This window comes from Castanea sativa, chromosome 4 (genome assembly GCF_040712315.1).
Source record: "Castanea sativa cultivar Marrone di Chiusa Pesio chromosome 4, ASM4071231v1".
In the NCBI taxonomy this organism is placed as follows: Eukaryota; Viridiplantae; Streptophyta; class Magnoliopsida; order Fagales; family Fagaceae; genus Castanea; species Castanea sativa.
In genome coordinates this window covers 8705134-8776959 of record NC_134016.1, presented here as the reverse complement: position 1 = coordinate 8776959, position 71826 = coordinate 8705134, and the positions used below count along the sequence as shown (strand labels likewise).

General features: G+C 35.3%; 7 protein-coding genes across 15 annotated transcripts in view; 2 read left to right on the top strand and 5 right to left on the bottom strand.

Moving 5' to 3' along the window:
- LOC142631563 (putative transcription factor PosF21) overlaps positions 1-2026 on the bottom strand; it is a 5089-nt gene extending 3063 nt beyond the window's left edge. The window contains exons 1-2 of one of the 2 annotated variants that reach the window (XM_075805748.1): positions 1797-2026; positions 456-1411 (exon numbers count right to left, since the gene is read on the bottom strand). In XM_075805748.1, coding sequence (XP_075661863.1) covers positions 456-1174 — 719 coding nt within the window. In that variant the 5' untranslated portion in view covers positions 1175-1411; positions 1797-2026. Of the gene's footprint in view, positions 1-455; positions 1646-1796 lie in introns of those variants that run through there. The other variant, XM_075805749.1, reaches the window with a different exon arrangement.
- A 9633-nt stretch (positions 2027-11659) lies between these two features.
- Positions 11660-17959, bottom strand: LOC142632259 (pentatricopeptide repeat-containing protein At1g25360). 8 transcript variants are annotated; one of them, XR_012843766.1, is made up of 7 exons: positions 17838-17959; positions 17086-17204; positions 16889-16984; positions 14017-16803; positions 13167-13291; positions 12953-13064; positions 11660-12352 (listed from the first exon to the last, which is right to left on the bottom strand). XR_012843766.1 is itself a non-coding variant. In XM_075806684.1 (3 exons), the coding sequence occupies exon 3, from the start codon at positions 16703-16705 to the stop codon at positions 14312-14314; it is 2394 nt and encodes a 797-aa protein (XP_075662799.1). In that variant the 5' UTR covers positions 16706-16984; positions 17086-17204; positions 17838-17959; the 3' UTR covers positions 13684-14311. The 8 variants fall into 8 exon arrangements, 2 of the variants coding, with proteins under 2 accessions (XP_075662799.1, XP_075662800.1); XR_012843765.1 differs by having other exon boundaries at positions 14017-16984; positions 17086-17186; positions 17838-17905; XR_012843763.1 differs by having other exon boundaries at positions 11661-12352; positions 12953-13050; positions 14017-16984.
- Positions 17960-18100: 141 nt separating this feature from the next.
- Positions 18101-20286, top strand: LOC142630866 (uncharacterized). The gene is made up of 2 exons (XM_075804921.1): positions 18101-18366; positions 19983-20286. The coding sequence occupies exons 1-2, from the start codon at positions 18215-18217 to the stop codon at positions 20059-20061; spliced, it is 231 nt and encodes a 76-aa protein (XP_075661036.1). The 5' UTR covers positions 18101-18214; the 3' UTR covers positions 20062-20286.
- Positions 20287-29918: 9632 nt separating this feature from the next.
- Positions 29919-37953, bottom strand: LOC142631520 (F-box protein SKIP16). Its single transcript, XM_075805686.1, has 5 exons — positions 37566-37953; positions 35690-36409; positions 34394-34612; positions 32897-33003; positions 29919-30172 (listed from the first exon to the last, which is right to left on the bottom strand). Exons 1-5 carry the CDS (start codon positions 37767-37769, stop codon positions 30094-30096), a joined length of 1329 nt encoding a protein of 442 aa, XP_075661801.1. The 5' UTR covers positions 37770-37953; the 3' UTR covers positions 29919-30093.
- A 5896-nt stretch (positions 37954-43849) lies between these two features.
- LOC142632403 (uncharacterized) lies at positions 43850-44519 on the bottom strand. The gene is made up of 2 exons (XM_075806816.1): positions 44460-44519; positions 43850-44239 (listed from the first exon to the last, which is right to left on the bottom strand). The coding sequence occupies exons 1-2, from the start codon at positions 44517-44519 to the stop codon at positions 43850-43852; spliced, it is 450 nt and encodes a 149-aa protein (XP_075662931.1).
- A 4881-nt stretch (positions 44520-49400) lies between these two features.
- Positions 49401-50348, top strand: LOC142632402 (putative CCR4-associated factor 1 homolog 11). Its single transcript, XM_075806815.1, has one exon. It carries the CDS (start codon positions 49401-49403, stop codon positions 50346-50348), a length of 948 nt encoding a protein of 315 aa, XP_075662930.1.
- A 2222-nt stretch (positions 50349-52570) lies between these two features.
- LOC142631126 (flowering time control protein FPA) lies at positions 52571-64817 on the bottom strand. Its single transcript, XM_075805206.1, has 6 exons — positions 64399-64817; positions 61270-61515; positions 61065-61151; positions 59807-60792; positions 57792-59131; positions 52571-52843 (listed from the first exon to the last, which is right to left on the bottom strand). The coding sequence occupies exons 1-5, from the start codon at positions 64702-64704 to the stop codon at positions 57793-57795; spliced, it is 2964 nt and encodes a 987-aa protein (XP_075661321.1). The 5' UTR covers positions 64705-64817; the 3' UTR covers positions 52571-52843; position 57792.
- Between the last annotated feature and the right edge of the window lie 7009 nt (positions 64818-71826).

Genomic DNA, 71826 nt, shown 5'->3' with positions numbered 1-71826 from the left:
AACAGAAGCAAAAAGTGGATGACAACTACATCTTAGAGTCCAATTTTCCATCTCATCCCAAGGAACCCCTAAGAAAGCAAGAGCAACACAATCCCATAAAACTCTACAGCAGCCACTAAAAAGGAGGCAGGAAAAACCAACAGCAATACAAATGCAACAAATCTGGACCCTACAACCAAAATTTTCACTCATAGAAAAAACCAGCCAGTCACATTTGGTATATTTAGAAATGATGGAGAAAGATGAATACCAGAATGTTACTAATAAGTATTTAAGCATGGACACAATTGTGCAGGAAGAAATTAACTACTTGTTACCATGAAATACATGTTTCAAAATGAAATTTTAATAACTGATTTCAGAGTTGACATAAAGCCAGAATACCATTATACATCCTTAATTGCTTTGAAGATTAGACAAATTCAAATATCATATATTTCTTCAAGAAATGATACCTCTTTGCACGCTTGGGATCAATTAAAGCAAGTTCTGCAAGTTTAGCAGCTGACATGGCTTTCTTGGAATCAGCTGCAGATAAATCTTCTGAACCTGAAACAAGCATCTCAGGTTTGATTGTAGTTGACCCATCCATGGATTGGCTATGTTGATGCCTAACTCTGGGCCTCTCGCTAGAACCAATGGAAACATGCTCAGCAGAAGTCGTCATCGCTCCAGACGCTGGTGTTTGCACAGATGCCTGTGCCAGAGTTGTTGCTGCTGCAGCAGAAGATGGCTCTCCCATTTGAAATGCTGATGTAGCAGATGATGAATTGAACTTATCCATATCAAGATACATAGACAACAAGTCCTCCTCAGTCTCATCGGAAAAGGAAGGCCCATCCCCAGCACCCACAACACCAAGATCACTATCGAAGCTAATATCATCAGGAAGAGTAAGAATCTCCGAATGGGCACGTCTATGACCCAAATTCCTACGCGGGGTATCAGGCATTCGGCTAATATCATGGCTAAAGTGACTAGAATCTGTGTTCATGCCATGTCCAAAATGGCCAGCATCTGAACTAGTACCCGGGCCCAATGGTGGGAATGACGGTGATGTTGAAGATGGCTCAGGTTTCACATTGAAACTACTTCCACTTGGTGAATAACCCGAGTAACGGCCAGACGGGGGTGGAAAACCCCCACCATGGCCCAGGGTTTTGTCCTTATCCATCTAGAAACAACCTCAAGAACCAAATAAACTCTCACACAAATAGCTCAACAATACCAAACCCCCAACAATTGCTTCTAGAGCAAATCAAACCCTAGAAGATAATTATCCAAATCCAAAATTTGCACACCCCTAAAGAACCAATCTTTTCTTCAAGCTTCAACAAATAGATTCCCACTACCCAATATAGCTGAAAACAGTAACTGATTGCAATATTGAAGCTATCAACCTCACAAAAACCTAGAAATGACAAACAAAGAAAACCCAATAAAATTACAAAACTTTCCACCAATATCTGCGAATGGGTATTCAAAATAAACAAATAAAACCCCAGAATCCGACCCAAATCAAAGAAACCCAATAATCCAAAGATCTGACTAATGGGTCTGCTTTGAAAAGGACAAGCAATTACAAACAGAGAGACACACACAGACAGAGAGAACATAAAATCAAGGAACAAGTACACAACCACACATGCATATATATATTATTTATATATAGACAACATCAAAAAAATTGTACAAAACAATAATACATAAGAGCATTCAACAGAAGCTTACAAACTTTCCCAGGAAAATGCTAGATTTTTCTCGGGAAAGATAATGAAAGGCATAAATTCCCTCACATATTGTGCTGTGCAGTGATGCAGAGACCAGAGATGTTGGAATTCGGAGCTGTAAAGCGTTGCAGAGAAGAGAATCCCACGCGGTTTTTTTTTTTTTTTTGGGTGCAGAAAGCGAATCTGAGACTCAACTAAATCACATGCACAGAGACACAGAGAGAAAGAGAGAGAGAGAGAGATCTGAGAGTGACGAGAAAGCGAAGCTTCGAAGAGAAGATGATGTTATTTTATACATATAATTACATATGGATATCTCTATATATATGTAAGGGACCCGAATCCTCTGCAGCACTTGTCCCCTTACCTTCCTTCTTTGTATTTGCAACATTTAATTTTTAGCTCTTTCTAAGTAAGTTTTGGACAATTTTTTACCTCCAAAAACTAATCTTTGCCCATGGTTGGTATATATTTTTATTTTTATTATAAGATTTAATTTTTTTTAGATTATTAGCCCGCAGCTCGAACCCACGTCCTCTTAGCTCCCCCCAAACACTTCTTCCAAACAATACGGAGATATCTGATAATTATAAGATTCATTAAGTTGTATTTAATAGACTGAATAACTAAAAAAAACACGTAAACGATCATTTATAATAATTTTTGGATAATATATTTCCTCCAAGCTGCCGCAACCTAATCATCATATATCATTGATTTGCATTTTAATTATGTGATCTATTAAGTCATTTAATAGTTGTATAACTAAAAATTACACGTGGACGATTATTTAAATCACCACGTGATTTATTAGAATAATTTCTGTTTAAACTGGTTTATGGGGAAATTAATTTGAAAAATTATTAGCTCAACTGAAAAACAAATTTACCAATACAAAAATAAAAGAAGAACAAAAATAATTTATGTTTAATTGCATGATCTATTAAGTCATTTAATAGTTGTACAACTAAAAATTACATGTGGATGATTATTTAAATCACCATGTGTTTTGTTAGAATAATTTTTGTTTAAACTGGTTAACGGGGAAACTAATTTGAAAAATTATTAGTTCAACTAAAAAACAAACTTAACAATACAAAAATAAAAGAAGAAAAAAAATATAAGAATACTTTCAAGTATGGTATGAGGGAAGGAATTTACAAAGGCTTGGTTAAGTTCGATCAAACCATTAGGTATTGGAAACAAGTTATAGTGTTTATTCCTAGTAATTATATTGAAGTACATAATTTGTTGAATATTACAAAGCGCTTCGAATAAGAGTAATCTTTTTATTTACTATTTTGTTTAATTTAGATTTTTTTTAATTTCTATATTTTATATTAATTTTTAGTATATTCATATTATGTCATTTTTATTTTTATAATTTATAAATATATATATATATATATTTTTTAATATTTCTGATTTTTAAGTGCTCTTATTCTCCTTTTGGTAAAACTGCAAAATAAAAGTGTTGTTTTGTTTTGTTTTGAAGGCAAGGTTATAATTGTTATAGTAGGTGTAAGAATTAATTCAAATAACTTGGTAATGAGATTTTCATTATTACTACATTATTAACTCTCCATTTTAACAAAGAAAAAATGGTATGGACTAAAGCATAGGCTACACATATTCAACAGACTCTTTAAATCACTTTTCTTTAACACTTTTTTTGGAACGAGGGAATGGAATAAAAAGAACTATTTTGGAATATTATTTCTATTCCCTTATTTGGGAGTCTTCATAGAAAAAATGAAAAGACTATTACCTTATTTTGAGAGTTTAAGTAGAAGAGAATGAAATGGATAAGAGGACACATTCATTTCTCACTTTTCCATCAAAACCTTAAAATTTCATTTCCTCCAAAAATTGAGAAGAATAAGAGAAAATGAAATTAGATTTAACAAAATTTTGATTAAAACTCTCAAAATACCTCTATGCATAGGGCCCTTTATGTTAAAATAGCGGTATAACAGTAATATTGTTATAAAATGGTTATATTACTTCAAAACAAGGTTACTTAGATTTTATCTTTTTCCATTAATTTATTTTAAAACATCGAAACAAGATTACTTAATATCACTTCACCCCCCTCTCTTCTTTTCTTTTCCATTCCTTTATAATTAACTCATTCCATTTCAATCTTTTATCAACTCCCAAACAAACACTAATAAAAATTGGAGAGTGAACCCATAAAATTATCTTCAATGGACTCAACCCAAATGCCTCATTCTAGATATATAGTGACTATCCACATCCGGATGGACTGTAGATTTATTTAGATAATTGAGACTTGAGAGTAACATATTGAACAAACACTAATAAAAATATTCAGGTCATCTCTCTCTAAGAAACAAAAACACAAACTGTCTTGCATAGAACTAATACAAAAGCAACAAAAGAAAACAATGAAGACACCGATTTAACCCAATCTAGATTGCATGACTTTTGGTAGTGGAATGGATGAGCACAATGGAGAGGACAACACTGAAAAGTGAGCACCATCAAGACAATGTTGTTGCACTTAAGGAATAGGTGATCTATGAGAGAGAGAGAGAGAGAGTGAGTCTAGGGAATAGGGATACACTTTTTTTTTCCACAAATTGCTAAATTGGAAGGTTGTAAATGGTAAAAAAAGAAAAAAGATATCAATAGTGTGTTAACCATTATTTGTCACTTTCAACTTGTTATTTCTCAATAAGTTGTGGCAAAAATTATAGAATAAATTTTATTCATAGGAAAATTGAATCTTAAATTGGGTGGAGAGATTTGTAAAGAATTAATAAAAATAAAACAGTTTCAGAAGAAAAATGAAAAAATGATAATATAAAGTAAAAATTTATTATTTAAATAAGTAAAGAAATTATAGAAACTTTTTTATTTTAAACTATTCACCTTTCAAATACACCCTTGAGTTGTCTCTTAGAAGAAAAATAAAAAAATGATAATATAAAGTAAAAATTTATTATTTAAATAAGTAAAGAAATTATAGAAACTTTTTTCTCTCGAGAGACAACTCAAGGGTGTATTTGAAAAGGTGAATAGTTTAAAATAAAAAAGTTATTTGTTTTTCTTCCAATTTGAATGAATATACAAAGAGGATCTTGGAGATGATGTTAATCATAATTTAAGCTCAAAAGAATAATTCAAAATATTAAAAAAATCAAGGGATAAAAGAAGTAAGTGACAAAATGTCTACAAAAATACAAGATCAAAGGTGGCTCAACAATATGGGTGAACAACGCAGTTGCCTAAGGCTCCTAAGAAAAAGGCCTCCAAAATTTTAACCAATAAAGTTATTTCTTTCATTGTAATAGTATTAATTGAAACCAAATATTAGCTAATAAATAAAAAGAATAGAGTTTAAGTAATTTTTTAATTTATTTTACAAGACACATTTAAATATATATAAAAAGCCACAATTTTTAATTTTCGCTTAAAGCCTCTAAATGCATCAAGCCACCCCTGTACAAGATATAAAAATTATTATCATTCAAGTGGTGTTTTTTTATAGATATATCCTCTATCATTTTGTGACGTTATGTAAATGACATTCACTACTTGAGTTGTAATGCATATATATATATATATATATATAAACAATGTCATGAAATATTTTTATCAAATTCTCTAATAAAACATGATAGCATCTCAATTCTCATTCGAAGAGAAAATAATATATTATTTGAGCCAGATGACATGTTTAATGAATTGAAACTTTTTTGTTACTCTTTTGGCAAAATTATCTCTAAGCAACTCCTTACGTGAGACAATGGAGAAACAAGTTGCATACTGTCAATTCCTTTACGTTGCAAATACCAAATAGTAATAAACAAAGTCTTTATAATTTTGACCTTTGTTAATTATTGGTACGTTGAATTTTGATGCTGTTTTTGTCCTTAGGTGCTTTAGATTGCATAATATCAATTCCTTTACGTTGCAAATACCAAATAGTAACAAACAAAGCTTTTAGTTTTTTATTTTTTATTTTTTATTTTTATATAGTTTCAACAAATGATATTCACTTTTGATGAATGTGCTATTTATCATTAAACCAAGACACCAATCAGTTTTTGATGTAAGTGAGAATTAAACCTCAAATTTTTTTTTTTTTAGAACTTCAATTTATAGCGCCCAATTTTGATGATAACTCTTTATCATCAAACTAAGACACCAATCGATTATTATTATAGACAGTAATATTGAACTACAAATTTTTTATTAAACCATAAGAGACTTTAATTCAACTCGAACCTACTAAAATTTTGAAGTATACTTTTTATTTAGTGTGTTGAATGGTGATGCTGTTTTTGTCTACATGCATTAGATTATGGTTTAATGCAGAGGATTTGCTCATCTTGAAAAGTCTGAGAATTTTGAAATATGTTAATTATTTGGTGTGTTGAATTGTGATGCAGTTTTGTCCATAGGCAATAGATTATTATGATTTAATGTGGATAGGATTTGGTCATCTTGAAAAGTAAGGTAAAGACAATAATGATTTTCATTTATGGGAATTCAATGGTTACGTAGTCCATGTCATAACCCCACGCCACTTTAAATCCTATGTACATGTTATGACTTATAACCCCACCCAAAGCTTATACGGCCCTTCAATAATTGCATTGCATTTGCCGGCATACGGTGTGTGTCATCAACGTTTGGCTCTTCAATGCATTTATTTTATTTTTTGTTTTTTGGAAGGGGGTCGGCAGGGTTGACTTGTATACGAATTAAACTTTTAATTTTATTTTGTAGGTGCCAAACTTTTCAATTTAGATTGTGATTATTATAATTGTCGGAAAAAATTAGAGATTAGAAGTTCCAACTTCGCTTACACTAAAAAATTATTGGTATTTTAATTTAATAATAAGAGCAATTATCATAAAGTGAGAACTATAAATCAATCAAAATTTGAATTGGACAAATTACAAAAAATTATAGCAGATATCAGATAGATGAACACAAGAACATTGCATTTTATAATATCACATTAATAATGTATATTATTATTAGTAGCTTACATTATATCTTGAGAAAATTACTTTTTCTTTAGAATAAAAAAAATTATATTTTAAATTTTATAATTTAGGAGTGTAACAAATTAAATTTTATAGATTTAAAAGTAATAAGTTAAACCCAATTTTTTATTATAAAAAGTAACAAATTAAATCCAAAATTTTAAAAAGTAACAAATTAATGAGTTATTTGACACCTAATTTTACATTTTGTTGAGTTGTCAACTTATAATAAAAGCAACAACATTTTTCCACGAACCTATCACTTATTTTTAATTTTTTATACATCAATCACAACTATATATATATATATATACACGACATCTGATTCACGATAATTACTCATTATCATCGGTTAAAAACACATGTTAAAATTTTAGTTGTGAAATTGGAAGTGTCCTATGCATATTGGAATGTTTTTAGGCGAAACAATTGTTTTTGTGTTTTCGGCTGAGACGTCATTTTCATGGCTAATCTCAGCATTCATCAAAGGTCAAACACTCTGAGTCTCTGACACGCGAAACCGCATGTGTTTGGTTTTTGCAGATATGACTTTCAAACAAAGTCATGTGCTAGCACATGAAAACAGTAATTCAAACGTATGGTATGGCTTGGTTTTTTAGTTTTTGGTTATAATAATCACAAAAGGATTAAATCCCAAGTGGCATGCAGCTTCATTTAGAAATTGTAATTTATTTATATTTTAAAAAAAAAAAACAAACTTATCTATAGATTCATACACAAGGATCATGTTTAAGTCTCAACTCATATACTCATATCATAGTTATTACCTTCATATTTCAATTTTGAAGATTAATGTCTACGTGCAAAGAATATTTTTCATTGCAAATTGTACTTGTAAGTGCACAATTGCACCTGGACCCAAAGACTATTATGGGCTCAGGCCCAATAAGCCTTAAACAATAAAATTTGTAGAGTGTGAGCTTGAAATCTAGATTAGAAGTACTGAGAACTTGATAACAGGCTATGGTGTGCAAACACTTGTAAATAATGAATGATAATTGCAGATAGACCTTGTCGGACGTGAGCCGATGACTACTTCTGTATTATTTCTCTTTCTTTCTTAAAGATTACAATTCTTAATTTCTTTTTAGGTTACAGACTGGCCCCCCTCTTTTAATTTGGCATTCCCCCTTAAATACTTCTTTTCCTGATGCTTTATCCACGTGTTGCTCAAACCCCCTCCCCTCTAGATATTTCTTCTCTTAGTACATTTGAATAGTGACCAGAAGTTTCAGTTCTACTGTTCAGGGGTCACTTCCCCATTAATGCGGCCAGGGAGGTAGGTGCAGAGTCTTTAATGTGGAGGTGGCAGCCTCTGCTCATGATATTTTTCTAACACCGGTGTATCTAGAAGGTTCAGGGTTTCCCCCTCTTAACCAACGGTCTTTTCGAAATTCTGCCTTGACCTTCATAGTGAATCTCCAAGTTCTCTTGGTGTTGTCCGAGGAAAAACTCACACTCGGATGTGTCCTCGGACCCTCGGCGTATAGGCCGATTTGCAGTACTAACAAATTCTTAACTCAAAAACAGATCGGCCCTCCTTACTAGAGCCCAAAGGTCCAAATGCCCGCTTGAGTCTTTTTACTCCCCACAGTACTGGTTACAATATAATGTAATTAAAATAAATGGTATTGCTTGCTCCTATCAAAGTATAAAATGGATATTCTTCTCCGAAAAAAAAAAAGAAGGTATAAAATGGATATGGATCATTTGATTGTCAAAATTTTACTCTTTACGTATTCAAATCTACTAGTTGGTAACCATGCAATGCATAAAAAAATTTAATATAATATGATTTTTTTTCTCTCTAATATACTTTTTTTTTAATCTAAACGTGAAATTTGATAATTATGGTAATTATTAGTAATTGTTATTTATTATGATAATATTCGTATATGACACTAAATATTCTATTATTAGGCATTTTATTATGATTTTTTTTGTATATGGAAATAAAACTCTATATTCTACCATTTAAAGAAAATATGATGTGTCAAGATTTTTTATTTTTTATTTTATAAATAAAATAATATTTCAAACCTATGGCGTCCATTCTATAATGATTTCTCTTTATCATCAAACTAAGATACCAAATTTTGTTTTTTTGGCGTAGGCAAGAGTTGAACCATTCGATGACAAAATATTTTATCAGTTGGGCTAATTAAACCTCATGATGTGTCAATATTTGAATCGAGATTTCAAATATAAAATGAAAATTAAATTATATATATATATATATATATTAGAATAATAATGTATAAAATTGTGAGATCTCAAAAACTTATATAGCACAATATTATGAGCTCAATCACATGTCAAACTTTTTTTTGAGAATCACATGTCGAACTTTCTTGGTTTTATATATTATATAGTTTATAAATAATTATATGTTATTTAAGATTAATTATCATTCATTATCAGATGGATTGAGATTTTAATATATGTACATTAATGAAAATTCAAGTCTTTATCATGAAATAGATATTTTTTGGTTACATAATGTGTTTATAGCTTAAGGGGAGGGAAACAAAGATTATGAGATGTGATCCATAACCAACGATGAGACCCCTTAAAATTCTGAAGTAATCATTAAAGCTTTGTTCTGTGAAGATGCTTCTCTTGCTTCTTTTGACCATCTCATACACGAGGAAATTTTTTTGTCAAGTTCCTTTGTTGATGTTATATTTTTTTTCATTCTAAGAAACAAGAAAATTTTGTTACTCATAATATTAGTAGACATACTAGATATGTCAGTGGTTTTTTCATGTAAATGGAGGATGTTCCTCCATATCTTAGTGTTGTATTTGTAGTCAATTTTGGATAGATTTTCTTAATTAAAAAACGATGAGACCCATTACCTTAGGATTAGATTTTTCTTATTTTTTATTTTTGGTCAAAAGACTTGTAACTTAATTGGTATTCCTTGACCTATCCAACAGATATGTCTTAAATTCAATAATTATAACTCTAAGTCTAACTATTTAAAATTGAGGAAAAAAAAAAGTTCATTTTCAAATATATCATAAAATTCTATCCCGTTGGAAAATGGAATATCACCACACTCGTAAACAGATTTGTGCAAATATTAAAAAACTTTAGGAAATGTTACAAGTACCGCACGGTACTTGTTAACATTTCCTTTTTTGTATCTCACTTTAAAAAAAGGAAAAAAATTATCAAAAAAATTACCAAAAGAGAAAAAAGAAAAAGTCAAAAGCTGTCAAAAATTGCCCAAACAATTGAAAAGTTGCCAAGAACTATGTTGTTAACTGTCACCATATGGTCTCCGTCAACTCAACCCATAAACTTTTGGGCTAGATCTATTTTGATCAAATGTGGTAAGACTTTTTGTCTAGCATACTTATGGCCAAGACTTCTGACTATAACATGTACTTGGAATACAAGATGAAAGTGTGTTCATGTTTCAAACGTGTTCTCTCTCAAAAAAAGAAAGAAAAAAGTTTCAAACGTGTTGTGTTGAGACCGTGTCATGTCCGTGTCCGAAAACTTTTTACAAGTACTTCGTTTAAGAATTCTTTGTCTAATTAGTGTGGGGGAGACTTTCAGAAGACCTTAGGCTTTCAATTGGGCTTTGCAGATCAAAGAAATTAATACATCAAAGTCCTCTACTGTCATACTGTGGTCCTATATAATATATATCCCGTGGCCTTGTGGCTTCTGGACCTACCTTGGGGGACAATAGGGAACAATGGTGGTGGACCTCTCTAGACAAAGCAAGTAATGATATGAAAAATTTTAGGAGTACACAGTTGAGTACACAGTTCGCTACATATTTATTTGCACTGTGCACTGTTTTATAAGCTAAACTGTAATTGATTATCTATTACTTTCATGAGAATCCATCATTTTTTCTCCACCACTCACAACTTGTCACACGGTAGAGACGTGACACAAAATGTACCATACTAGATTTTTTTCTAATAATATTCCAACAAAAAACTTTCTCAAATTAAATTTGGATTTCTAAAGCAGGTTTGCAAGTCATGATTTGCTAACATAAGTTGTTTGCATTACTGAGACAAGCCAAGCCATGCATGGTAGTGTTATCCTTTGGACCCAAGTTATAGATTACATACATGCATATAACAAAGAGCATAAATTAAAATTAAAAAAAGAAAAAGCAGAACCTAGAATTTACATGCCTAAAAAGTGGTAAACACGTAATTCACCTCACCAAATATTATGGTAAAGCCTGCCAAAATCAAAGTTCATCATGTATTGAAGCAATGGAGGAACTGCTTCAATACTTCTGATTTTTCAGAAGCTGCCCAAGCAGTTCCACCCCTCTTGCTGCATGGGCCAAAACCTATTGCATTAAATCATTACCATAAACTTACGATCTAAAAAGAGTTAGAAGATAGAAGATGATGAAATAATACAACAAAAATTTAACAATGAAAATAATTGTAACGATATAAGTAAATATATATATATATATATATATATATATATATATAATTCTATGATAATACTTGTTATAGTTATTTTGGTAGATTTATTTTTTGTAAAAATATTAAAATTGATAAAATCATACTTTTACATTGATTGAATTAAGTTTAACTATATTATCAATTAAAATGAGATTTTAACAAAAAGTTATCGATTAAATATAAGAAAGTTTCATTTTAAATTATGTATTGAGCCAACCCTGTGGTGTGGGCCATGTGGGGAGGTGACTATGATTTTTTATTTTTTTTTGAAAAAATAAAAGAGTAAGAGAAGATCATCAGAGTGGCTTCCTTACCTAGATGTTACCAACTTACTATAGTAACATCTTACCCATTGAGCCCAAACCTGCAAACGGGGGCTTCCCATTATGAAATTCGAACTTAGAACCTCCACCCCAAACCCCTTGGAAGTAAGCCCAAATTAGTATTATTTCTCATTATTGCTCTTAACAAAGAGCCTTTAGCGGTGAACCGTATGAGTTGGCAATGGCATACCGGGGTCCTAGGCAAATATGTTTTGTTTTGTTTACTAGTGCTATTCGTGATTGCAAGATGGTTTTTTATTTTTACAAACTTTTCTTGGCCTCTCTATTCCATCGAAATTAATAGGGATGGTGAAGACCGAGTGCGCTGGCTGCCAACTAGGAGTGATAGTTTCAAAGTTTACTAGCACACTTTGAAGGGATTGAACTTGAGCACTCACCTGTGGAGTTGAAAACTTGGAAAAAAAAAAGTTATGACTACCTGCTTTAAATAGTCATTCATTGTCTTCTTTGGAGGAGTTTCTGGACTTACGTAAAATGAATTGATCTTTGTAGCTTCCCTAGCACATTGCTTTTTTCATTTTTTTTTTTGTCCTTTCTTACCATAAGTGGGAGAAGAGAATCCAAGTTCTCATCATTGGGAGAATCTACAAGATTCTTGGCAGCCGAATTACTTGGGCTGGGCTGCAGTAATTCTAGAAGAGCCCAACAAAGAGGGGAAAAATCCCGTAAAGTCAGTCCGGAAATCTAGTTATCTCTAATATAGAGTAAGATACACCATGGCCAAGCTCAAGCACCAGCCCATAGAGAAATGATATATGCATATCATTAAGGAAAAGACTTGTTGCCTGCAAATGTGACCCAAAAAAAAAAAAGCTTCAAAATGTAATTACCATGTGGTCCAATAAATAAAAAAAGAAGTAATTATCTCCTATTTATCTAAGACCAAATTATGGCTAAGCAATATGTACTATATCTAAAGTCAAGAAGATTTTTTCTATGAATAAGACATACTAATAGTATTAACACAGAATCCAATAAAAGAAAGTACAACATGAGCAACACATGCAGTCAATCAAACTCCAAAACAGATAATGTTGACAAAACTAAAGTTTACAGATTAGACTGATCTGGGAGACTGCAATCTAAGACCATCAAACGATAGTTGTGAAGCAGTTCTATATAAATAATATAACCAGTTATCAACTGGCATTCAAAAATAAGCTAGTGTAATTAGAGTTGCGTGTGAAACTAATGCATAATAGCAATAATTTAAGGGGAAGATCAAATAAAAAGGTTAAGGTAACCAGACCAGTATGCTTGCCAAGGAAAAACTATGATAGGCTCAGTCTTACTTATCTGCTTTGGTCAGCAATAGCCATACCAAGTATATTTATTTGATCTTTCTAATTCTATTTACTTGCACAGGAGAAAGGGATTGGACTTACTTCTGTCTCTATGTTTTGGACTATGGCGAGAGTAATTTAGATATCCATCCCAAGGAACCTTTTTGAGACCTGCTCTAACAGATATTATGTCCCAGATCCTGCATAAAGAACACTTTTTTTTTTTTATGACATAGGAGAACTGCATAAGAACACTTGCATTTAACAAAAGCTATTTAAAAATATGAGATAGTTCTAATTACTTAATGCAACATACCTCTCTGCCAACTCTATGGCTGTCTCTCCAGGTTTTATATATTGCAGCTCCAAGTACCAAACATGGCACACAACAGCCCAGGATGTCATGAGCTGCAAGCTGCAGCATGCATCATGAAGGATTGCCTGCAAACAGAGCACATAATCCAAGAATACAGTATCATCTGCGGCATACCAGCAAACATGAAAATCCAAGACAAAACCTTAAGGTGCACCTCAATGCAATTGACCTAGATCCTAGCTGAAACAAGGAATTCATCTCCCATATGGTAATTCTAACATGAAACAAAAACATGAATATCAATAGATTGATCTTTGGCAAAGCCTTGCTCCAAAATAAACACATCTAACAGTCTTTTGCCACCCTATCTAAAATGCAGGGATTCTTTCAGTGCATGCATATAAAATTAACCAAACAAAAAAAAAATGCAAACATAAATAGTGAGCTATAAGCAACTCCTTGCTTCAGACTGTTCCAAAAAAAGCATCAATGAAAATTTTATTGTACTTGACTGCAATTTTTGAGAGAAACACACAAGACAGTAACCATAAATCATTACTGAGACTGTTAGTACTTTTTTGAATTGGTAAGTTACACGTGCACTCATGGGTCTTGAACCCTCGACCTCACCCTCCAACAAATTATTACAGAAGAAAGAAGTGCATTGAGCTATAGCTGATTGGCAAGACTGTTATAACTTATTCTGAGAAATTTTATAAGAAGTCACCTATTTAATGCGATGAGTACAGTTGCCATCAGGGCAATATCAACAAATTTCATATTCAAAATTAGTGGCTTAACCAACAATTATATTATTTTCCTAACGTAAAAACAAAAATGGTATATCAACCTTTCGGAGAGCACCACTCTGGTATCCAAAACACTTACGAATTTGCAGTATTGAGCTTCAACATCTTTTGTAAAAGAAAATCCAGACAGAAGTGAAAAACTCATACATCGTCCTTTGGGTAGTCTTCCAAAAGTAGTTTGGGGGTAATTATGTGTTTCAATAGTTCGATCCATAATTGGCAAGAATGACCATTTTATAAATTACCACCATGGGGCTACCAAAAAGAACAAGAGGAGTAGGGCGTTCTCTCTTTAATTGTAACTTCGCAAAGATAATTGGCTGACAAAATATCCAGCTACCAGTAATTGCCACAAGAACATTCACCATTTCTAAAATGATGAAACCTCTTCCCATCTCTTACAACTATCTCTCTCCCTACTACTTTTGACATGAACTTGAATGCATTATGGCAATCCCCACAAATCCTAAGGTTCTTGAAAACCCTAATTGTGGCTCCTAGAGGAAGCTTCATAATCCCAAAAACAACTGCAAGCTTCTCACTATGAGTATACAAGACAGACTCCTTTTGTGCTTCCTCCATATCATGCAGCACAAACTTTGTGTCAGGGACATAACCAAGTTTTCTCATTTCAAGTACCAATTGCTCTAGATAATTATACACAGCTTGCACCTCTGGGTGCACAGTATCATCAACCAGGAACACATGAACCTTGCTTTCAACCTCAATCCAACTACAACCAGGCTCTTTCTTAATACCCCGGTCCCTCATTAATTTCCGTACCTTAGCCACATCATTCTGCCTGCCTGCAGTGGCATACATGTTTGACAAAAGTACATAGGTCCCATCATGTTGTGGCATTAGTTCAAAGAGTCGTTCAGCAGCTTGAATCCCTAAATCCATGTTCCCATGAATTCGGCAACCAGCAAGAAGAGCCTCCCAAATTGGTGCACCTGGCTCAAAAGGCATTGATTCAATCACATCATTTGCTTCTGAAAACTTCCCAGCTCGAACCAACAAGTCAATCAATCGAGCATAATGATCTTCACCCGGTGTTATATTGTAACAACCACGCATTGAATTGAAATAATGATGTCCTTCTTTGACTAAACCAGCATGGCTGCAAGCAGAGAGAATAGTGAGAAAAGTTATTCGATCAGGTACTATATCTTCCTTCAACATCTGTTCAAAAAGTTCTATTGCTTGGAGACCATGTCCATGTTGTCCTAAAGCTGCAATCATGGCATTCCAAGATACCGAATCCAAACAAGGCATTGTAAGGAACACACAATTTGCAGCCTCAACAATGCCACATCTAGCATACATTGTGATAAGTGCATTTCCAGCTGAGAGGCTTGAATCATGCCCCAACTTAACTAGTTGAGCATGGAGCTGACGTCCATGCTCCAAAGCTCCAAGCATTGCACAAGATGTAATTGCTCCTGCAAACGCATAATCACATGGCTCAAAACCCTCTATTCTCATTTGGTTGAACAGCTTCAAACCTTCCTCTCCAAACCCATTTTGTGCTAAACCAGATATCATCACTGTCCATGTCAGAAGGTTCCTCTCAGGCATCTCCTTAAAAAAGGACTTAGCTTCCACAATGCGCCCTAAATTAACATATGCAGACAAGATTGCATTCCATGAAATATGATCTCTTATGAGCATCTTATTAAAAATCTCCCTTGCCTCTTCAACTTTACCACATTTCCCGTATAGTGAAACCAATGCATTATTCACAGACAACGAAAATTCTGGTTCATGTTTCTCTTCTGTTTTCAAAATGAAAGCATGCATTTGCTTTCCATGTTTGAACAATCCAGCATTAGCGCAAGCACTGATTACACTCGTGTAGGTAAACCCATCATGCTGAATCCCCTTCAAATGCATCCTCCTAAACATTTCTAATGCTTCATGAATAAAACCATGGTGCACATAACCTGAAATCATTGCATTCCATGCAACCCCGATATTTTCAGTCACCCCATCAAGAATTTCACGGGCTGCATCAAGATCATTGTTCCTCACATACCCCGTAATCATTGTTGTCCATGTTAACTCATCCTTCTTAGGCATCTCATCAAACAACTTTTTAGCTGCACCCATCAATAAAGACGATGATGCTAATGGCGAAGATGCGCACTTAACATAAGCGGATATAAGCGCATTTAACACTGAAGTAACAAACACTGTTCCCGACTTTAGCACTGCACAATGCATCTGTTGGCAATACTTTTCATCCTCAACTATTAGCGCCAAAGCACCAAGTACACTAGTGAAAGTGTAATTGTCAGGCCTAAAGTCGTCTCGCCTCATGTCACGAAAGAGTTCAATAGCAGCATGGCCATCATTATTATGTGAATAAGCTGTGATCATTGCATTGTAAAAAACTGTGTCTCGCGTACTGAGTGGGGTTCCACCAAATACTTCTTGAGCCAACTTTAGATTCCCTGCAGTAGAGTATGCAGCAATCAACGTCGTTCTTGCCACTATATCTGGTTCGGGAATTTTGTTGAACAGGTGGAGAGCATAGGCAATATTGGATGATTTGCAATAGATATCCATCAGACGGTTGAGGATGTGGCCACGTGGCTTGAACCCAGAAGCTATCATATGGGCATGGATGGTTCGAGCTATGCAGTAAGATGTTGATCTTTGGGAGCAACATAGTTGCAGTTGTGCGGCGTAACGATTGGCCACCGTACGGATGTCCAATGTGTTTCTCATGTTTAGAAAGCTTGCAAGTCATGGTTCTCTTCCAGTCCCAGTCCCAACATGGCAGGCTTGTCACTTTGTCAGTACAATACCCAAGATGGGCAGCATTGCTTCATGGTTGTTATTGTTAAACTGCTATAACTTATTTACAATAAGAATGTAATTTAAGTGCAAATTTTGGCAGTTAACACTTACCAAACCATCCAGGATGCTTCTGCATATTAACAGCAATGCAATCATCTGTTCTAAGACAATGAAATCAATCGTGGAGGTATGATAGGCCACAAAAACCTGTTCAACCGATAGATGGGAGCAAAATACCATTCAATAACATGAATTATCAATTATGTATACATGCTATTAAAGAAACATCAAATTATAATCAGGTATACCTGCTTAGGCCTCAATAAATACTAGGCTGTGGCCCATAGTACATTACAACCCGAGTTCATGATGCATCAAAAAAGCTGCAAATTAACTCCACCAAAGACCTCTGGAGACAAAAGTAATCCTGGAACACATCAAGTTCAACACAAGACCAGAACTTTATGAAGTTACAAGAGACAGAAACCAAAAACAAGAAGAGGGGGCATTAAGACATTAACTTACAACAAATGGGTCGTTCGCTAATGAGAACATCAGGGGAGGCTTCCAAAGATTTTCACATAACCATGGCTTCTATCATATTCTTCTACAGATTTTAATATCATGTGTCCTATTAGTATGCTACTGTGTTTGCTTTATCTATTCCTAAATGACCTTTAATTATAAAAATTCATTATTTTTTTAGTACAAACAGGTTCTGCTGCATAAGACTATTACAACTAGTACGCATAGTATGTCTATAAGAAAAGAAAAGAAAAAAAAAAAAAAAACTTTCATCTGTTTTCTCAACACTCAGCTAGCCCCCCATCAAGACCAGAACTTTAAGAAGTTAACATAGGCAGAAACAAAAACCAAGAAGAGGGGGCATTAAGACGTTAATTTACAACAAATGGGTTGTTTGCCAATGAGAATAAGAACATCATGGGACCCTTAATTATAAGTATCAATTGTTTTTTTTTCTTTTTTTTAGTACAAACGGGTTTTACTTCATAAGACACAAAAAGAAACAGAGAGAGAGAGAAAAAAAAAAAAAACATACATAGAGGCAGAGCTTGGGTCGGGTCTCCTGTTTAGGCTCAGCTGCTCAAACTCATTGCTGCAATTCTCTCTCAAATACTATGAGTAAAAATAAGAGAGAGAGAGAGAGAGAGAGACAGAGAGAGAAACGGTGGCGTTTAGGCGAAGAGGTGACTTCTTATATTTGATTAATAATCCTGAGAACGACACCGTTTAAGCCCAAACTTAAACCCCTATCTATTACTTGAAACCCCGATCGAATATTCCACATATTTATCTCTCTCTCTCTCTCACATTAGGTTCTGAATAAATAAATAAAAATATCAAAATTTTCGATTCAAAGCTAGCACAGCACACAGTCAATCTCTGTTTCTATCAAAAAGAAGAGGAAGAAGAGAAATGGCGTTGACGAACTTGATACTGACGGTGGCGGGTGTGAGCGCAGTGATATTACTGCTGAGGAGCGATGTCAAACATTCTGCCACCATGTTTAGGCGCAACGTCAAGCACATCCGCCATTGGCTCGAAGAAGAATCCGCCTCTGCCTCCAAGTACACCTCTCTCTCTCTCTCTCTCTCTCTCTCCATCAACATGATCTGTGCATATTTGATTTTTTGCTCTTACTGGGTCCCATTAATTGGACCCATTAATTAAAATTCACAGCGAGACTCGGCTATTCATGTATTCTTTAGCATGTGCTCCATTTTCCCATAAGAGATAGCAGCCATTTATGGGGTTTAAGTACTGTTTGATTGGTCTCGGTGTTGGGGTTCCTTGGATTGTTCATCCAGGATAGAGTTTATTGTTCTTTGTTTCTTTTGTGTTCATCTTTGCGAACCCTTTGTCTTTTTTGTTTTAAATTTTTATCAATAACACTACTCTTATTATATGTAAAAAAAAGAAAAAAAAAAAGTTTTGATCTTGCCGTTTATCTGATATTTGTTTGTGTGCTTGTGTTGGGTTTAGGATTGTTCAAGAAAGGGTTATTGGGTTGTGCAACTAGGAATTATAAGATGGTTTGCTTGAGTTGTTTTATGGGTATTTGATTTGGGTTGTAAGGAAGAAAAAAAAAAGGAGTGGTTTTCTTAGTAAACGTGAATGGTACCACACGAAAGAAAAGAGAAATTGGGTTCTTGCATCATTAGTAACATTTTCAAAATCAATAGGGTGTTGTAACAATGCACTTTCCAGCTCCAGTTATGACTATTTACTGATATTGGATTTTCTATAGTTCACAAGCAACTTTTCATGTGCTTTTTCTTTGACTGCTAAGCAAGTTGAGGTTAGTAAATTTGCCTTTGATGGTGGTTTGGATTTTGGAGTAGGTTTATGAAAACTGCCTCCAACAAGTCTGACTGCTTCAATTCCTATGGTAGAGTTTTCTGAAGAATTATTTTTTGTCTATTTAATTGCTTGTTCTTGCAAACCTCTTGGAACGGTGACGTGCAATTCTGGATACTACTTGAACATCTACTATGAAAAAAATTACATGGTGGACGAGAATTATTTGTGTTCTTATTTTCCCTTGCATTACCTTCTTTGTGGTTATGATGCATAAGTGCTCATACTTTGCAAATGGAAGATGGTAAAAAAGCAGTCATCAATTACAGAATTACTTGGCTTTTGCTGTGGTGCTACTTTTTTTGTCATGTATTACTTTTTTTGACCCAAAGCAGTAGGTTGCAGGTTTGAGTCCAGGAATCAACCTCTACCAAATAAATAATAAAAAAAGATATTTTGGGTTAGCTTGCCTACCAAACACCTTTCCTAGGCTTTGCAAAAGTGGGATTTTTTTGTGCATTTGGTACGATTTTTTTTTAATGTATATTATAGAAGACTTGTCCAGCCAACCCTTGCATTTGCATGTTTGGGAAATACTGCTACAAATTAAAATAATTATTAGACATGGCAAAATGAAACTTGAGCTAGATGATTGTGACTATTACTTAGGACTGAAAATCCTCTTTGGGTCTTCCTAATGTGCTCAGTGACTGGTTTTGACATTTCTGTAGGTGTTAACTTATTGTAGCCACACCATTCTCCAATTGCTCTCATTCTTTTGTTCATTGTATATAAGGGTTTTTATGTTTTTTTGCTATGAGGTTTGTAAGTAGTTGGTTGTAAGTGCCATCTAAATAGACATTAATATGACTGATGGATCTTTCAGGACAGCGGAGAAGGCAGTTCCCAAGGAATTGGAAACAAAGGTTCCTCCAAAAGACATTCCCAAGGAGGACAAACACTAATGTGTCTATATAGGGAGCCTGGTGTTGTCTACAAGAGTTACCTAGTTGCTCCTTTTGCCTCTCTTTTTTTTTTTCAAAATATTTCATGGTTTATGTAGAATTAGTCTTGGTGAAATGTTTAGGTATATTGTATGCACTTAAACTATCGTAATTTTGGTTTTAGTAGACTCTGGTCTCTTAATTATTGATATGTATTTACAAAGAAGGCCATACTTATTTTGAAAAGCAAGTGCCATTTCTCCCGTGATTTTAATTTTTGTGTTCTTTATAACATCATCCTGTAAATAGGGTATTAGGATGGGCTAATCAAGGTGTTCGAGGAGAAATTATTCACTTGATCGATTTTAGTTGTTCTTTCACCTAATAATAGTGATGAGTTTAAGTTAATTGAGTCACATTGTAATCACATCTATATCTATCTAAAAACCGAAGCGTAGCATTTATTATTGCTACGCTTTTGTTGAGACACTTCAGCAGCCACATCATCCATTTACTTCTAACTCTCTCTCTCTTTTAACTCTTTCTTTTTATTAATTTTCTTAGCTTATTGTTACACATTCTCAAACATTTTCCCCTCATTTTTACCCTTTCATCTTCCCTCTATTAACTACCATAATATCTCTCTTTCTCTATTCTTTTATCTTCCTTTATTTTTTGCTCTTCTTATTCTCATCTTCTTATTATAAATTTCCAATTCTCTTTTACCTTTTGTGTATAGTTTTCTCACACAAAAATGTTATTTCTCTCTCTTTCTCTAGTTTATTTTTCATTTTTTGGTGGTCTTGATTTCCTATTATGTGACTCGTATGGATTTTTTGTCCTAGAGAAATCATGGCACACTCCCAATCCTTGTGATCATGGTTTGGTGTATCAAAAGTTTTTTTTTTTTTTTTTTTTTTCGTATTTATCATTAATATCTAGTTGCAACTCATTTGCATCTAGCCACATCATAGAATTCATGTTTGTGATTTCAGCCAATCTGATATAGATATGGGAGTAAGGAATAAGTATACCACTAATGCTTGGGAAGCCTAAGTATACCACTATTAATTATTACAATTGTTATTTATGTTATCATGGTTATGTGTTGAATTGAAGTAATGAACCTATACACTTGGCCTAGGTTGAACATGACCATGCCAAATTTTGAGATGCATATCCTTTTGAGTTATCAAATATGCCTAGATCATATGAGTTTCTAAGTTTTCATTTTTTTTTTTCTTCTTTGGTTGAGATTATGAGTTCCATTCCAAAAGTTTTTTTTTTTTTTGTGATAAAAATTCCAAAGAATTATTGATAATTGTGAATTGAAAAGTTTCATAATTATTTTCCTTCTTTTTTATATATAATTTTAAAATTTTTTACATCCTATAATGTGGTTGATGTGGTATGGCTAGCCTCATATTACTAATGGAAATATGCATGTACGCAGCGAAAAAAAAAATGATCTACTTCATTCATAAAAGTTAGCATGTACTATATAAGTTTTAGAATTTGAGAACAAGAGATTGGTGAATTTCAAAACCGAAGACCAGAAGCACTTGGGAACACTTTCAATCTTCACTCCAATTCCACTAACGCCTAAGATGTGTGGTCTCTCAATCAGTTTCGCAATAGTGTTCTTACAAAATTCTCTACAGAAAATTCTGTATGTTTCTCTCTTTGTTTCTAACTGATTATCTAATTGGGCTGGCCTTTTGGGCCTTTCCAATTGGGCTTAAGTGTGTGGCTTAGAGTGAGACCAAAATGGACCAATAAGACATTAGCTTCAATGGATCTTAGGCTTTTCTGTCAACTCTTAACAAGTCCAAAGTTATTATTAACTATATTTAATACAACTATATAAATATAGTTGCACTCTAGGCCTTATTTATAAATTATATCTCAAGACTTTATTGTACATGCAACTCCTTCATAAAATATTCATAGTGATACAAAGTCATGAAAGAAGACTGTCACTTTGTAAATTACTACATCTTATCGTTGAGTACCCGGTTTAATATTTTAAGTTATTCATCATATATTTATGAAATCCAATTTTATAAATATATACTTTAGTAACTCCTTACTAAAGTGGTTAGGCCTAACTCTTTGAATAACTGAACCCATTAACTTATCTCAATGGAATATTTTATATCTCCGTTAAGAGACTATGAATTTTATCTTGAAAATATATGTTCCATTAATACTAAATGTGATTGCCCAACATACTGAAGTTTTGACTGTAATTTTAGATCTCACTCTTGATATTTCAAAGCAACCTACACTTCATGATCATGTCTATTATCCTCTCAGGATTAAAAGTTCATGTAAATATAAGTCGTGAGTTTATTATTCATTTAACAGTTGTTAAAATAATAATAAATTTCACAGCGGTCCAATTCAATATGTCTTAACTCTTAAGACATATCAACATACCAACTAAAAATCTTCATTTCCATGATCAAGACAAATCATCTTAGTTGATATGTTATAGTCTTCGCAGATGAAATGTCCAATTTCATCACCAATTACGAACTACATTTTGAGTTTATAAGGAACTTGTGATTTACATCTTCTGTGACTAAATTACATAAATCACATACAATGCATCTCATGGACTATATGATAATGTCTTAATATTCATGTTACCATTATTTTAGATAATAATAAAACAACTTTATTAAACGCAACATTAAGTCATACATAATATCATACATAATAATATACATAGCATCATACAATAGGATTTAAGGGTATACATCCTAACAATTACATTATAAAGAAATGCAAGTATATTTTCAGTTATTGAATAATTAATGTTCAGTTGTAGGTTATTGAATTAATTAGTCTCATACTATCAACGTAAGTTGTTTTCAAAGCTTACTTTAATTTGATGAATTATTATGTTTTTTAGAACTTCACTTTAGATTGATGTGATTTAGTTTTGTATTTTTATGATGGTATTTTTTTCTTTGATTTAATAGATGTCATCTTATTACATTATGATAAGAATATATCATTGTTATATTATATAGCATAATTTGAATTATTTGATGTTCCCTTCAAAAACATAAAAATTTGATGTTTATTACTATATCTTATATTTTTACTCCTTTTGTTCCTATCTTATTTTTTATAAATTTGTCTCTCTCTCTCTCTCTCTCTTGCAACTCTATTTTAGGTTGACGAATCATTGTATTTTTTAAAAACTTTATTTTGGGTTAATACGTTTTAGTGTTATATTTTCGAGTTTTCTATATTACTAATCGCTAACTTGAGCATTGCACGGGATTGTTTTAGATCAAATGTTAATATGTTCAGGTTTAAACATTTCTCTAATTTCAACTATTGAAAGCTAAATCATCTCCAATATAAGGTGAAAAATGTAGTTTGAACATTTCTTGTGATGAAACAATCAAAATTTTACACACAATATCATTAAAAATGAGATACATACAAATATTATGAAGTAATATATTATAATAATCATAATGTGCTCTTACATTGGATTTAATATATTTTTTTTTGAGAGTCAATTTGGTTTAATAAGTATTACAAAAGAATCAATAAATCAAATAAATATACAATTGCGCTTACATCTTAATATCAATAAATTTGCAATTAAAGATATTAAGATCAAGTCAAATTATTAAAATCAAGCAACTGTCATTATACTAAAAAAAACCAAGTATTTTACAAATTAACCAAACCAAAAAAAAAAAATTAAAAATAAGGATATGGGAGATTAATCTAGAACTTTTTACTATTCTTTAGTGGAAAATCAAGTTAGCAATGCATCAAAACCCAATCATCACAAAGATAATAAAACTTCTAGACCATACAATCATCACTGCAAATTACCTATCTAGATAATTTGGACTTCTCACAACATTTGCACCAATAACAAATAGGATTTTGTTATATTTTCCTATTCAAATCACAGTTTCACGCGTGTTTTATAAGGACAGGCCAGTCAAGCAACACTTCACGTCATGAATGTGAAACAAAAAATTTATGTATATATATATATATTAAAAGTTGGAAACTAAATGAAACTCACAAACATTTTACTTTTTGTACTTAAAAAACCCATACGCATCAACCACTGCAATTGACTTTGATGTTTCAACAACCATGATAGCCCCTGGACATCATTCCAAATTTAGATGTTAGAGCAAATGGCTAACTACTTAAACGAGGACAATCTCATCGATACACAACAGTATTTTTTTTTTTTTTTTTAAAAAAAACACCTAACCATTAAGAGCATACATGCATAGGCGTGAGATTTTTTACCATCATGTGCCTTGTGTTCCGGACAAATGTCCTCCACATGAATTTCTAGATGTGTATTCTTGACCTAACAAGCATATTGCTTAAATTATTGTATCACGTATTAACAACACTAACTCCACTGAAAGAAGAGAATGTAGCTAGGGAATAATTATCCCATATTTTGAAAAACATCGCACTTATATCTGTTAAGTAATCTTCATGCCAAGGGTGTGCGGTGACCATCTTTTGAAATGGTGACCATTTAACCATTATTTCATTTGCCAATTTGTGTGAAGTCACCATTCCTTCGTTGCAATGATATCACCAACAAAAAAAATTATAATTATATAATTATACTAATTTTTTGTTTCACAGTTTAAATCAATATCAAGTAAATCTACCTCCATTTCCTTTAGTTCAGGTTAGTGTAAATAAAATAAAAGTTCAAGGCAAAAGAAGGTGAATAGAAAATGAACTATTAGGCATACAAAGTTTTCAAGGGATTCAACTTTATTTGGTTCATCAATGATTATTGTTGAAAAATATATAATACAAAGAACACGGCATCTAGAAGTTGGACATTTGACACATGGTTTTACAAGAACATTATGTCATACGGCAGAAAATGCGTAATAGTTAACAAGTCACCCCCCACTCAAGGATGAGGTGGGGGTTAAAGCAAAAGAAGCCAAAAAGTTAATAACATTGATACTGATGAAGAAAATCTATGTGGTTTATGTGAAAAATGATCGTAAAATGGAATGATAGTCCTTTGTTTCACTATGACTATTTAATTTTTTTTCTACACCAATTGTAATATACTATGACCCATATTATTCATCTCCACAGGACATTCAACTAGATTCTTATCCTTATGAGGTGTACGTTCATGTTTATTGTCATTTTGCTTGGACCATCTTTTGAATTGTTGGCCATTTAAGATTTAACCATTTTTTCCTTTACCAATTTGTGTGGAGTCACCCTTCCTTCGTTGCATTGATATCACTAGCATCTAGAAAAATTATCATTATATAACTATAATAATTTTTTGTTACACAATTTACAACAATATCAAGTAAATCTACCTTCCCTTCCTTTAGTTCAGGTTAGTGTAAATAAATAAAAGTTCAAGGCAAAAAAAGGTGAAAAAAAAAAATCAACTATTAGGCAGACAAAGTTTTCAATATTACTAGTGGGATTCAACTTTATTTGGCTCATCAATGATTATTGTTGAAAAAATATAATAAAAAGAACCCAGCATCTAGAAGTTGGACATTTGACATATGGTCTTACATGAAAATTATGTCACACAGTAGAAAATGTGTAATGGTTAACAAGTCACCTCCACCCCAGGATGGGGTGAGGGTTAAAGCAAAAGAAACTAGAAAGTCGATAACACTGATACTGAAGAAGAAAATCTATGCAGTTTATGTGAAAAATGATTGTTAAGTGGAATGATAGTCCTTTGTCCCACTATGAGTATTCAATTTTATGCATCGCCAAATGTAATATACTATGGATTTTATTTCTTTCCACTTTGATTACTTTATTAGAAAACGTTGTGTGTAGTAAATTGCAATAAACGAAGGATAAAATGGAACATGAAATTTTTATTTTGTGCAATGAACCTAGAACATCTCATCACTTGTCTTCAGAAAATATTGATCCAGCAGGGTTTGGCTTAATATTACTAAGGGAATTATGCCATTAAGAGCATACATGCATATGCATGAGATTTTTCACCATCATGTGCCTTATGTTCCGGACAAATGTCCTCCACATGAATTTCTGGATGTGTATTCTTGATCTAACAAGCATATTGCTTAAATTATGGTATCATGTATCAACAACACTAACTCCATTGGAAGAAGAGAATGTAGGGAAAAAATATCCCATATTTTGAAAAAAAAACCTCACAAACACTTAAATTTGTTGAGTGACCTTTACGCCAAGGATGTGCGGGGGTGACCATCTTTTGAAATGGTGACCATTTAACCATTATTTCATTTGCTAGTTTTTGTGGAGTCATCATTCCTTAGTTGCAATGATATCACCAGAAGAAAAATTATCATTATATAACTATAATAATTTTTTGTTTCACAATTTAAATCAATATCAAGTAAATCTACCTCCACTTCCTTTAGTTCAGGTTAGTGTAAATAAATAAAAGTTCAAGGCAAAAGAATGTGAAAAGAAAATAAACTATTAGGCATAAAAAGTTTTCAAGGGATTTAACTTTATTTGGCTAATCAATGATTATTGTTGAAAAAATATAATATAAAGAACACGGCATCTAGAAGTTGGACATTTGACACACAGTTTTACACAAAAGTTATGCCATACGGTAGAAAATGCGTAATGGTTAACAAGTCACCCCCCCACTCTAGGATGGGATGGGAGTTAAAGCAAAAGAGGCCAAAAAGGCAATAATATTGATACTAATGAAGAAAATCTATGTGGTTTAAGTGAAAAATGATTGTAAAGTGGAACGATAGTCCTTTATTCCACTATGAGTATTTAATTTTTTGCTCCACCAATGCTTTCCACTTTGATTACTTTATTAGAAAACGTGGCGTGTAGTAAATTGCAGTAAGTGAAGGATAAAGTCGAACTGAATTTTTATTTCGTCCAATGAACTTAGCACATCTCATCACTTGTCTTTGGCAAGTATTGATCTAGTACTAAGGGAATTATGCCATTAAGAGCACACATGCATACACATGGGATTTTTCACCATCATGAGCCTTATGTTTGGGACAAATGTCCTCCGCATGAATTTCTGGATGTGTATTCCTAACCTAAGAAGCACATTGCTTAAATATTGTATCAAGTATCAATAGCACTATAATGGAAAAAATAGTTAACCAAAAAACCATCGTTTAGCATGAAATTTGAACCAAATACTTGCCGGCTGCCTATAGAAGGAGCACGTTGACTGCAGGAAGCACATTCAAAATCAAATCAGTAGCACTATCAGTTTTGTTAACATTGCAAAAGAACTCCATTCTAAAAATTTACATAATCTCTACTTGTCTCAATTGTAACAATGCACTTTCCAGCTCCAGTTATGACTATTTACTGATATTGGATTTTCTATAGTTCACAAGCAACTTTTCTTGTGCTTTTTCTTCGACTGCTAAGCAAGTTGAGGTTAGTAAATTAGCCTCTGATGGTGGTTTGGATTTTGGAGTAGGTTTACGAAAGCTGCCTCCAACAAGTCTGACTGCTTTAATTCCTATGGTAGATGTTTCTAAAGAATGACTTTGTATGTCCATTTAATTGCTTGTTCTTGCAAACCTCTTGGAACAGTGACGTGCAATTCTGAATACCTATTGAACATCTTCCATGAAAAAAATTACATGGGTGTGGACAAGAATTATTTGTGTTCTTATTTTCCCTTGCATTACCTTCTTTGTGGTTATGATGCATAGGTGCTCATAATTTGCAAATGGAGGATAGTAAAAAAGCAGTCATCAATTACACAATTACTTGGCTTTTGATGTGGTGCTATGTTTTTTGTTATGTATTACTTTTTTCAACCCAAAGCAGTAGGTTGCAGGTTTGAGTCCAGGAATCAACCTCTACCAAAGGAAAAAAAAAAAAAAATTTGGGTTAGCTTACCTACCAAACACCTTTGCAAGGCTTTGCAAAAGTGGGAGTTTTTTGTGCATTTGGTACGATTTTTTTTAATGTATATTGTAGAAGACTCATCCAGCCAACACTTGCATTTACATGTTTGGGCAATACTGCTACAAATGACAATAATTATTAGACATGGCAAAATGAAACTTGAGCTAGATGATTGTCACTATTACTTAGGACTGAAAAATCCCACTTGGGTTAGCTCCTTTTTGCCCTTTTTTTTTTCAAAATATTTCATGGTTTATTTAGAATTAGTCTTGGTGAAATGTTCGGGTATATTGTATGCACTTAAATTATCTTAATTTTGGTTTTAGTAGACTCTGGTCTCATAATTATTAATTTGTATATACAAAGAATGCTATACTTATTTTGAAAAGCGTCATTTTTCCCTCGATTTTAATTTTAGTGTTCTTTATAACATCATCCTGTACATAGGGTATTAGGATGGGCTAATCAAGGTGTTCGAGGAGAAATTATTCATGTTTGGTTGCACAAAAAATATTTACAAACATAAAAATCGCAACTTTTGTTTATATAAATTGATAACTCTATTTTTGTTTTTACACAGTTTGTTGCCAAAGAAAAGCAAAAGAAACCATCAACTATTCATTCAGGCATTAAACATTTATTTATCCTAGTTGTTTTTCTCAGCTTTAACCAATTAATCCAGAATTTTAGAAGGGTTGGTGACAAAAAATAATCTCGATTTCTTTGATGAGATCATGTTGGCAGGGGAGAGTGCACGATATAGTGGAAACTCTATGCCGCAAAATTAACTAATGCATATACGTCCCTCTTCCCTGCTCTTTTTTCTATTTCTTTTTTTGATTTTTTTTTTAAATTTCTAAGATAGAATTTAAGTATATATTGTGTTAAACTCTCTTTTAAAAACTTGAATCTCGGCTCTAGAATGTAAACTAAAGTTTCAAATTTCAAGTACATAAATGTTCATTATATAGTTTTAACATAGTTACAATTTGAGCATCTTATGAGTCTATATTAACCAAAATAAGAATTTTACATAAACTAAACTTAGTGGTTATCTAACTATTAATGATCATCCTATTCATGAGTTGAATTTAACTTTGAAAAATGGAATATTTATTTTATTAAAATTTGCATCATAATATTTGCTCCCTTCAAGTCAAGAAGAGTCAAATCCTGACTCCACCAAGTTCCTGATTGCATTTGGAAGATAACAGCCGAGTACAAAGCTATTTTGGTCACTGGGTTAATTTTTCAATTACAAAACCCAAAGCACTACCAGCATTCATGGGAAGTAGTAGGTGTTTCCTTCATCGAAAGAAAGGGGAGAGGGCACAATATATTTTGATGATAACTTCAGAAGAATTTGTTGTTTTATCTGTGTTCGCCAAGCTAGAATATGACATAATATTTTGTGTGTTGAGCAGCTTGTTCAGAAAGGGCAAATGCCATCCAAGCAATTGGTTTTAGCCTAACTAAAAATCTGCAAAATGTTTAAGTTGCTTCAATTATATCTGACCTTGTCTAAAGAGGGGTTAGCATCCATTTCTTGTCAATCAATCGAGTTATTAGTTATGTTATTTATGGGTGAAATTGAACCCGCGAATGGTGGATTCACAATCCAAATCCACTTGGCTACATTTGCCCCTATACTCCCTGTAATAAAATTCCTAAGATTTCAATTTCCACCAATCCTCATATTACTTTTCTGATAGAATACAAGAGTCAGAAAATAGGCATCCAGATCATAGGTCAATCCGGATAAGTGACCAGAACATATGCCATCCGTGTCAACTCGATTGCATTGTAAAACATGAGAAATTTCTAACATTGAAGCGACCAGATCGATATAAATATAACTTACATAATATTCACATTCTCTTGGCATAAGGATCTTACATAGTGTAATTTAACCTAGTCAGTAAGCCCTTTATCTTTTGGTGTTAACTTGGCTTTAACAAACAATGACAATATTATAAACAAGAACTTTCATCATATATAAGCATAAAGTAGCACATTATAAGCACCACAGAACAGGCAAAACCCATAAAATTTCATACAATTTTTACATAATTATTAACAAACAACACATGATAGGTCATCAGACCGAGTTGCCACACAAAGAACTTCAACCTTGAAGACTGGTTATCAGAAAATGTAGTCTGGTAACTGGAGGGGGAACCTTGCCACCTCAACCTCAAATGGAGCACCTTTTGGGTCTGCTAACCTAAGGAACAGACCAAAACAAAAGTTCAATTTCACATTCTTAAAAAGAGCTGAATTCTTCTAATTGATATTATGGAAATTTGCTGAATTGGCAACCATTATACACCTCACTTGCATCTCTCTCTCTCTCTCTCTCTCTCTCTCTCTCTCTCATTAGTATGTACATAATCAAGCCATTGTTCATAACCTTGGGAGATCTCAGTTTCACTTAGCATTATAGACTTTGATTAGATTGTGGAATAAATACAAGAAACTTCCTTATAGTAAAGTATGCATATGCATAAGATTCACAAACCTGTACAACGTAGATCAGCCAATTAAAATCGCAATCACATGAAATGATATAACCCATAACTCTGCTTATTCTTGTACCCTTGTTTTACTGTGCAACAGATTCTTATGGTTTTTTTTGTGCGGGTGTGGATAGGTATAGAAATTATTATTAAAAGGAAATAAAAATAGTACATGCTGCTCCCCTGGAACACAGGCAGTGTACTAAGGGAAGTCAAATAATTATGCAAAATAATACAATTCTAAGAATTAAAAGACCGCTCATGGCAGTCATCAAGTCAAACAAAGAAAGCATAAGAACTGTTTCAACTCAAGGATGGTATGATCCTCCCCCTCAAAAGTTTGAAGATTCAGTTCTCTCCAAATAATCCACATGATACACAACTAGCCCCCAAATAACCACTGCCCGATGCCAACCAACACCCCTTCTCAAACAAGCCAGCAAATCCACTATTTGCTTAGGCATCACCCAAGAGACACTAATCAAGCTAAACACAGTAGTCCACAAGCTATATATGCATAAGTACAGTGAATAAAACGTGATCCACTGATTTCCATCTATTCTCGCACATTCAACAACGGCTAACAACGCAATTATTCCTCTTCCTCAGATTATCCAATGTAAGAATCTTTCCCTTGGCCACAGTCCAAGTAAAAAAAACTACTTTAAAAGGTCTAATTCCCAGTCATGAACTGATCAAGTAAAAAGCACCTCGCAATTAGCACTTAGTAACACTTCCTCTAAGTCAATAGTGGGTCTATTTTACCCAATTTTTCACAGAAAATTTTAATCAATACCTTAACAAGATTTTCCATTCGCTTGGCTTGCAATGAACTCTCGTCTATACCCTTTAAGGACTTGAGTACATAAATGTTAAACCCAAGTCACACATGGCTATCTATGTGGCTAAGATCAAATGCCTAGAGCCTATTCAGTTTGGGTCCTTTAAGAAGAGTTTAGATTCTTTTTTCTTTTCATTTTGCCTAAAAGATAATTCCACCCCCCTTCCCCATTGACTATAAAATGCAGGGGGGCAACAAGCCATAGCTACTTAAGCATGGCTATAATAACTCTCTACACATTGAGGCCTTGTTTGGTTGGAGTAAAAAGGGGAGGGTAAACAAAGGGGAGAGGAAAATGGGAGTGAAAATGTTGTTTTCCCTTTAGGAGAGAAAACTTAAGGGAGAGAAAACACATCACCTGGGCCCACAAAAATTCATCTCTCCGAATTGGGAAGAAAACAGAGGAGATAAAAAGCTCAAATCCTGACACATATACCCCTTAGAGTCTAGACTGTCCATCTGAGTCAAGGCTGAGTTAGAGGCGAGTCACTGTTGTCCTCCACGTAGATCATCAGCCAAGTCACCATTGTCCTTCGTCGCCCACGAAATTTCACGTCGTCAACTTCACCACCCACAAAATCTCATGCCGTTGACTTTGCCACCCACAAAATTTCACCCAAGGATCTAGTGATTTTAGGCGTGGGAAGATATATTTCTTGAGCTGAACAATGTGAGGTAAATAGGACTCCAACCCCGAGACCAAAAAAAGAAAAAGGACAAGCAAGACTACCATAATAATATCTCAATGTGCACGTGGTGGATCCCTTGGGGATTTTTTTTTTAAATTCTTATATCTCATAAACTAATAAGTATCAATCGTGCTGATATTTTTCCCAAAACATTTAATGTTATCCACCCAATGGATTTTGAACTCACAAACTTATCCTCCACCCAATAAAGGGACGTGCTATTAGAGCTGGAGCTCATTGGCAGATAATATATATTGTTAAGTATGGGTTGCTACTAAGATATTTGGTAATTTCTCTTTTCTATAATACTAAAGAGATGACATAGAAATCTTTTAGGTAATTTTTCTATAATATTACATCTGCACATGCTATATATTTATACTATTGACAATCAAATTCATTCTGATAATTCATATTCTAAGAAAATGGTGAGCCCATGCAGCCCATTTGAACCTCATCTCTTATTAAAATATAGGCAAGAAAACGTACAAAGTCAATATAACTAGTGCAACTCCCTGCCTTAGTTTGCATGAACATAAAGATATCGGTACATCTGATTTTACTTTTTCCAAAGAAAATTATACCTTTTTTTTTCAAATATTTGTCTGGACTGGACAGGGAAGAACACAGGAGTGTGACCACCCACTTAGGTGTCAACTAGGCACGGAATGGCTACTGCCATTATATTTCTACCGAACAACGCATTTTGGATTTTGCATCACACATAAGTGCAATTCTACAACCTAAGGAAGTACTGAAGACAGCACATGTTTTCATCTACAGCAAGTAGGGTCATCGCAGTGCACTTAGCCAGATGCATATATGACTCACATTTCATAAGAACTCTTGAACCACATTTTAAGAAAACTACGTTTAACAAATGAAGGGTTTATGTAGAGTACCTGCCAGGGACAAATGTGAAAGAGCCCTCTACGGAACCTAAAGAAGTTGGTAGAGGCGTGCAACTCTCGTAAACAAATTCTTTCTCACCTGGAAGCAATAGTGGGTACTGCAAACATATAAAACAATAATAAGATCTTGAACAACTGTCAAAAAATGCTTACTTTGATGCTGTGCTTGGTTTATATTATGAATCAATAAATGACAATAGACCTACAGGTTTTTAAGCAGACCAAGAAGTTGATATCAATATTTTTGAATAAGGTGAATTTTTCATGTCATGATAGTGATTGTTTTCCTGGTTCGTTTCATACTAGGGACTGTTGATCAGGCCTTGCTGGGCTGGGCTGGGACTTGCCTAAGCTCAGCATACCAGTAATTTTTCCTTCATCTTCTGCCAGAGCAGGGCCAAATCAGAAACTGATGGATTGTTCTAGTAAACTAGTTCCATGTTTCAGCAACAAAATGTCATCGAATTTTGATTCACAAATAGCAAATGTAAGATATTTTGGTCAGGGACCATTAAAGAAACCATTCAATTAGGCTTTTTAACTTCCATCAAGTACACTTTTGTTCTGCCATTGGACACCTGATCTAGCATTTTAGCAAGCTGTCTACATCATCTCCAACACAAAGAGACTAATTAGATTTCTGTTTCTTCTCTTTTGCTAACTAGTAAATCACTTTTTTGTATTGGTAAGTTACGCACAAGGAAGCACGAACACCAATACGACATGACACGAGATAAAGTGACCTGGAAATTTCTAAAAAACCAGGACGCAAAACAAGGGAATATGGAAATGATTAATTAATATTTATTTTTAGGTCTATATATATATATATTTTTTTTTTTTGACATAATTTATGTTTATTTTTGGTTTTTTAAAAAGTAACAAATATCAAAATATTTGAAACATATCTCAAATTAATTTAAAAGCAATAATAGATAGCAAAGAAGTAAAACTATACGCAAAAAATGAATTTTCAGTAACCATCTTACCTACAAATTGTTCAAATTAAAAAATAAATAAAACAATATAGCTAGTAATAATCTTAACAATAACTTTCTACATTATAATAATTAATAAATAAAAAAATTCTAAACCATCAAATACTAACGTAACTAACAGGACCATCATATATTAATAAGTGATCATTTTAATCACTACTTATACTTTTTAACAATTAAAATATATATTTAACAATAAATTAAAGATTAAACTTATAACCCATGGCATCAGACCTGCGAGTATTGTAGAGATTTCTAGGATTCATGTGGATTTCAAAAAATTGTGTTTTTGATGATATCATTGGCAATTGTGCCCCAAAGTATTAAGTCTGAATTAATTTCAACCACACCCAAAGAGAGAGAGAGAAGCTATCATTACTATAAGATTCTTTCAAAGAGGTAAGAATTAGATTGCCCATTCAGATCAAGCTTACACTAAATAACAAGTGGGAATTAAGCACAAAAAAAAAATGATTAAATGGATTTCAACCTGTCCTATTACAGCTTCACCATTAACATCAGATTCTACACGGTCATTAGCACGAATGATCCAATGCCTCCACTTCAGTTGGCATGAGCTGAAGGGTATTCCATTAATGACACATCCTTCACGCTGAAGGGACATGCGGATTGAATAAGAAAATGTATACTTTGTAGTCTCATTTTGCAGGTCAGCAATCTCTGGAACAAAGACCGCAGAAGCACGAACCTTCAGTGAAAATCATTTGTGATTAGTTTTCATATAATAATAGAGGAGATGACAGTAGTTGTAGTGGTAATGCAATTAGCAATAAGAATCACAACTTAACAACTTCTACCAGACAAGAATGAATAGACCAATGATAAATGAGTTGAGTAGTTCTTTGATACTTACATATTTCCCAAAGCCTATCTTATGACTTCTTCTAGCATCTAGATAAGCTAAAATTTTTCTTTTCTTTTCTTTTTTATTAGTAAGCCAACTCCTTGTTGTGTTGAAAATCCCACACATTTCTTCTTATGAAAATGCTTTTAAAATGACTCAATTCACTATAATCAAGGAGTGCTCCAGCTGAGCATAAGTTCCGGTAATTTAAAAACAACTAAAGACCTTTCTTTTCTCCATAAAACCATCCCAAATGTTTATTGAATTTTCTCAAAACTTTAACAGAAGGGATCATTTTATGTGTGTATCATCCTCTCCTACTTAAAATTCTGACCTGTAAAAACTGTTCTTTACCCTTCAGGGCACATGGTGGATGTTACATGCTAACCATACAAATATGGTGAAGAGTGTTTTAAGAGTTCCCTTCTTACAAATCAAACTTAGCAAGCACTAAGAGATAGATTCCCATAACAAGCGATTAACGCATATACCATGTAACACGAGGCAAGGTGAAAAATTCTTATCTGCTATCCAAAGACAGAGTTATAAATATAAAGGGGATGGTGCTGGAACCAGCAGATAGCTCTGGTTCACCCTGCCTGAAATTCACTTCCAGCCAAGGTGACACCAAATGCCTTTAAAGAGCAAAATTGAAGTCCTATCAAGCCACTTGATTACACAGCATAGACATCATCTCCCTTTTAGCCAATGGCAATGAAGAAGTTTGTCAAAAGAACAGGTTTTAAGAACCTGAACCCATAAGAACATTATTCCCAAGCCAGGGCCTATATGACAAAGCCAAATTTGTACATTCTAATATGCCTCAGCAGATTAATCAATCACCACACTTCCTATTTTACTCACTGTGCCAAAACAAAAGAATTAAAGGCTAAAATATGAAGGTTCTATGTTTTGACTTACTTTCACCCCATTGGTTATAGCAGTGGAACAAAATGGAGGTTCCTCTGGAAACAGACTGATACTTCTGGTTCCTCTTTCTTCACGAAGTTTAATCATACCATTTTCTAAGCGACGAGCATGTTCTTCTAACCATAGCAGCATTGCATCCTGCTGTTGATCACCATTGGAATCATGCACTGAACTTATTAATGCATTTGGTACACATGGAATCATTTCTCCCTCAGTTGCAAGATTCACAGTACCGACATGGAGTTGACCGGTGGTACAGTTGAGGAAAAAAAACTTCTCGGATTCTGTATAGGAAGCAGCCACAACAACATACTTATTTTTGCTGAACAAACGAATGTGTCGTATGATAGCCTTCGTGTTTAAAACCACCTCGTTTAAAGGTAACAGAAACACATTTACCAAGTGGGTATAATATGAATAGCCACCTATGAGGCCCAATAAACTTCCACTTGCACTTCCTGAAGATTTTTCGTTAAAGTCTTGACCATCACAAAAACGATAGAGGATCCTTGTGGGAAGAGGAAATTTCACTTTCAAGATCCTCTCTGACTCTTGAATCTCAACTTCTGATACGCCCTTGCGAAGTGTAGCCTCAGCTTCCGGAAAATTAATGGACAGCCAGTTCTTAAGTCTCCCCCAACATCTTTTAACTCGCATGACAAGCGACCAAGGATACATACTGAAAGCTTCTCGCCATGCTTGATAACATGCCTGGAGAGAGACAGGTAGAGGTAAGTCAAGAAAAGAAACAACTACTTCTTGAAATGATTTTATGATACAACACAACTCAATAGAGCATACTACTAATATAATACTTAAAAAAAAAAGAAAAGAAAGAGAGAGAGAGAGAGAGAAGTTGACTGCTCATTGACATAAAAATTACTGCATGTAACCCAGAAAATGGCCCTCATAATTGTGTGGGGGACCCCAATATATCCAGTTTGGTACTTGACAGTCATTTTCCAACAAAATAATTTCATTGAAAGTTTAAAAAGCAAAAACTATGAAGTGAAAATAACGTATTTCTTTTCTTGTGGAAGGTACTGAAAAGTCGTCAAATTACTTACTTAAAACATATTGACCACCAGAAATTTATCATTACACTGATGGTATGGTCAATCAATATGTCTGTCTAGCTCAAGATAAGGAAGAGAGAAATATATGACGATATAGCATTGACTCTTATGAATTTGACTCAGGCAGTCATGTAAACCAATTTTCCCACATCCACATTTTTCAGTTATTTCAGTAAAGCAGCAGGCAATTTTTCACGCCCACTCCACGCTCACCTTTAAACTTAAAAAAAAAAAAAAAAAAAAAAAAAAAAAAAAAAAAAAAACCCAAATTGATGAAAATGAAATCAACAGCTTTTCTCTCAAATGGGTACCCCATGAAATAAAAAAAAAATAGGGACCCTTAAAAGTTAAACATTTCTTTCCAATTAACTTTGTGCCAGTAAAGTTCTAGTCAAGGTCTATACTTGTAATTCTCCGTTGCTGTGGTATTTTCATTTGACAAAGAATGATCTATCTTTTTTTTTCCCAAACCTCAAAATCATTCTAATATATACACACTCAAAAAGAAACACCGAAAAAAATTACAAATTCAGTTTTTTTTTTTAATTTCCCCCAAAATTCCCACCCCATTTTATTCAACTACTGAAATTGAACAAAGAATTCAACTTGTTTGTTTCATACTTCATTACCCAGATAAAAAAAAAAAATGAAAGCTTTACATTCCAATTGACATACATAATATAAAAACAGAAATTGGAATACAAAAGCCCTAGTAAAGTAAGGAATGAATGAAAATTGGGGAAGATGGCAAAATGGGCATTGGGGAAAAAGCAAAAAAAAGAGGATCTAACCTTGAAAGAAGGGGTGAGGTTTCCAAAAGGATCAATGGGTTCATTGAGATCGAGTTCTTGGAAGCAAAACTTGGACCAGAGGATGTCTTCAGAAGCTGAAGACTTGAGCTTGTTGCTGACACAGGCAGCTATGGCTGTGTCTTTGGGAGTTAAGTTGGATATAATTGTGTGTAGGACTAGATCTCCCACTGCTTCCAAATCCATCTCTTTCTTTCTTTCTTTCTTTCTCTCTTTGCTTTCAATTGTGGTTTTTTTTACATGTTTCGCTATGAGACAAGACAACAGGGTTTTATGTATGCTTTGACCCTTTTGGGCTTGAAACTCCCAACACTGAGTTTTGGGAGTGCGTTGGTGATGAAAGATTGAAGAAACAACAACGTCAGTTTTGTTGTCCTGAACGTATGATGTTGTTTGGTAATTATAAGGACACTTGTCGATCTATCATTGTCCCCCACACGTGTGAGAATAACTATTCTTAAAATAGGCAATAGAGGATAACTATTCCTCATCAAAAATTGTAATTAATATTCCTTAATCTTGATAATGACTCCTAAAAAATTAAGTCCCAAAAGGCGGAAGGTGTAATTACCATAGCTAAGAAATTATTAAAAAAATAATTATTAATGAGAAATAATTTCCTAAAGTGAAGTGCACATTTTTAAAAAATGATTTAATAAATTTAAAAATAATGATTAATGAGAAATACAACAATCAAATTATCATATGTATTAAAATATAAATATTTTATATAATTCATATTATATTTAGATAAGCCTTACTTTTGTAATTTTGACACAAAAATTGCAAATGAAATCATTTTTTTTTATTAGCTAGATATGAGTACTTTCATATAATATTCTTTCTTAATAAAAAAAAAATTCTTTCTTAAATCTCCGATAGCCATAATTCCCTAAGACTAATTGCTAATATTAGTAAATAAGTTATGGAGAAAATATCAAGAAAAAATAAAAATAAAGAAGAATTAGGGGGTGTACATTTCTAGACAAGTTACTCTCTCTCTCTCTCTCTCTCTCTCTCTCTATATATATATATATATATATATATATATATATATATATAAAAGTGATAGGCACAAAAGAGCCTGCCTATTGTGAATGCACCTTGCGCTTAAGCACACTTTTACTAGCTAGACTTCCTATTACTCTTAAAACTAGTTTCTCTCTTTTTTTTTTTTTGAGTAAATGATAGTAGACTTTATTCATTTAATATTATGCTATACAATGAGAAAGAGAAAAAAAATGGTCAAACAATGATTTCTTCATTCTCTTTTTAAACACTAGCAAGAGTTAGAGTAACACAATTACATCTTAAAAGAACAGTAATAAAGGATACACTAACAAATTTTTCACAAATCAACTTAATATTCTTAAATATCTAGCCACTTCTAAAGAACACATCTTCTCTGAAGAGGGGGTGACCATTAAGCAGCCAAAGGTTCAGTAGAAACAAGGTTAATCCTATAGACCTCCATGAGTTGTTAAAGGATTTATTCTCAAAGATCAATTTATTTTAGCAATTTTAGAACATGACTCATGTTGTTCTAGAAGCTTGTAGGTGCAATTGTCGAATTGTTTTTTTTTAAAATAGTTTCAACTTGTGGCGTCCGCTATTGATAATAACTCTTTATCATTAGATTAAGATACCAATCAGTTTCTGGTATAGGCGAGGATTGAACCCCAGATCTCTTATTCAACTATAAAAACTTTACCAATTAAGTTAAATTGGAACTCACAATTGCTTTTTAGTTATTAATGAAATTGCAGTTTATAAAAAAAAATCTAAACCTTCTAAATTTCAAGTTTATTTAATTTAGGTCTTCCATTATTCAATGTAAAAAAAAAAAAAAACTCCATTTTTATGTTATTTTTTAATTATTTATTAAAGTTTTATATTTGAATATAATAAGCTCCATTTTTATATGTTTTTTTAAATGACTTATATATATATATATTGGGTTTCCTTTTCCGAGTGGAAAAAAATTTATAAGACTTTGATGAAGCCAAAAAATCACCAGTAAGTCGCAAGCACTCCTCTCACCAAAGCAACACCTGCAAAAGAGGAAAAAAGAGGACCTAAAAGAGAGCACCGGTGTGGTGCCGGCCAAAAACCCTCCGAAGGTCAAGTTAGAGCCTTATTCTTCAACCCTAGAATGCCAGAGTTGAGATAATCGTGCATACCTTGATACTAGGGTTTCTGGGGTATTTATATTGGCGTAGAATTTCCTTTCCCTTTGGGATTCTACTTCCTTCTCGAGCCCTTTTCCATATAGGATTCTTCTTATTATGGTCGAACGTGTAACGCAAGAATTCCAGGCGTACACGCTTGTGTGAAGATAAAGCAAAGTCAAGTCAAACACATCGTGTGGCAAACAACTAAAGATTTAAAATTAATTAATTAACAAACGGGTACTCAATGATCGGAACCGTCGTATACGTATACCCACGGTATTAATCCGTCTACACCCATTCCGTCCACCTAGGACGGAGGAAAGATCCGTCTTATATTTTTCATCCTCTTCAGTTGCCCCCTTCACTCCTTGGATCCGTCTTTCTAAACTAGACGGATTCAGGGAGTGACAAGTAAATTTGTTAAGATCTGACGGATTTGGTTTATGAAGGACACGTGGCCTGTAATTATGACGAAGGACACGTGGCCCTTATTGATTAGCTTTTCCCCTGAAACAAGGCGTCCCCTCGTATTCTGCGCCCTTCACTCTATAAAAACCTGCCTTTCCTTCCTTCATTTTTCTCTTCCTACAAAAAACTTGCAATCAGAGCGCCACCGTCATCCATATCATGCATTCGTGTCGTCCTTCTACTTTGTCCGTCATTTTGCTTTTGCTCAACTCAATCCGGTATGTACTCCTAACCTTTCTTCCGTCCAATTTTTATTTTATACATATGCAATTTCTCTAGATTTGTCAGTCTTAGGTCATACCTTCATAAATGTAGGTTATGTCTAGTGCGTCAAGTAACCAATCGTTTGTCCGCAACGGGGCGAGCTACGGTGAGAGATTCTCGTCAGGTCCAAACGATCCTAACGCTTCAAGTGAAGAGAGGAATCCGTCCAGTACCTCTTCTTCCTTAGATGATGAAGGTCTGGAGGCGGAGAGTTCAGAGTCGTCGAGTAGTAGCTTAGACGGTGTGGATCCCCCCGTTCAATCGGTGATTGGTCCGGACGGTCTTAGAGAATTCGTCATGTTACCCCTTTGGACGATGAATGACTTTAGGTCGTCAATCACTGAGTCTCACCTCAAAACACTTAGAACCAACTATCAAATACCAGATAACGTCCGTCTACGTCTCCCCCACAAGTCTGAGAAGTGTTACTATAGGGGGGTCAACGGTGCTGGAATCTACGAGCAAGCCATGAAGGCAGGGCTCAGATTCCCTTTGAGTTCTCTCCACCGTCGTCTGCTTCAATACCTTGGCCTATCCGTCACTCAGATCTCCCCAAATGCCTGGAGAGTATTCATAGGCGTAGAGGTTTTATATGAAGCCATGTCCGACGGCGCCCGAAGATTGACGGTGGAAGAATTCTTCCACTGTTACCGTTCGACGGAGATCGTCAAATCAAAAGGAATGTACAGTTTCGTAGCCAGGAGTCGGTTGTTGAGGCTAGTTAGTGATACGCCGGACTCCAATAGGGATTGGAAAAGTAGATACTTCTTTTTGGAGGGGGATGAATGGATGTGTCGTCCAGGAGATGACACGTATATGCCCGTCGACACCACATGGGGCATAATGCCTCCGTTGGGTATGCTATTGCTTCGGTTTCCGTCTAATTGAATCTTGAAAGTTATATCATTCATTTTACTTCATTCATTTTCATTCATCATTTTTTTTTTAAAGTCTAACCGTCTTTTTTGTAGCTCGGGACCGTCCACAAGTTACCTTGGAGCAGTGGAGCTTCTTGGAGAGAATCTTTAACAAGGCGAAGCTCCAAGAAAGGACGTGGGCACAACTCGTCACTCCTGATACCCTGCATTGGTATTGTGACGGTCTTGAACCTTCAGCCGCCGCCCGTCATTACAATAGTAGAGTACGCAAACGTAAGTCCGTTGTAAATATGTCCGTTTTTTTGTATTGTTTCTATTTACTACTCTTGCCTTTCCTAACATCCGTCTTTGATTTGCAGAGATGGACGCTACCAAAAGAAGAGCCTTCATCAAACAACAAGCAGTGAAGAAAAAACAGGAGGCTGGGTCTTCAGCTAAGGCGACGGCTCCCTCTCTTCCGTTAAAACGGAATCAACAAGAGAAGGTGGACCGTCTGCCTAAGAAGCAGAAGACAAAGCCCGTCGTAGCTTTGGAAGCCGAGAAGCCACCCGTCAAGCATGGCAAGGGTAAGGGCTTGATGAAAGGCCCAATTCCCATCGGGGAGAAACCACCCGTTCTCTTTCGAGAAGATTCAAGCTACGCCCTGGAAAAACTTTCGTCCATCCTGATGGCTGATGATTTCGAGGACCTCGGCAACCATGCGACGGAGGCGATGGGAGAGACGGGCCTCTTCAACATTGCACAGGTACTTTCGAGCCTGTCCTTTAACTTTGCAATCTTTTAATATCATCTGTCATTTACACAGTATTCTATTTTGTTTTTAGGCCATGCTGATGATGAAAGGGCTAATGGGCCGTTGTCTCAATCATGAGACAGTTATGGACCGTCTTAGGAAGAAAAATAAGACGATGGAGGATGAGCTTCACGACCTGAAGACCTATAAGATCAACACGGACAGAAAGCTCAAGTGCTCGGAGCAAGTTAGGGGTGAGCTAGAGAGGGAGAATGAGCAATTGCGCCAAATCCTAAAGGACAAGGAAAAGGAGCTGACGGATACAAAGATCCAACTTCGCGACGCAAAAAAGGTTGCCGTCCAGGAGTATCGCGACTCTGACCTTCTTCTTGCAAAGCTTGGAAGTTCATTCGCTGACGGATTCGACGATGCCATCCGTCAGGTTAAGTCGTCGTATCCGGACTTGGACGTCTCCCATGTCTCCATTGATGCTTAAGGGCAAACACTCGCACAGTCCGTCCGTTCAGATAGTTCAGACGATGTGCTTGCCGTCCCTGCTGCAGCTGACGAAGGTCAAACTCTCCCTCCAGTTCAACTAGATGACGATCAGAAGAATGAACCTACATCCCCCAAGCATCAGTAGTGGCCCCTTTATCCGTTGTAAAATTTTTTATCACGGTTAAAACTTTTACCGTTGTAATCTATTTATTTGAACCGTCGTATTTTAATTGTAACCATTTCATTTTATGAAATTTTAGTTCGCTTATCTTTGTGAATTTTGTTCCGTCGTATATTATGATAATAATTCTTGTAGGTTGATCCTTCCATTATGGGGACAACTTTCATCCTTTTGGGTGGTCCGTTCACACTATGGATTTAAAGATTTCTTCATAATGTGGATTTTACTCTTGTCCATTTTGAATGATCCGTCCATTATATGGACTTAGTAGAGGTCCGTCCACTATGTGGATTTAGCTAATGTCCGTCCACTTTGTGGACTTTCAAGGTCTTCATCCTTCTGGATGATCCGTCTATTTTATGGACTTGCTAAGGTCTCCATCCTTTTGGATGATCCGTCTACTTTGTGGACTTTGTAGATCTTCATCCTTCTGGATGATTCGTCCATTTTATGGACTTGCTAGGGTTTCTATCCTTTTGGATGATCCGTCCACTTTGTGGATTTTGTCATCCTTTTGGATGATCCGTCCACTTTGTGGACTTTTGGTCGTCATCCTTTTGGATGATTCGTCCACTTTGTGGACTTGCTAGGGTCTCCATCCTTTTGGATGATCCGTCCACTTTGTGGATTTTGTCGTCATCCTTTTGGATGATCCGTCCACTTTGTGGACTTTCAAGGTCTTCATCCTTCTGGATAATCCGTCCATTTTATGGACTTGCTAAGGTCTCCATCCTTTTGGATGATCCGTCCACTTTGTGGACTTTTGGTCGTCATCCTTTTGGATGATTCGTCCACTTTGTGGACTTGTCGTCAACCTTTTGGATGATCCGTCCACTTTGTGGACTTTTAGTCGTCATCCTTTTGGATGATTCGTCTATTTTATGGACTTGGTAAATTTTTAGCATCATACACTTCATATGTTCTGAATAAAAACTCTTTTCAAAATGTTAGATCAGTAGACCATATATTGTTCATGGAAAGGAAAACTTAAGTTCTGATAATTAAAAACTACAACTGTTTAACAATAAAAGGAAATATGGGAAATAAGGAGGTGGGTGTTGTCTCCTGCTGCACTACTGGTAGTACTTCTTCAGGTGCTCTGTGTTCCACGGATGGCTCAGTTTCCTACCGTCCAACGTCTCCAAATAGTACGTTCCTTTCCTACGCCACGAGATGATTCTGTACGGCCCTTCCCAGTTAGGACCCAGTTTTCCTTGGAATGCATCCTTTGTAGCTCCGAGTACTTTTCGTAACACCAGATCTCCTACCTGGAAGTCCCTATGCTTGACCTTGGAGGTGTAATGATTTGCCATCATGTCCTGGTATCGGGCCTTTCTTTGTGCAGCTGCTGCCCTGACCTCGTCTATAAGGTCAAGTTCCAAACGCAATGCTTCGTTATTCTTGCTCTCATCGTAGTTTTCCACACGGTAGCTCGCTAATCCAACCTCTGCCGGTATGAGGGCCTTAGTACCATACGCCAATCGAAACGGTGTCTCTCCTGTTGGTGTTCTCGCCATTGTCCTGTATGCCCATAAAACGCTTGGTAGTTCGTCCGACCAGATCGTCTTTGCCCCCTCGAGCCGGGTAGTCTGCTTCTTCACGGCCGAGACATCTTAGATATGGTCGGGAGAATCCTCATTTGTAGAGGACGTTTTTTATTAAGACAAATCGGGCTGCTGTAACCTTCAACTTCCTCGCGTTCTCTTTATCATCAGGCAGCTTGCCCTCCTTGAGATACGCCATGACTAGGGCCGTCCAGCACTCTTCATTGCTTACAGCCTGCATGCTGATATCATCTAGTAACGATGAAATTTGGACAAAGGACAATACCTATTCCGGGACGATCATTGGTTCGGCCGAAGCTGCCTTTGCAAGTCGGTCCGCTTCCTGGTTCTCCTCTCTTGGGATTTGAATCATCGTGAATTGGAGGTCACTCGTTCGACCCTTTACTTCCCTAAGGTACCTTCTCATCCTTTCATTCTTGCAATCATAATTCCCATTTACTTGACTGGTTACGATTTGTGAATCCGAGTAGACGACCGCCTTCTTTGCGCTTGTCGCTATTGCGAGTTCCAGTCCCGCAACAAGGGCCTCGTATTCTGCTTCATTGTTAGTAGTAGGAAAGTCCAGACGGATCATGCATTCAATCTTGTCTCCTTCCGGGGTGTAGAGTACGACTCCCACACCCCCAGCGTGCTTGTTGGAAGATCCGTCCGTGTGAATTCTCCAAATGGGCGTCTTTTCTGCCCCCTGCTCCTCTGCGGTAGTGAATTCAGCAATGAAGTCCACCAATATCTGTCCTTTTACTGCCGTCCGTGGCTGATACTGGATATCGAACTCACTTAGTTCTATCGCCCATAGGGCCATCCGTCCAACCGATTCGGGATTGCTCATTGCTCTCCATAGGGGTTTGTCTGTCAGGACGTTTATGGTGTACGCTTGAAAGTATGGCTTGAGTTTCCGGGCCGCAGTCACAAGAGCAAATGCGAGTTTTTCCATTGGTGGATATCTTTCCTCCGCTCCTCTTAATGCCTGGCTTATGAAGTACACGGGCTTCTGCACCTTTCCTTCTTCTCTGATCAAAGCTGCACTAATCGCTTCCGTGGAGACAGCGAGGTAAAGGAACAATTCTTCCCCCGGCACTGATGGGCTAAGCAATGGCGGAGCAGAGAGATATGTCTTTAACTTTTCGAATGCCTTTTGACACTCGTCCGTCCACTCAAAAGATTTCTTTAGCGTTCGGAAGAAAGAGAGGCATTTGTCCGTTGCTCTTGACACGAACCTGTTTAAAGCCGCTATCTTTCCTGTTAAGCTTTGCACTTCTTTCGCCGTCTTTGGAGGAGATAACTCTATAATTGCCTTTACCTTCTCTGGGTTGACTTCGATGCCTCTCTAGGACACCATAAATCCCAAGAATTTTCCTGCAGTTACTCCGAACGCGCATTTGCTTGGATTCAGCTTCATTTTGTACGTCCGAAGAGTATCAAAAGTCTCTTGGAGGTCCTCCAGATGATCAGTCATCTTGACGCTTTTTCCCAACATATCGTCCACGTAAACCTGCACATTTCTGCCAATTTGGTGCGCAAACTTTTGTTCATCAGTCTCTGATACGTGGCTCCTGCGTTCTTAAGCCCGAAAGGCATTACCTTGTAACAAAAAAGTCCCTGGCTCGTCACAAATGAGGTTTTTTCCTGATTAGACTTATCCAATTTGATCTGGTTGTAACCGGAGAAAGCATCCATGAAGCTCAAAAGTTCATGTCTTGCGGTGGAGTCTACAAGGGTGTCAATGCGTGGGAGTGGGTAGCTGTCTTTGGGGCAGGCTCTATTCAGATCCGTGAAGTCGACGCACATCCTCCACTTCCCATTGGACTTCTTGACCATTACTACATTCGCCAACCAATCAGGGTAGTATACCTTGCGTATGAAGTCCGCTTCTTGTAGCTTCCGTACCTCCTCTGCTATGGCTCGATCTCGTTATGGGGCAAACACTCTTTTTTTCTGTCGGATAGAAGAGAAAGAAGGTGATACGTTCAACCTATGAACTATAACTGTTGGATCTATTCCCGGCATGTCCTCGTGACTCCACGCGAAAACATCTTGATTTTTTTGGAGGAATAATACGAGCGTTTGTCGAATTGTTTGGTCGGCGAGGGTGCCAATTCTGGTTGTTCGGCCGAGCCTAGAATCATCCAGTTGAACTTCTTCCAACTCTTCTACTGGTTCCACCGTTGTTCTTTGTTCTTCGATATTCATTGCTTGTAGGTGGTCGTCCATTTCCATCATTGCGACGTAACATTCCCGTGCAGCCACCTGATTTCCCCGCAGTTCTCCGACTCCATATTCGGTAGGAAATTTGATCATTAGATGGTAGGTAGAGGTTACGGCCCTCCATGCATTGAGAGTGGGCCGTCCGAGGATGGCGTTATACGCTGAAGAGCAATCAACCACGAGAAAGGAAACATCTTTGGTTGTCTGCTGCGGGTAATCTCCAACCATCACAGACAATGTAACGACGCCTAAAGGATAAACCCTTGTTCCTCCGAAGCCAACAAGGGGTGCGTTTGTTGGGACCAGTCGTTCTTTGTCAATCCCCATCTGCTAAAACGCGGTGTAATAGAGTATATCTGTAAAGCTCCCATTGTCCACCAAAACTCGATGCATGTTATAGTCCCCTGCTCGTATGTTGACCACAAGCGCGTCGTCATGTGGGTGGTGAAGGCGTCGCGCATCTTCTTCCGTAAACCCGATGCTAGGACTATCTTGTCGTGTCGCTTTTAGTGAAGCACCTGCTGACTGGACGCTTTGGACCGTCCGTAAGTAAGTTTTTCGGGCCTTTTTGGATGACCCTGCAGAAATGTTGCCCCCTACAATCATCCGTATATCTCCTATGGGTGGCCTGGGACGCTCATTTTCCCGTCTAGGATTCTGCTCCTGGGGTTGATCCGTTCTCTCCTTCCTTACGAACCTCTGCAACCTTCCTTGCCTGATAAGGGCCTCGATCTGTTGCTTCAAGTCATAACAGTCCGTCGTATCATGGCCGTGATCGCGATGAAAATGGCAGTATCTATCTCTTAGCCTCTTGTTCGGATCTCCCTTCAACTTGCCCGGGAACGTCAAGGTTCCTTCATCTTTGATTTGCATTAACACTTGGTCAATTGGAGCTGTGAGGGGGGTGAAGCTTGTAAATCTTCCCGAAGGTGGTTTGGATCTCCGGTCTTCTCATCGGTCTCTGGTTCTTGCCATTTTTCGTCCATTGTCCGGTTTCGTATCTTCATGTCTTTCCTTTTTTCTTGGCTTATAGTCTTCTCGGGCCAGCAAGGCATCCTCAGCGTTCATGTATTTCGTCGCCTTGTAAAACACGTCGGACATAGTTTTTGGGTCATTTTTGCATAGAGAGAACAAGAACTTACCCTTTCGCAGCTCGTTTGTGAATGCTGCCACAAGTATCTTATCATCTGCCTCGTCTATCGAGAGGGCTTCCTTGTAAAAGCGGGCTATGGATGATCTTAAAGTCTCGTCTTCTCGTTGCTTAATACTCAATATACACGCAGTAGACCTCTTATGCCGATGACTTCTGATGAAGTGTGATACGAACTGTGCGCCTAATTCCTTAAAAGTGCCAATGGAATTGGGTGTCAGTCTACTGTACCAATCTCTCGCAGGCCCTTTCAAAGTGGTGAGGAAAGCCCTGCACATGATTTCATCCGGTACACCCTGAAGATGCATTAGTGTTCTGAAAGATTCCAAGTGATCCAATGGGTCTTTAGATCTGTCGTAATTCTCCACATGAGGCATGCAAAACTTTGGAGGAATGGGGCATGAATTCACTAGCGCTGTGAAAGGCAAATCTGTTCTATGGACTAGGTCGTCCAGGTCACTGGATACCCGTCCTCTAAGGGCATTCATCATCACATCCATACGTTCCCTCATCTCCTACATTTCGGCAGCTATCTGAGTCGGCAAAGTGTCTGAGACGGATGGTCGATTGGTTTCTTGCCGCTCGGGTCTAGTTGGAGCGTTGCTGCCCTCAGGTCCTTCTGCGTTTCTTCCTTCCGGACTAGCACCCTCCTAGTCTTCCTCTGGTGCACTTGGGTGTGCGGTCTTTTGTCGCAACTATTCTTCCAAATCATGATTCTGCTTGGTGAGGCGCTCAACCGCCGCCGCAAGCGTTTGGACCTGTCTCTCTAGAGCTGTGGCGTGCGGTTCGTCGCCTTGATTGTTGTTTGTTGCCATCGATCGAGTGAGTACCATACAACTTTTCGTCTCAGGAATAGAGCGAGGCTGAAATAATCGAAAGATATTCCCACAGATAGCGCCAACTGATGAAGCCGAAAAATCACCAGTAAGTCGCAAGCACTCCTCTCACCAAAGCAACACCTGCAAAAGAGGAAAAAAGAGGACCTAAAAGAGAGCACCGGTGTGGTGCCAGCCAAAAACCCTCCGAAGGTCAAGTTAGAGTCTTATTCTTCAACCCTAGAATGCCAGAGTTGAGATAATCGTGCGTACCTTGATACTAGGGTTTCTGGGGTATTTATATTGGCGTAGAATTTCCTTTCTCTTTAGGATTTTACTTCCTTCTCGAACCCTTTTCCATATAGGAGTCTTCTTATTATGGTCGAACGTGTAACGCAAGAATTCCAGGCGTACACGCTTGTGTGGAGATAAAGCAAAGTCAAGTCAAACACATCGTGCGGCAAACAACTAAAGATTTACAATTAATTAAGTAACAGACGGGTACTCAATGATCGGAACCGTCGTATACGTATACCCACGGTATTAATCCGTCTACGCCCATTCCGTCCACCTAGGGCGGAGGAAAGATCCGTCTTATATTTTTCATCCTCTTCAGACTTAAAAAGAAATCACGTCATTTTTTTTTATAAGAACCGATTTAGTCATACTGTTACTTGCATTGTATGTTCTCTTTTTTTTACCTATTTTCATTTTAGGTTTCCTTTTCCGACTCGGGAAATGATTTATAAAGTTTTAGATTTATAAGATTTACAATCACGGACTTGTACATCTTTATATATAATCGACTAAGTGCTAGAGTTAGATTTAGATAGCAAAAATCATCAATACTTACATCGTTGGTGCTAGATTTAGATAGCAAAAATACAAGATGAATCGTGCAGTGGTAGTAAGAGAAGTGTGGAAAGAAAATCTTGTAGAGGAGTTCGAGCTTATTAAGTTAGCATTGATGAGCTATCGCATGGTGTCAATCGACACAGAATTCCCTGGTAGTGTGTACCGTCCTGCTAATGTCGACAAGCACGACCTCGGAAAACTCCCTCCGATATGGAACTACCAGGTAATCAAAGATAATGTGAACTCCACCAACATTATTCAGTTGGGTCTGGCTCTTTGTGATGACAAAGGCTCTCTTCCCCATTTTAGTACCGGATGTCAGTACGTATGGGAGTTCAACTTCAATAGTTTTGACGTCTACAATGACCTCCAGAACCCGGAATCGATCGAGTTACTTGAGCGCCAAGGAATCGATTTTGACAAGAACTTGAAGGAGGGTATTGATTCTGCCGACTTTGCTGCATTAATGTTGGAATCTGGGTTGTTGGGTAATCACTCTACTTTCACTTGGGTTACCTTTCATGGTGACTATGACATTGCCCACTTGATGAAAATCTTGATTCGGCAATCACTGCCGTATGATCTGATGAGGTTTATGAACCTGGTGCAGCGCATCTTTGGGAAAAGGATTTTCGACTTGAAGCATATGGTGAAGTTTTGCGATGGCTTTTATGGGGGTTTAGAGAAAGTGGCTAACACACTGGGAGTGCAACGTTTGGCTGGGAAAAGTCACCAGGCTGGGTCAGATACCTTGTTGACTCTGCAAACTTTCAGAAAGCTCTTGGACGTGCACTTCAAAGAAAATAACAATGGTGGACCAAGATATAGTGGCCATTTGTTGACGAGGATGCAGTGTGTTCTTCACGGCTTGGAGTTGAATGGTTGCTTTCATCAATTCAATAATGCCGGCTTGAAGATTATTACTCGTGGCTTTCATAGGTTAAATCTGAATTTGTATAGACAATATGCAATATGTAATTGATTTGTCATTCAGAAAAAAGAAAAACAAGTCGATTTTTTTTTTTTTTTTTTTTTTCTGTTTTTGGTTTATAATATCAATTCAAGGTTAATTCTTTTTAGGTTCTATTTGTTTTATTTTATTTTACTTTTCTGGTTCTTGATTTTAATATGGGTGCAAACATGGGTCAATATCTATTATAACACACGATTACCAGCACACAGGGCATATGTAGTAGTCACTAGTTGGTTATACGGTATTAGTTTTTACTTAGTAAATCTCAACCCAACTTTTACCATGTCTGACAAGTTTTTTTTTTTATTTTTTTTTATTTTTTTTTATTTTAGTAATCTACAATCTAGGAATCCATGATGACTGACAAGTATTATTCATTGTTAAAATTGTAACCTTAAAATGCAAGGTGAAAGCCTAGTAATAAGTAAAAGGCCAAAACATGATGACAAAACTTGAAGGAACATAATGGGTGTATAGATGACTGTTTCAGTACTGTTTCTTTTTAAGTCATAAAGAAAGAGTATAAAATCTTATCATTCATCTTGAAATATTAATAGATTGGATTTTATCACATCATTAATATTTTAAATATATATCAAAAGAGTGACAGGCATGATTTTATTTAAATGTTAATGATATGACAAAATCTAATAAACTCATTTTAAAATAAATCTAGATAAACTGATTTTATCAATGCTTTGGTTGATAGGTTAAAGAAATGGAAGAAGAGCTGGTGGGGGGGGGGGATGGTGGGGAAATGGAAGAAGAGGTGGGGGGGGGGGGGGATGGTGGGGAAGTGAGTGAGCCACAAAAATTACATTATCATTGTTTTTTTTTTTAATACATCAATAGTTGAAGATGGGGTGATTCAAATTCTAAATGTATTCATTGAAAACACTAAAAGATACTAGTTAATTTACACGACTCTTGGCTCATCATCGTTGTTTTTAGGCATGAAAAGTCACAAAAATTAGAGTGAACTTATATTAACCATATTAGTTATTATGTAAGAAATTAACATGACACTTCATCAATTTTTGTTAGATTGTCTGAATGACTTAATTTCAAATTTTAGATTATTTAGTGATATAACTGTAACTTTTTAGAATTTTAACATTCAATTGAAATATCTTTTTTTTTTTAAGGACTAATTGGCATTAGCCCATAACATATGGTAGATCAATTTGATTGCCTAAGATTTCCACACTAAAAAGAAACTTTGACTTGAACTTTATACAAAATTTTGGTTGGATGAAAGTGGAACTAAAAAAGAAATAGAGGTACAAACTAATTATAGTTTACCATTGATTTTAATTTATTTTTGGCTAATAATGCTGGTGTCTAGGAATTTTCAAGCACCTAAGTGTGCGAAATACCTCAATATGATCCCAAGATGATGTTGTTGTCTAGGACTTCTCGAACTCCTAAGTGTGCGAAATACCTTAAATGTAATCCTAGGATGTTGATTAGGAAATTTTGAGGCCTATTTAGTAATGTTGTTCTAGTAATGTTATTTGTATTTTTTGAAAATACGTATGGGTGAAAAAGTGTGTGAAAATACGTGTAATATTGTTTAAACACTGAAAATTGTTGTTCAAAATACGCTACCAAACAGCCCCTTATTATCCCACATGCGATTTAGAAAAGCTAAACACTCCGCATATTTACCCACTTAGGGTTTAATTGTAACTACCTTAATTCATGAATTAACGTACTCGTAATGTAACAAGATTGCTATTGGTTTTCTAGGTTTACTATTCGAAAGAACATTTTTTAAAGATGTGATTCCTTAATGGATTTAGGCTAGTTTTTTTACATATTTTTTATTAAACAAATATTAACCCTCTATAAAGATAAAAGAGGGCGGGAGAGTCTCGGTGTAAGTTGCAATGGACATTGTCCTCAAAAAGAGAGAAGTTGCAATGGAAAAGTAATGAAATGGACGTGCTCACTGCTGATAATAGGTTCGTGCTTCTTTCCTTCCATGGTCAACCAATTATATATACCCAGTTGTCCAATCACTTCCAACAATGGCTATTTGTTAAAAGAGAAGTTCAACATTGTCAACCATTAGCCATCCAAAATGGCTTTAAAAGGTAATCCAACGGTCCAGACGAATATCCTAACATGCACACTGGTAAGTAAAACGGTGGGAAAAATGCTCCTATATAATATTGTTCGATGATTACGAAGGATGGAACCACATATAATTAAGTAATTAACGAGAGAAATTAAGAAAAGAAAGTAAAATTGATTAAGTTAAAGCCATAGATTCTGAGATAAATAAAACACAAAAAGGATAAAGCTATCAAAAAACCCCAAAAAAAAAAAAACCATTTTGTACATTCTCCTGATGCAATTACTTCATCGCCCCAGGCAACAGGTATTCATACAGCCTTGAGAACCAGCCATTCAAGTCAAGTCAACCCCACTCAATTCACACGCAGTGTTCCCATTTGAAAATTCCGAATGTCCATTTTTGTGAAAAAGAAAGCCCAAAGCACCTACATGTTGGGAAAGACCAAGATTAGAGACTGTTAGGTTGTGTACGAAAATGATGCTGTATTTGATATCAGCCCAATCAATTAAAATTTAAGTCATTTGCACAAGCAACTAGTTATAGTAATCACTTTTGGGGCCTAAAGAAAGAATAAGAATCCCTGTGAAGCTCAAAGTGAGCTCTACTAACGAAAAGATAATTTGGCAAGGAAGCGGTGTTTGCCATACTAATTTACAATTATAAGCATCCTACTTTCATTTATTTTTTAGCACAACTTGTTTTATTTTACGGTTTTCCTCTTCTTTCCTCACATGTCTAGTTGAAAATACGCTTAAAGCCTTTTGTAATTCAATCGACCAACACCTCCTAGTGTTTTCGCTCGCGAGAATATAAAGAATTTAATTCTCCCATACTCAATACTCAATTATCGAAGTATCCCAAAAAAAGGTAAAATGTTAAATATATTCAAGATCCAGTTTCAAGTAACAGGGCCACTGCTGCCATCCCGCAGCCTACAAATTTGTCACACTAAGCAATATAATAATCACGTAGTAAATTATACAAAATGCATTCACGTGGTTGCTACCCTTTAGTGTCATTTTCTTCGCATCAATGTTCAATTTTACTGCCAATGTACTTCTGAGGCTTCAAACCAATCTTTTGAAAATAGCACTTTTTTGGGCGTTTCTACCGGAATATACCATCCCAGAAATAATTCTATGAAAAAGTTTGGTTGAATATTTCAGTGTTTTGGATGGTTTTTTAATTCTTTCGAAGACATTTAGACCCGATTTTAAAATTACAAGATGGTACCAATTCTTATTCTATTTTCTTTTTAAAATGATAATAATAAATAAAATCAAACTTAGAGTTTCTTTTGGTAAGATTGGTGTACTCTATTTTTATAACATTATGATATAATTCTATTTCATTAAATAATGATGATAAAATGAGTTTACGAATACACAACAAAAATTATCCAGGATTCCGCACCAAGAGAGATTTTCGTAGAAGTATATAGAACAACATATCCTAAGACAGGCTTAACACCAGACCAGTTGTAAATTTATAGCACCTTTCAGCCCACTATCCAACCTACTCTTTTTTCCTATTATTCGACCACTTAAAAAAATTAAGAGTTGCTTGTCATTTTAAGATATTTCATAGCAATTTCATTGAAGATCTACGACATCAGCCAAAAAAGATAAAACCTTGTTTCTGGGAAGTGTATTTTTAGGGATAAGAACGCACTGATTCTGTTGATTTTTAGGCAGTAGAGTTTGAGGCATTTGTTTAACCATCTAGTCGTGGTTAAGTCAACAACAAGTGAACCAACAAGTATCCTGACACTGTTGAGTTGACTCGTTCATGTTAATTTGAGATGATGGTTCTGGTTTCGTATTATTTATGAACCTATAAATATGGTGTTTTAAAAAAACACATAATCCATATTACATACTAATTCTCTCTTTTTTGAAAAATTGAAGTTTAATAAAAAAAAATAAAAAAGGGGGCCACCAGATCCAGATGCATGGGTCCAAGGTAGACAGCATGTAAAAATGAGGGGAATAAATATTTTGCCAAATTTGGAACCATTAGTTCTACCTTAATACTATAAAAATAAGCATTGGGTCAAAATTGAATAACTAATGAATAGACAAGGCTAAAAGTCAATTCTCTTTACGATTTCCTTTTCCTGAATGATTTACTTTGCCATCTAAGAATATTGCTTATGAAACCAACTTCCTTATGATTTTTCCCACCTGGATTTTTTTATTAAAAACAAAAGAAAAAAGAAGAGAGAGAAGAAGAAGAAGAAGAAGCTAATAATGGTTTTTCAATTTGTAATCACCCATTATAATGAATTTTCAAAAGCTCATACGGTTCCTCAACGTACTTGGGAACGTGCAATGTCTATATAGGAACGTGCAATACTATATACATACACTAGTGCGAGTGTGCGACGGCTCTAATAACTTTAGATCGATTGCTCTTTTTTTTCCCCCTGGGTAGCAAAGGAAAGATATATGTCATCGAGCTCAGGATTAATTTTTTTGCCCCTGGGATGAGATTTTAGTCGAGTTCAGGTAAGCTATGCGCTATGCATTACCTCAAGGATTAGATATTCTTAAAACTGATTCCAGTTTGGACAGAGATATTCAAACCCAGGCAATATCACTGATATTGCATAGTTTTATGTTTTATGTTATATGGTGGAAAATATCATTAGTTATTTATATTTTGTAAAGCAATTAACAGTTCTTAAGACCATTTTGCATTAGAAGCATTTTATGTTTTTCTGATTTGTATTATTCTGCGACTGACAAATTAGACAAATTAATAGGAATACCTATATTGTAAGGTTGAATTTAACGCTATATTTTGTTTCAAGAGAGCTCCCTGTCTATCCAGCCATATAGTGAAACAATCAGGGTAGGCACATATCAGATTTATAGAGTGATGATTCAAACGTTAGAAGTATGATGTATAAACTTTACATTCAATCTTCAAAAAATCATCTGTGTTGCCCAAAAACTTGTCAATAGAAGATTTCTGCATTATTTTTATATTGCCATTCTTAGAGGGCAAAAGATGGAGGAAAGTGAGGGAGTTTCCTGGATCATCATGTGAAATTCGTTCATATGATGGTTTGCTAAGGTAGTGGTCTTAAATAACGGTAAAACTATATTTACAAATATAAATTTACTAAACATACCAAAATACTATTAAGAATTAAGTCCAAAGACCCCTTTCAAAGTGCAGTTTACATTTCACATTTACAATTTAAAAAGTTTAAGAAATTCTCAACCTAAAGTTAGGTACTAAGTAATCAGAGATGATCACCAAAATAAAAAATAAAAAGCTTTCATATGCCACACAACTATAAGCTACTACAAACATATGCAATAACTAATGAATTTTGACAATAGGCTCAAGAAGAAGTGAAATCGTAAATAAATAAATAAAAAATGCCGATACTAAATGCAATAAATAGAGCAATTAACAGATATAATAAAAATTAACAAATCATGCTAGAGGAAGGTATACAGTACAGAATGAATTAGATAACATACTCTACACAATGTATTTGTCTATCCAAGCACTTCCCAACTTAGGATTGATGCCTAAGAGTAGTAAAAGAGTATTGAAATACAAAATTACATATTGACCTCATGAACAAGTCAGGTACATTTTTTTTTTTTTGGATAAGTGAACAAGTCAGGTATATTTGACACCTTGTGTAGTTAAAACTCTAGAAAGAAGTATCTAATTAAGAGAACAAGCGCTTGACATGCCAAAATCCTTCAAACATCTTCTCTGAATATCTACAATAAACTTAACACATACTATAACCAGGGAACCCAACCATCAAGAGAACACCTTGTCCACAAAGTATTATCCAATCTTCTACTCAACAGGCGTGTCCCTCAAATGTTATAAGCAGTCCACTTCACCACAAAGCTATTCCAAGCAAACGACAAACCCCAGTTATATTTATATTTTTGTGGGCAATGAAGAGTGCTTGAAAATCCTTTACAAGGTCTCTCAAAATAATAGACCATCAATCAGCCACTCATCAATGCCTCTAGGTTCATAAATGAATCTCTAAAAGAATGAAGGATAATTGTTGCCTACATATAAAGACTGCAAAAAAGGTTGTATTGACTTTTCTGGCCTACTTATGTCCAAGCCACTGTGACCCATTGGAGATTCTAACCATGGAGCATGTAGATCTCGAAAGCACACGGTTCCACCTTAAAACAATATGGCTTCCCAATTCAGTGGACACATAAGATACATATATCTAAACCTACAGGACGTTTGGCAGAGCCTTCATCAACTAAGAGTTATTCAAAACATTTCCAGAATAATAAATTCCCTAACTGGAGCTGCAACCGTATATCTTATCAATTACTCCAAGAGACAACATGCTGACTCTAAGACACTCAAGAGATGGAACAAAACCCCACAGCTTATGAGGTTAGAAGTCAATTTTCTTTCATGAACAGGAGCCAAATTTGAACCCAGTCTAAAAGGGCAAGGAATGTTAAACATATTCACTCCGACCATAATTGGTTCCTAAAGCTTAAAATAATGAGGTCCCAATCTGAATTGCAGGAAAATCTTGCATTTCCTCTTCAAATGCCCGGAGAGATAATGGAATCAAAATATCAAATCCCTTGAGCCTTACCAGAAGCCTACCTTAAAAGAAAACAACTCATTCTAAGCTGCATTAATAACATCTCTCATTCTGGCCACCTTATAACATCTCTTACAACTTCAAAAGAAATTTTTAAAAAATGCCAGTCTTGTCCCATGTGAATAAGTTTCATCTCAACAATAGTATTCTAAGTTTTTTTGACCATCAAGGAACTAAAATCCGCTAACAATTCACTTCATAAGAGGTTTATACCAAGGCTTCTAGCTGGCATAAATTATATCATAAAATTCAATTTCCATAATTATGATGCTATCCTTTGAGAACATGGAGAAGACGTTGGATGAGTTAAAAGGTTTTATGCCAGCGTAGCCTTTTTGAGTGGTCTCGTTGTTGGGGTTTTACTGATTCTTCGTCTCTTTCAGAGTTTATGTTTTCCCTTAAATTATCTTCCCCTTAGATTTTGTTTCTTCGTCTCTTACTGTTCATCATCATGAACATCCTGTACTATTCATTTTTTTCTCATTAATATTAGTTCCTTGATTACCTATCAAAAAAAAAAATGATGCTATCCAAAACTTTTAATATGGAACTTTAAACATAAAAACAACTAATCGCCCTAAATGTTCACTATATGGAGACAAATGGAACAAAGACAGCTTATGACCCCAGACGTTTACCATATGCAAACTACTTAAGTTAGCTAACAACCCACTTCCATACTTAAGTAGAGATATTTTCTCAAAAAAGGGATTCCATCAATGAATAATATTACTCATGGAGGAGGAATTACCTCATTGTTGATTTCCAGGTCCTCGTCCTGACTGATTGGTTGTCTGCTGCTGCTGTATCTGGAGGAGGAGGTTAGCAGCAAATTGTAGAGTCGATTGGTACCGCTGGTTCTTATCAACCTCAACTTCTGGTGTGCCCTGGCCCGCGCCAAAGAGTGCAGATTGAAGCTGCTGCATCTGATTGGGGATCTCCGAGCTTGGTGGCTGGGAATGAAGAGAACCATGGGCCTGATTAGATGAGGTTAAAGGACTGTTGGCTGGCTGGAAAGCTTGTGAGCTGTATAATCCAGAAGCCTCCATCCCATTAACCATCCCATAGCCTCTTTGACTACTGGGGGGAATTTCATGCTGATATTGCTGGCTCACATGAGGAGAAGCAGCAAGCTGTCCACTTTGGTTCAAAGGCCGAGACAAAATTGCAGCCTGCGTTGGTAGGCTTATAGAAGAGTCATGGATTTGGGCATTGCCGTGTAACAATGAGGCCGAATGGGTAGGTGTGCTTGAGACAGATGGGTAAGGCTGGTATTGGGAAAGGTTTTGTACATGGGGATTAAACTGATTCCCCAACTGTTGCAATGGATGACCCATATGGTCAGAAGCTTGATTATCTTGTTTCCAGTCTTGAGATGGGGTCCCTTTATTGGGTCCAACTTGAGGCGGAATTGAAGGCCTGACAGATGATGAGCCCAATGCAGGCTTTGCACTTTCTAAACCAGAAGACTGTGCATTTGCAGGCAGCAAAGATGCCAGAGTGGCAATAAGCTCAGGCGTTAATGTCACTCCAGCTTGGGACGCTGATAGTGCATTAGTAGAAGCATAGTCTTGGGGTACTGGCTGCATTGCTGGGGACTCACTAGCAATTGGAAATTGTGATTTTGGAGGAAGCTTTGCATCCTCATGCAAAACCCTGTCATAATCCATTGGCAAAGCTTGTTCCTCCTTTGATGAGATTACACCATACTCAGTGCGAGGAGGAATCTGCTGTCTATCCATATATTGAGAAGAAGGGATGGGAAGATGTGATTGTTGTGGAATGGATGTACCGCTAGAAACTTGTTGTGGAAACTTGAGAACCACGCCATATAGACGTTCAGGGCCAGCAACTTTCAAGACATTAGTTAAGAAGTCTGACGGAGGAACTAAAAATAAGGTGGTCCCATCATCAAACTTGGCAACACCAGCACGGTTTTTGGCACCTAAGTAGCGAAGGAATTCAGTGTAGGAAGCAAAATCATCTTCACTGTCGGGCAAGAAGAAAACAATATCAAACCCAATGGCATCAGCATAGTGTTTTGTGAGCATATCCAATCCTGTTCTGGCCGAGCAATTAACAACTTCAGGACTGCAAAACAGAAATTTTCCACATAGGTGAGACTGAGAAGACAAATAAGCAAATCAGACATACAAAATTACAATGGCAAATAGCAGTTTGCACCAAGTGAAAAAGAAACCTTTGTTAAACTCACAAGTTCTCAAGTAGGGGGAAAAGTTGCGAGCAGGTTAAAAAAAGCATAGTATTAACATCCAAACGACTTATGAACAACTTGAAAACTAAGAAACTTTTTTCTGTAGATTGAACACGAAAAAACTCAGTGTGCATTACAAATATATGTACTCTCTTGATTGCTTACACATATTTTTCATTTCACTTGCTTTTTTTAGACAAATATTGATTACCAATTTCATCTAGAAGTTTCAGTCAAATCACAAATGAGGTCCATGAAGTCAAGAAAAATACAATGCTACAACTTGTTACATACTTCAGAAAAGTTCTATTCAATGAAATAATACCAAAACAAAACATAATTAATTTAGATGAACTGTCTCCAATTCATAAATATATTTGGAATTTATCAAAAATAAATATCTTTGGCAATAAAATGATGTGTATTATCAAATACCTAAAAAAATGCTTGCTTGGGACATATAACAAATAGAAATTAGTAAAGCACCCTAAACAGCAGCAAAAAGAAAATGATACGAAAGACAGAAAATAAGAAGAGAAAATTATACTCACAGCTCACTCTCAATTCCTTTTCCTAAAGGGATGCAACGAGCTTGACAAACAGGAGTGCCCCCCTTAGCAATAATGCCACGCCATATGTAATCATTATCAACTTGACCCTGACCAGGTCCACCAGCCATGACCCTTGCACCCACAGGACTAAGGCTACTCTTCCCTTGAACATTTGCAAAAGGTCCACCACCTCCATCAGTCACTGGACCAAGCCCATATGATTGATCCAATCCCAAGCCCCGGTCATCAATCTTTCTCAAAGGAAAAGGTGCATCTTCAATGGACAAAGCATCATCTATCCTCGACCTTTTAGAACCCCTTTGAAACTGATTCATGTCAAGTACGTCCCAAGAACCAGATGTGGATCTTGGGGGTGGTCTGATACCTTGTGCAGGAGAAGGGAGCATTCCAGGTGCAGGAGATGGCCTTTTCCAGTTTGGACCCATCATATTTTTCAAGTTACCATCCTGAAAATTATGATGTGTGGTCAAATCATCAAATTCTGGGCCTGGAAGCAGAGGTTCAAGACTACCTTGACGACCAAAAGGCCTCATTGGAATAGATGGTAACGGTCCAGGGAAATTATTTGGGACCATAGGATGATTATGACCAAACACATCCATCTGTACAGGTCGAAAAGGATGTTCATTAAAAAACTCTGGCCTTGGCCCTTTAGTTCCAGCATAAAAATTAGAGTACTCTTTGCCAGGTGCCAGCTCACTACTTGAAAACATAATGCTTATTCTAGGATCGTTAAAAAGCCGGCCCTGCAAACCCTCCTTAGCTCGGCGAGCTTCATCCACACTCCTAAATTCTACAAAGGAGTAGTGTCTTGAAGGAAAACTCTTAATTCTCTCGATTTCACCAAATAAGATCATGGCATTATGGAGCATTTGTTCGTCAATCTGAACAGAAGGAGGGTAACCTACCCACAAAACATTACTGGGTTGACCATCTCCTTTTCGCCCCACAGAGGACTGAAGATGCTGTAACAAGATAAAAGAAATTTAAAGCAACATAACCCTATAAAAGGAAGCAATAGGCGAATACTTCATGTAAGATTCTATAAGCAGATCAACAATAAAAAAAAAAATAGTGCCAGATCCAACCAAATCAGTGATTTGGTCCATTGTAGGATAGAAATAATTTGATGCAACCAGTCTACACAATTCCTCTGAGACACATAGCACCAGAGACATGCTGTGAACAGAAAGTTTTGCCTTATCTAGTAAAACAGAGTTATCAGGCTGAGACTCACCAGTTGTCTCTTATGACCTAAATGGGAATCAGCAGGTCCCATGCTTCTGCCCTGAAAGTCCCCATCTCTGGAGTCAGGCCACTGCTCCTGTTGATATGAACACAGACATATAAAGCTCATTGCAGATTGAAGTGAAAAGAAAGTTCTGAATAACAGTTACAACATCTCATAAAAAGAAAACTAAAGTTCTGTACAAGAGACTTACTCTTCTCGTGGGCTGCGACCGGAGGAAATCCACACGTATCTGCTCACCACCAATGCGCTTACCATTCATGTTTCTCATGGCTTGGGAAGCATCTTCCAATCTAAGGTATTCAACAAATGCAGTATTGCGGTCTCTAAGGAACTTAAAATCCTCAACTTTACCAAACTTAAGAAATTCTTCTTCCAATTCTTCCTTGGAAACTACTGGGCTAATTCCACCCACCCATAGATGCTTAGAAGGTTTTGCCTGAAAAGTGGGATTTTTTAATATTTATAAGCATCTCAAAATTGCATCATTAGATAGTTCAATAGAAAAAAAAAAATACTAAAAAGACGAAGTACTATATTTGGGTTCAAAAGACCAATTTGATGTCAAAGGAAAAAAGAAAAACCATATTACTATCTTGAAATTGCTGGTACTACTAATCCATGAACAACCAATGAAGTTCTTTATTAGCCTGTAGAAGCAGATGTATTTATCTTTACAATTATAATAAAACATTAGTCTTCAGATAAAACATCAATGCCATGCATATAGCAGTCAGATATCATTCACACATATATTAAGGACAGTTTTTCTCCAAACAAATTGGGAGGAATCTTTTTTATTTTGATAGGTATGATAGTACTTTTATATAAGAGTTGGGAGGAATTTTTTCCAACCCATTACATAACACAATCAAATGATCATATTTGTATTGTTGATTACATGATCAAGTGCAAGAAGCATGTAGGGATTTCAAATCCCTTCATGCCAGAAAGGAATCTTAGATCAAGGATATCTTTTTCAACAATCCCTCTTCATTCTCTAAAGTTTATAAAGCAAACTTTGTAAATAATTTTTAATATGAATACATCAGGCCCTTAGATGGTATTTTCAAGAAAGGTCAAATCAGAAGGTGAGTGATTAGTGTTGGTGACTTCACTTGTTGAAATGCTAGAGCAATATTGATCCAAAGATTGGCAAAGAATTGGTGGCTTCTACTGTAAAAGTATTAAAAAAAAAAAAATGCACAGGCTGATGATGTCATTGATGTTAATTTGAAGAATTCTTATATCCAACAAAGCTGGTTATCACCCATAAAATATAAATTTGAAGTAAGCATTATCAGGTCTGAGTAGGAAGGATGCAGCTCTATTGGAGACTCTCTGAAGAGAAAGGTTTGTCAAAACTACTCCCTATCAGCCTTGTTTATAGGCATTAAAAATCTCTTACAAGATTGAAGTACTGCACACATACAGCTCTTGCAGCCATTCTTTTAAGCTGAGATAAGATTTAGAAGGATAACCTATGTAGAAAGGATATTTTATCCATGAGCACCCTTACAGCAAGAATCAAGTACACTCAATGCCAGAAATTTTAAAAATTAAAATCCAGATCTCTCTCAAATTCTTGGCTCTTCTCAAAGTCATTGTTAGGTATCAAAATGCTTGTGTAATGAGATCACATTTTGTCAGAATTGAAAAATAATTTATATGCATAGCACATATTATAGTGTTTGGCAAAATTTTAAGGCTGTTTTTTGCATTGTGGTGCCTCTTATATATGAAAACTAACCAGCTCCTAACTTGATATGAAGCCCAAGGTTCTAGCAAAGTTACCATAATCAGAATTCACAATAATAATCTATATTTAATTATTTGAAATTTGAAATCAATGTAACATTTTTCATCATCTGAGAAATGACAATTGAAAACGAATTTACAGTAAACCTCAAGCTCAATTTCTGATCCCTAGTGGAATTGATCAGTAGAACACACATGCAACTTGAGTTCATCTATTTGGTGCTTTTTATCAAGAGAATGCTTTGCATCAATTTGATCCTCACATCCTCACTTAAGGTGCTGCTCCAACTCTCGGTCCTCAAATTTGCATAATTAGAGCAAAGTGTCGTTCTATTGCTTTCATTAAATTTGTTTATATATCTACGAAACCACCTCATTATATTCAAATTTGTGGAGAGATACTATATGTGAAAATCTGTTTAATGTTGACGTGTTCGAAGGTGATTAGGTACTTTTGCTACAAAGCATTCACATTTTGCGACCGAGTGCCTTGAAGTGGTAAAATTTTTGTAAAATTAAAAATGTAATTTTAGCATCCCCATTGACAGGGTTTGTATGCTGTTACTAGGGTTTGCCAAACCTACTGCTATAAACTTCATGGGCAAGTACCCTACAATGAAAACTACATTTGAGAGAAGAATTTTTTATTTATGTAACCTTTGTGGATGTTTTGTTGTATACAGAGTACACTGCCTGTGTACCTTGGGAAAGTTTTCTTTTATTTTTCAATAAAGCATTATTACTTGTCCGAAGCATTGCTCTTGACGTTATGTTGTGCACGGCCTACAATAGAATTAAACCTAATTACCCCATTCACAATAATCAAACACACCCCCAAAAAAAAAAAAACGCAAATTCTTCATCATGGTTAACTGCATAATCTGATCCCATTGGATCTTAGAAATCAACATTGGGTTGAGACGGTAATACTGAAGTTTGTATAAGCCGTAAACTAATTATGATTTGTTTTTTACTACAAAATGGCATGAACTTCCCTTTACTTCATTATCCCTTTGTTAAAACCCAATTTTAAAATTTGATCCCATTGATCTTTAAATCTTATTGACAATTGCTCACAAAACCAAATTGAACCTATTTCCTAATCCCAAAAATTATCCCTTAGTTAGAACCCAATTTTAAATTATAATCTTAGTGACAATTTCACACAAAACCAAATTGAACCTACTTCCTAATCCCAAAATTTAAAATTAAAATTAAAATTATTCTTTTAATGATCTGATTTGATAAGTAATCATCATCAAGGGTTTGTTTGCTTTTACTTCATTATCCCTTTGTCTAAACCCAAATTAAATTCTAGATCACATTGATCTCCAAATCTGAGTGACAATTGCACGCAGAATCGAATTGAACCTAATTCCTAATCCCGAGAATCAAAAAAAAAAAATCATTCTTCTAGGGATCTGATTTGATAAGGAATCATTATGAAAAGGTTGAAACTCAAAAGTTGCTGAAACGCATAAAAAACTGCACAAAACTTCAAAGTCACGAAACGAATCGTATTTATATATATACACAGGAGAAGAACAAATTGATGAGAACAAACCGGACGAGCGAACTCGATCTTGATAGGGTGGCCATGGAGATCGGCGCCTTGTAAGGTATCCTTGGCGGCCTTAGCGTCTTCGATTCGCTTGAAGAAGACGAAAGCGTAGCTGCGAGAAGAGTAGGAGGTGACGCTATCGAGCGCACCATACTGGGCGAAGAGATCCATGAGATCTGAGTCCGCAACGTCGCTGGCTAGGTTACCGACCCAGAGATTGTTCGACGGCGTCTCCGATTCGTCGGAGTCGCCGCCGATTCTTCCTGGCCTCGTGTTCATCATCATCGATTTGTTGTTCGGTGGCGGCATTTGCAGATCGAATTGGGAATTAGGGTTTCACCAGATAGTGTGTGTGTGTGTGTGTGTGTGTGTGTGTGTGTGTTTGGGTTTGGAGAGAGAGAGCGAGATTTGATTTTGGGGTAAGGTCAAGAGAGAAAAAAGAGAAGTGGATGAGAGTAAAAAGAGGGGCGGATGAGATTTGATTGGGTTTGGTGGTTTGCCCGTTTTTGTAAGAGTTGTACTTGTATGCGGTTAAGCTCTTGTTTTTTGTTTGGTGTTTTATTTTATTTTTTTTAACCCAAATAAAAATCAACTTTTGTCGCAACTCGATTATGCTAAGAGCAGTAAGCATTGGATCCTTGTCGATTTCATCGTTCGCAACTTTTCACGGGAGTGAGTTGTAGTAAAAATTATAGTTCTAACATATTTCTTTTAAAACCACAACTTTTATCACATAATTATTCTATGGGTAGATTGTAACTAGTTATCAGTCTTTTTTACATGGACTTTTTACTTTTTTTAATACTCATAAGTTGGTCATGTAAATATTTGTGGCAAAAGTATGCCACATGAAATTGTTGTAAAAAGGGGTGTAAAATTGGTTGTAGTCTTAATGTAACTCACACTTCTAAAGTTTTGGATATCTTCATTATATATTATTTAGATTAGATTTGCTGCTTCCGTCAATGCTTTTGTGTCACGGTGTTTGTAGAGCATCCAAATGACACCCTTTATGTTTGTATATATGTTATAGTTTTATACCACTTGTGTTTAGGATTACTTTGATTTTGCACTCTTTATGTATATGGTTATTTTGATTTATCTAACACGAGCATGATGTATTAACGAAAGAGAACGAATCCAAACAATACCTAATAATAGGGGAGTGGATTCAATTTTTAAAAAATTTAAGAAATAAAATTAAAATTACCACAAACTTTAATAATTTACTTTGTAATTTAGTCTTAGTCTTTTACTTAAGACTCTTTGTGCTTTCAACAAAGCAAGCTTAATATTATTAAGTGGTAGTATAACTTTAATCTTAAAAATAATTGATAATATAAATAAAATTTATTTTTAAATTCAAATAATTCTAATAAATGAGATAAAATAGAATTTATTTTTATAAAGTGATAATAATATAAAGTGGGAACAAGTCCAATAATAAGAACGGTATGCTCTTCTAGGGATAGAGCACTCTATAAGAATCGAACCATAAAATTATGAGAAAGGTACACAAAACCCCCCTTGTGGTTTTTTTTTTTTTTTTTGGAGAAACCCCATGTGGTTAATCTATAAAAAGTTGAAAGATACATGGACATTCCCATATATATATTGAAAAACTATATAGTTAAGAACTCATAAACATGCTTTGTATATCTGTTGAATGTAGCTTAGGGTTTTAGGATGCATGAGTGTTTAAGAATTTGTTTGGTTGGAGCGAAATCATTGAAGATAAAAAATGGGGGAGAGAAAATGAGTTTTTTGGTTGTTTGGTTAGGACGGAAAATTGGAGAGATTTTGTTTGGGCTCAGGTATTTTCTCACAAGGCCCGCCAAAAACCAATCTCTCTAATTTGGAGAGAAAATACAAAAGAAAATTGGGGAATAAAATTTGGGTTGCGTTGTGGACAAAAATAATCCCCTTCTAATGTTCTTCTCTTCTTTTTGGTTTTGCCAAACTGCTTATCCTTTTATTTTCCTCTTCAAATTTTATTTTTGGAAGCATATTTTCATATGTTTTGGATGATTGTAAAAAATGAAATATTTATCCATACACAATTAATGTATCTATGTGTGTGTGTGTATATATATATATATATAATGTGTAACTTAAAAAAAAAATCTAATAAAGGCATGAAAGTAAATTTATACAAACTACATTATTCATCATCTTATTTTTCTTTTTAACGAAATAAAAGAGTTTTCTATTCCTCTAATTTTCTACCTCCCAAACCAAACACCATGAAGAAATTCTCTATTTTATATTTTCCCACTTTTTCATCCCTTCACCAAATAGACCCTAAAATGTATTTGTGTGTTGTAGTTTCTTGCCTAGAGCTTATAAAATTTGACTCCCATAGATTGAGCTTATAACTCCAACCCACCACTCCTTATATTCTTCCTTTGTGTGGGTTTGGTCCATGTAGTGAGAGGAAGAAATAGTACTCTAATTAAATGTCCGTTTGTGAACAGCTTATTTAGTTGAAATTGAAAACTTTTTGTTGAAAGTATTTTAAATAAAGGTAAAAGTTAGTTAAATAGTTCAGTGAGATTCATGAATAGTACTAAAAAGTGTAATGGAACATATGAATAGTACAAAAAATTGCAATGAGACCCTAGATTAGTAGCAAAAATAAGTTGAAATTGCAAATAAGCTAAAATTTTCAATTTGTCCCAAATGCACACTAAGTCTTGACCTAACTTATTATTGTTGCTGATTTTTGTGTGCCATGATTGGCCAACTTCATTTATTTTGGCATTTGAGATTTTGCTGCCAATGTTTTCTTATTTATTTTTTTAGAAAATTTTAATATTCAATTCAATTCTGACGAGAACTCTTTATTATTAGACAAGACATTAATTAGTTTTTGGTATAGGTAAATATCGAAATACAAATATTTTATTTAAATAAGTGATTTTACTAGTTAAATAAACTGGAGCTTACTTCTACTGCCAATGTTAATGGGCATTGGCGCTGGTTTCGTGGCCTTGTTATTGGCCCTTTTGGGTTGACTTCGTGGGCCTAGTTTAAATTGATTCTCAGGCCCAAATTTATAGGCTGTTGATTTATTTATTTATTTGTATAAGCTATTGACTTGAATAGTGAGCTTTGCGGTTTGGGTGAGCTGCATTACTGGCGTCTTGGGCTGAATTTTATGGACCACATAAGCAAACTATGGGCCTTTTGTTGTTATGCCGAAAGTGTCCTCACCAATCTTCAACCAATCGGAACCCAATTCAAATTTTTTTTTTTGAGAGGCCAACCAAAGTTTAGATTCAACTAATGTCTCTCTTTCTCTGTTTTTTTTTTTTTTTTTTTCTTAATAGAAATTAATCTTTACTGTATGTCTATTTTTAGAATAATAAAAATTAATTTTCTTTCAGGACTCTAATTCTATCTCAATTAGGAAAGGAAACATAGCAAAACCATTATACGAATACGTATCACTTTTTATGTATTACTTTATATTTCACTAATTACAACTTATCATGTATCAATTTTTTTTTCATTATACAATTCAAGTGGGATTGGGATTTATCTCACTAGCTAAATATATAGAATGGAAAGCTAACATAAAGCCCCATTCCATTCATTCTCAACATATTTGATAGAATAGCCTTTCAATTCAATGTCAAGTTTCTTACGTTCTAGTTCTAGACTCACTGCAAGAAATTTGGTAATTTTCAACGATTGAAAAAAGTATTTACAGTTAAAATGTCTGTCGAGATTTGTCACTAAAAGCTATGTCGAGAATACTTTTCTACGGCCTATGCAACTGTTGAAAAAAATGTTACATTTATCGACGATTAATAAACGTCGAAGTAATATTGCTTATTACTTTTATTCACATGCATTCAACCATTGATAAATGATATATTGAGATTAGTTTCAATAGTTTGTAAACGTTGAAATAAGTTTTTTTCTTTAAAAAAAAAATTTGGATGCACTCTTTCACATTTATCAAAATTTAATAACCTGATGATTTTCACAACATTTTCTAATATATTTTTCTAAATGCTTTTTCAACATGTACAGCTACAAACTTTTTTAAGTTGCAAATCCAACCCAGAGGGTTCGCTCAAACAAAAGTTGAGTAACGCAATAACATCTACAATGACAAAGGAGAAATGTCAAAAGAAATTTGATTTGTATAAGGGTGGGCCATTGATCCTAAACCAAACATTTGAGATTGCAATTACTTGTCTTAACAAAGTTTGCAGTTTCCCAATTTTCAAGAACCCAACTTTATCCTTTTGCCATCAAACAAGACCTTGAGCTTCTCATCACAGTAGATCTCTAACTTATCTCTAAGATTCTGCAGGCAAGAAGCACGCAAATATTTCATCAAAACATTAATTAACCAAAATTCAAATCAACAAAAGATAAAGGAATTAAGATCTACCTTGTTAGAAAAGAGGTAAATAAAGCAATAACAACTGCGTTAAGTATTACCAAAGAAATGAAGTTTTATATATGAATTAGTCGCAGACTTGTGAGATGCGTGGAAAAAATTGATATAAATATGTTTTATTAGATAATTATTGAAAATAAAATTTTACATTGTATATTTTTAAAAGTCAATATATGTTATTTGAAATTATGTTTTATATTAGAAGTTTTTTTGTGGTGTAACAACTAACAAATTAAATATATTTTGTGGTTGGGCATTATATATAGTGAGATATGTATGAAAATACAATGTAATAAATTTTATATAACAAAAAATTTACCATGTGAGAACTTAGGTTGAGAAGTAGAAGTTTCAACCATATTAGCATCAACACTGAATGTACCGAGAATGCCTTCCGCCGCCACCAATTCATTCATTAATTTAGATAATTTATAAATCTTTTTGTTCATGTTATAATTAAGTCTGAATTCCTTGAATGATTCTGGTAGTGACTAGACTATCACATCCGCTTGAGATTCTCCATCAATATCGACATCTAAAACCTCCAATGTATTTTGATGAGAGATCATCCTAAGACAATACTCCTTTACTGAAGTACCTTCGGTCATTTTGATATTATAAATTCGCCTTATAGCTTCTTGCCTTGCAGAACGGCCTTACTCACCAAAAATCTCCTTCAGACTTAACCTTATGTCTGAAGCTAGTTCTACATCCCACATTTGATACTGTAGAACATTTGAAATAGAGGCTAAGATATAGCACTTGATCATCTCATTAGATTTCTGCCAACGATTATATCGCCGTTTTCCCTTAAGAGGAGCATCTAATGATAGAAAGTTAGGACAAGGTTGACTAAGCACATATCTGTGCTCTTCAACAGTAAGAACATTGTCCAAATTTCTTTTCTAGTCAACATAGTTGGATCTAATCAGTTTGTTTTTATTAAGAATATCAACAAGTGGGCTAAAATATGCCATGATTTAAATATGAAAATAACAAACATGAATATAATAAGTAAACCAGACATTATCATTTTAGTTTATAAACATATGATATGGAACCTTAATAAAACCATAACATAAAATATGCAACGATATCCCAATCCATATTCAATATCCCTCAACATAGAGTGAGCATTAAATACTACGATTAATCTAGAATTATTCTCATAATTAGTGCTATCATGATAACTCTTATCAAACATTAATAATATGCTTGTAAGCGCACAATTAGTGCTCAGACCCAAACGCGTGATGGGTTCAGGCCAAATGACCTTATATAATCACATTTGTAGAGTGTGGGCTTGAAACCTTGGTTTTAAGGATATTGGAGTACAGATGGAGGGCTAGATTGCCAATTCACACACAATCAAAGGATGAAAACAATGAGAAATCTTCCTCGGACGTAAGACGAGGAAGTCTTATTCTGCTACTCTTTCTCTGAGTAATAGTCTAAAATTGAAGGTCAAGTCTACAATAATTTCTTTCTCTCTCTCTCTCTCTCTCTCTCTCTTTCTTTCTCCTTTTTCCTTTCCTCCTCCTCCTTCCTTTTTTTTCTTTCTTCTCATACTCTTTTCTTTTCTTTTATATCATTCTTCTTCTTCCCTTCCTCTTCCACGGGTAGCACAAATCATCCTTTTAGATACTTGTCCCATCCTCCACTTTCTGAAAATCTTCCAATAATAGCTGGAAGGCTGATCATCACTGTTCAGAGGTCATTTTCCCATTAATGCGGCTAGAGAGGTAGGTGTAGGGTCTTTAATGCTGTGGTAGCAGCATTTTTCCTTGATATTTTTCATATGTTCTTCCTTTCTATGACTGTGTGGAACATGCTCTTACCCTACAGACTTTCCAGAACTCTCCTTCCAATTAAGATGTCGCGCCCTGTAATCTTTACTAGATTGTGCTGAGGAGATTCCTCTCCTCGGACAACACCGCCATTCTTCTTAGCAAGAGCCAGCAAGTGGGCCTCTAAGGATACTCTCGGATGGGCTTATACCACCCATATCAGGCCTAAGACCCAGATACATGTTTTAATCATTTTACCCCCACAATGCCATTATACATTTAGCCTCTAAATAATAATAGAAAGAACTCAGCATAGAGGATACTATAATATTTAGTCTAGTGTATACCATTATCTAGAATCATGTGTAGCCACATTTCATCTTCCTTATCAGGTTTATCTTGTAGTGCCATGATACAAAACACCCTCTGCATGGAATGCAAAGCTCAAGGTTAAGACGAAATGTTTGATCAAACCACTATAAACCAGGAAGTTCAATCTTGTAGCACCATGAAATAAATACTCTCCGCATAAAATGCTAAGCTTGAAGCAAAGACAAAGTATATACTTCATACTACTATGAACTAACAATGGAGGCCGTGAGATCCAACCCTTGTATCTCTTTTCCACTAGATGTTTTAAAAGAAAGGTTTAAAAAAAAATTAAAATTAAAATCATGTGTAATCTCATCACACATAGCCTTGCACTTTATTTATGTTTTAAAACTTTTAGAAAATTCAAAAACAGATCATTTCGATAGGTCAAAGATGTTTCTCGATCGATTGAAATCTCCGTAAAAAAACATTTTAAAGTTTCTAGATGACTCGATCAGTACCCGATTCCTATTAGATAGATCGAAAAGAAACATTTTATTGATTGAAGGGAATTCTCGATCAATCGAAAAAATTGAAGAAATTCATCACAAAGTCTTGGGTGAACATTCAATCGATCGAAAAGAACATTCAATCGATCGAAAGTGATTCTTGATCGATTGAAACTCATGAAAACTGAATTTTTTCAAATTTTCTGGTAACCATTTTTGACATTTCACTTGAACAAAACATAGTTTCTTGATCACATCAGAAAGAGATTGAGATTAAAACTGAATTCCATTTATGTTATAGCCTTAAAGTTCAATCTAACATACTTAATATCAAACTTAAATAACATCATAATATCAATTTCAGTTTTCATCAAACAATAATGTCAATAATTATGTAGAAAATTAATTG

Coding starts and splice junctions, on each gene's coding strand:
- LOC142631520 (XM_075805686.1), bottom strand. CDS start 37,769: ATGGATTTGGAAGCAGTGGGAGATCTAGTCCTACACACAATTATATCC. Junction 36,410..37,565: donor ACCTCACCCCTTCTTTCAAG/GTTAGATCCTCT, acceptor GTCTCTCTCCAG/GCATGTTATCAAGCATGGCG. Junction 33,004..34,393: donor GTGAAGCTGTAATAGGACAG/GTTGAAATCCAT, acceptor ATATGTTTGCAG/TACCCACTATTGCTTCCAGG.
- LOC142630866 (XM_075804921.1), top strand. CDS start 18,215: ATGGCGTTGACGAACTTGATACTGACGGTGGCGGGTGTGAGCGCAGTG. Junction 18,367..19,982: donor GAATCCGCCTCTGCCTCCAA/GTACACCTCTCT, acceptor TGGATCTTTCAG/GACAGCGGAGAAGGCAGTTC.
- LOC142632259 (XM_075806684.1), bottom strand. CDS start 16,705: ATGAGAAACACATTGGACATCCGTACGGTGGCCAATCGTTACGCCGCA.
- LOC142631126 (XM_075805206.1), bottom strand. CDS start 64,704: ATGCCGCCACCGAACAACAAATCGATGATGATGAACACGAGGCCAGGA. Junction 61,516..64,398: donor AGATCGAGTTCGCTCGTCCG/GTTTGTTCTCAT, acceptor CCCACTTTTCAG/GCAAAACCTTCTAAGCATCT. Junction 59,132..59,806: donor AAAGGAATTGAGAGTGAGCT/GTGAGTATAATT, acceptor TCTGTTTTGCAG/TCCTGAAGTTGTTAATTGCT.
- LOC142632403 (XM_075806816.1), bottom strand. CDS start 44,519: ATGGCGTATCTCAAGGAGGGCAAGCTGCCTGATGATAAAGAGAACGCG. Junction 44,240..44,459: donor AGAACGCGAGGAAGTTGAAG/GTTACAGCAGCC, acceptor TATGGTACTAAG/GCCCTCATACCGGCAGAGGT.
- LOC142632402 (XM_075806815.1), top strand. CDS start 49,401: ATGAATCGTGCAGTGGTAGTAAGAGAAGTGTGGAAAGAAAATCTTGTA.